The 54,984-nt window shown below is 41.4% G+C and overlaps 1 protein-coding gene across 1 annotated transcript; it reads left to right on the top strand.

Annotated features, from left to right (window-relative positions):
* The first annotated feature begins 24,370 nt into the window (after window positions 1-24,370).
* On the top strand, window positions 24,371-54,283 carry traf4.L (TNF receptor associated factor 4 L homeolog). The gene is given in 7 exon segments (NM_001094032.1): window positions 24,371-24,691; window positions 48,706-48,757; window positions 49,617-49,721; window positions 50,179-50,340; window positions 50,688-50,849; window positions 51,153-51,308; window positions 52,724-54,283. Coding segments are annotated over 7 exon segments (1,413 nt in total). The 5' UTR covers window positions 24,371-24,548; the 3' UTR covers window positions 53,357-54,283.
* The last annotated feature ends 701 nt before the right edge of the window (window positions 54,284-54,984 follow it).

The following is a 54,984-nucleotide window of genomic DNA, read 5'->3' as shown; positions in this document are numbered from 1 at the left end:
GGTTGGGGAGGGGGCTGCGAGCGGTGGCAGATATGCTTGCTGGGCGTCTCTTTAATTTGGTGGGGGGCCCGGTACACTCATATTATGCCACTGACCATGAATGATCACGTCAAGAGGATGCAGTGTTGGACTGGGGTGTCTGGGGTCCACCGGAGCTGCCACCTCAGGGGCCCTCCACCCCAGCTGGGATCTCCTCCAAATGCTAACCCAGGTGCCGCCATTCCCCCACAATGTGCACATGCATAGCACATACCATTACTTTCCTGCTTAAGATCACAGCTGGCTTACAGTTCTACAGAAGTGGGCCTGGGTCAGCGGGTCCCACAAGGGAAGGGGCCTGCTTTTTGCCTGGTGTCCCAACTGTACAGTCGCTGAGAGGATGAATATTAAAAGTGAAAAGTGTAATTCCCATCACTTTTAAAAAGCTGTTGGTTTGACTTTAAGCTCCACCAGGTGTCTATAGGAGTGGAGTCCAACTGCCCCCAGTAAATAAGGTGACCTGATCGTTTTCCAGTGGTATACAGTAAATATCTGGGTAACACTGGCTTCAGTTGCCCTTTAGTGTAGAGATGGGCTGTTCAGAGCCTAGTGTGTAATATAAAAGATCAACCCACCCAGACCACATCCCAGTCTACCTTCTTCACTCCACCCAGTGATTCTGGTCTACCCTCACTCCACCTAGTGATGCCCTTGTCTCCGCACTACAGGTCTGTGTATGTATAGTTGCACCTTTTCTGTAAAAAAACCTCTCTGCAATCTGTTTTGCCTTCTTCCCTATTATAAATGTAGGATCCGTTATGTGGAAACCTGTTATCCAGAAAGCTCCAAATTACTGGAAGACAGTATCCCATAGACTCCATTTTTAAAATAGATTTTCTTTTTCTCTGTAAAAATAAAACGGTACCTTGTACTTGAGCAAAGCTAAGATATAATTAATCGTATTTAGAGGAAAAACAATCCTATTGGGTTTATTTAATGTTTAAATTAATTTTAAGCAGACTTAATGTATAGAGATCCAAATTATGGAAAGATACCTTATATAGGAAAATCCCAGGTCCTGAAATTCTGGATAATATGTCTAATGCCAAAGCATTGGCATGAAGTATCATTTTTGTGCACACAAACACTGTTATTGATGTAGAATGCCGACATTGACAAAAATTAGGTGGATAAACAGTGTACATTGCTTTAAACGTTTGCATCTATATAATGGGAAGCTGGATATGTTGGAGGACATTAACCAACCTATGAGTGAGAAGGGTGACTCTACTACACCAGTTTCACACAAGAGAGTCAGAGCTATGTATGTGTGAGGTCAATGTCCAGTATCTGTCTCATAGGGGCAAATTCACTAAGCGCCGAAGCACCGAACGCTAGCGTTAATTCGCTAGCGTTTGGCATTTTCGTTACTGCGCAAATTCACTAACGAACGCTGGCGTAGTTTCGCTAGTGTTACTTCGCACCATTACGCCAGGCGAATTTTCGCTAGCGACGTAACTACACAAATTCACTAACATGCGCAGTGTACTGAACGCTACCTTTTACGCTAGACTTCCTTCGCCACCTCAGACCTGGTCCCAAAAAACGCTGGCGTGTTTTCTACATGATGGGTGATAGGCTGAAAAAGATCGAAAAAATTTTTGGGGGCTCCCCTCCTTCCCCCCTACATTTCCTGACTCATGGCAACTTACCTAGACAGTGGGCACATGTGTAGGGCAAAATAAATTTTTTATTTGCTGATTTGAAGGTTTTCTAGGCATTTGTAGTGCTGATACGTATTCCTCCATTAAAATTTGAATTTCGCGCCGTATGCAAATTAGCCTTCGCTAGCGTAACTTCGCTTTACATAGCGAATCAACGCTAGCGCAACTTCGCAACCTTACGCTACCCCTGAGCAAAACTTCGGATTTTAGTGAATTTGCGGAGCGCTGGCGAAACTACGCCTGGCGAAGTGCTGCGAAGTGCGGCGAAGTTGCGCCTGCCGCAACTTCGCATCTTAGTGAATTTGCCCCATGGGGTGATCAGCTGGATATCCTAAATTGTGACCCATGTGTGGTCATCTCAAGCCCCACAATTCCTTTCACGATAATGCTAGCTTTAGAAAATAAGTGCAGTGCTATTACTAAATGCCCCTAAAAGCCCCATTTTGCTTTCTATACATGTATACAGTCAGGATCTCCTCGTATTGCATCTGGGTCTGCTCCATTCCTAGTCCTCTGTTGTTCTGCATAGCAAGATTAACCAAGGACACCTCAGTACAGCCACATGAATATACATCCTCGTACCAAACTTTTTCTGAACTAATGTATATTGATTTTTCCTCAAATGACGCTACTCTACAGATTGCATATGGTCTTTAGGCACTAAGGGACCATTTAATTTTGACAGCAGTATCCCTTTGACTAATGACAAGGTTTATCTTGTCTCCCTGACATCCGTTTCCTGCCTGGAATTTCACAGCACTGCTATATTTAGTATCTGGGGGGGGGGGTCTATTTTTCTAGACAGTCTGGGAAGAAGACATTATGGTCCTATTGAATTTCTTTAGCTTTAACCTGGGCTTTAAAACATTTATTTTCTAACAGAGCTTAGTGGTGCCCCTGACTTCTTCAAGGTTAAACATGACTGCTTGCTATTTTTTTGGCATGGTTTTCTAGACAATGCTTTTTCTTCCACCTGTGTTTTGTAATCCTGGGGGTTTCAATATGTTGGGGAAAAGGACATGATCCAGGAAAGCAAGTATAGGAGCTCATATGATCCTCTAAGAAGGATCTACTGGCTACCCTCTGTCATCTCGTCTCCACAACAAATATTATTACTACTACCTTTTATTTATAGTTGAGTTGATACAGCATTTTGCAAAGTTATACAGCACTTTAATCATTTATAACATTCCCTACCCAGTGGTGGATTCAGCTATTTTCCCTACTGCAAGCACACAAATGTACAAAAAATGTCAATGTCCTCAGAAGTTAATAATTTACTCCTATCTTCTGTGGAGTTTTATTCTCCATACGTTTGGGTGATCTCCATCCAAAGTCCAGACTCCATAGACCAGTGGTCCCCAAACAGCTAACACGTGACTCATCAGCCCATTGGATTTTACTAATAGTGTCCTTATTTTTGAATTACAGGTATGGAAACAAGTTTTGGTTGCATAAAAACTGTTTGCTGCCAAACATAGCCTCATGTAGACTGTCAGTCCACATAGGGACTACCAATAGTCAATCACAGCCTATAACATGTACCCCCAGGAATGTTTTACATGCTGGTATTGCTCTCCAACTTTTTTAACATTTGAATGTGGCTCATGGGTAAACTAGGTTAGGGGCCCTGCCATAGACTATATCATATATTACTACAGTCTGAATTGTGCAATGCTACCCCAAACCTTATTTCCTTACTAAGACAATGTTTCCCTTGAGTCTAACTCTAAAGTCTGACTCTGAAACTAGTGATTGGCTCATATCATATTTGGTCCAGGCCTAGTAATGCATTGCAACAAATCAGCAGATAGCTTTTACTAGTTAACAGTTTGAAAGCAGACACTTTGTTGGTTGCTGTGGGTCATTAGGCCTTAAAGAGGAACTATCGCAAAAATGAACATTTAATATAAGCTTCAGCATACTGAAATAAGAAACTTTCGAAATACAATCAATTAAATATTCTGCATTGTTTCTGAAATAATCAAGTTTATGTTCACTATTCCTCTCTCAGTATCTGTTTCTCTTTATTCTGTCTTCCTGCAGGAGTCGGGTGTCAGATAATCATTGACAGTTAGATCCAATATATAAAATTTAAATTTTCACGATAGTTCCCTGTTCTGGAACCAATACTAACGTCAAAAAATCTTTCATTCCATCAAACCTAACCCTATAATACTTGCTGAAGCCTGACTTTAAAGGCACCTGTTCTGTGTATAAGGCCCACAGCCATTTGATTAAGTGCTCCTAGTGCAAATCTGACGGCAGTCAGTCTGTCTAAACAGGATCATCTGCCCTTTAATTGATGCTTGGTATATGATGGGGACAATGTGCCAGTAGATAGTGATGACATCTTCCTGTTTCCTGTGCAGCCTGAAAGCTTGTCCCATGGGTTTCACACTCAGGCCATTGTGTTCTGGATTTTCAAATGGGTTTAAACTGCTTGTGAACATAATGGGAATAGTGGTTTGTGGCGATTTGTTGCTGTTAATATAATTTCTGCTTGATTTTTTTATCTCAAGAATTGCATTGCCATTGCCTCTAGAATGTATTTTTCCAATTTTTACTCTTCAGCTACACATCACAGACGTCCTTGACCCCCCCTAGATTATGGAAGGATGTCACATATCCTCCCTACAGACTGTTTTCCTAGTTCCTGTAGTGGCAGGAAGTGGCAATTCCTTCCCTGTCACTTTACTATTTTTGGGGTGATATCAGAAAGTAGAATTGATAAGCAACTTGGTTTAATAGGCATGTTTATAAAACACACAAGAACCATGAATATCCTGTGAATTAAATCCTTATAAAGAGTGATGTCATAGTTATCAAGGTCTATAACCTGTTTCCCATGCAGTAGTCTATGGCTGAACAGTAATGTTTATTTGTGCTTTTAACAGCATAGCATGTTTCCTTTTCCCTAGACAGTAAACAGACATTTTAAAGCAAATCTGTCAACCTTACAATCTATAAACATATTCTGCGAGGAGTTAATTCAGGTTCAGACTGATCCCAATACTGAATGACCTAGAGCTGCTTGAAGCATTGTACAGTATATTGCAGCATAGTCAGTGGTTATGCACAGGCCCGGATTTGTGGAGAGGCCACCAAGGCCCAGGCCTAGGGCAGCAGGATTTTAGGGGGCGGCATGAAGCCCAACCACACCTGCTTTGGTTCAGACGCTCTGGGGTTGATTATGAGATCCACTAGTTTTTTAAAATTTGTGCCAGTGCTCCTGACTTGATGATGAAACTTTGTGCATGTGCACAAAGGAGGGGACAGGAGGGACGAATGTGTAAATCTGGCCCTGGTCAGACAGCCATAGAGATAATAAATTCTTAGGATTGTGATTACACTATTCTGTTTGGGCAACATAATGTTAAAATGATGGGGCTGTGGAAAGATAAACTCATTGGTGCATGGTTTTCATACATTATCCTGCTCTTCCTGCAAGAACAACTAATTTTCTCATATTTAATCTTCTTTATATTCGGTCTGTGATGGCTACATGTATTTTGATCTGACAGAGAGGTGTCCATCAACCTCCTCACCTGGGTTATTGTTGGGGTTAGTGTTGCTTGATAACTAACATTAAATAATATGTGTGTACTACATGCCAATGGATGGAAAGGAGTCACAATATTTGCTTGGTCTGGTTGGGTGCCCTTTTTTGCCAACAGTTGGATTTGGTTGGGTGCCCTTTTTTGCCAACAGTTGGATTTGGTTGGACTGTTTGGTCAAATTTACCATACTGCTCAAATGATCTAAGATTTCCTGTCCACACTGAAAATGTTATGTGCCATTGCATCTTCTCACTGCAGGAACTGGCCTTCAACAAATGTAGAGTAGCAACTCTATTCTCAACTTACCACTGCCAACTGACCACATTGTAAAATATCTGAAAGTTTAGCCCACAGTTGACAGTTAGATAAATGTATGGGCACCTAATTGCCACCACCTCAGCAAGCCATTCCAGACTGACTATCAGTCTACATCTGAGGCAGCCCAGATTCGATAAACATTCATCTTTCTGGTTGTCAGAAAATTGCTTCCAGCTGGAGTGTGGCTCTTCTTCATTCTTCTTAATAAGGCTGTCCCAACCTCCACTTAGACTCCTGATAGCACAGTTACCAACATTTGAAAATAATATTAAAGAGCCACTTTGTCACTGGTTGTTTATGCCATTCAAAAATCACCATGCACCCCACCTACCCACATATGGCATGCATAAATGTTGTGATGAGAATAACATTATCATGGCTTAAGCGCCCCTATTCAACAACAATAGGCCAATGCTGTTATGTATAATCTAGCAGTAGGTTATAGAGTAAAGACAACTGATTTTAGTCCCTGGGTATTAGGGATAATTAACAACTATACAAGGGAGCCAGAAAATGCAGCTTTGGCACAGACAAGTAGCAATGGCAGAATATTTTCTTATTTTATATTTTTCCATTATTGTTCTTTCTGTAGTTGTAGAGCAACACCACCCTTCTAATTCCAGCCTTGTAATGGCACACTTTAATGCTAACCAATTACGTATTTCATAAATGATACACGCTTTCCATGACTTCTGCAGTAGAACAAGGGTGATCCTATGCCTCAGAGCTGCTTCCAAAAAACAGAGTAAAGCCAGAAATGCCTGACACTGTTGTCCATAATCTGGAGTACAGTTTCCATTAGAGTCTGTGGATGAAATGACTTCTTTAGCAAAATCAAGAATCCCCCCAGGCCCCTTCATGTATGAACAAAAACAAATGTGCAAGTAAATAATGCTCCCTCTGCAGAATAACCTATGGCAATATGTTTTAGTGAACATTCCTAGGAAAATAAAGCCTATTTATGGAATGGGTGTGTTATTAGTGGTTAACTAATTGCTAAGTGTCGGGTATGCAGGAGCATTTACATCATCCGTATTGCATGCAGTAATACACTTATAGTCACATTTGTTTAAATACTCATTAACTGATTGGTTCTGAATAAACAGAGGTATCAAAAAAACAGCGCTCAATATGTTGAAAGTAGAAGCAGACTGTATAATGTGCATTCACGTTCCACACAAAGAGCTGCTGTTACGTGCACGGTGGGTGACGCAAATGCAAATGCACAGTTTTACTAATTCCCTTCATGCATAGACCCCCTTTGTTTCAATTCACCATAGTTTCTATACAGCAGCCTTGAAAAAGGTCTCCTTGGAAATAAACTCCCCTTAGTGCAAATATTGTACTTATCACATTTAATTACATGTATTCCCATCATTTTACCCGAAGGACTCACTGTGACCTTGTCTGATTTCACAGGGAAGAGCTCTTAATCTGAGAGATAAGGTGGGAGAGGATTCTGTTGTTACAACTGACACAGTACCATATGTATGAGATTGGGATCCATGGTGGGTCAACCTACAGCCCTCCACTATGTTTTTGGACTACTGCCCCCCCCCATCAGTTCAAGAGGACCCCATCAGTGCTGAGAGGTACTGTATATTCTCTGCCTTTCTGACCTGAAATTGAAAGGTGGGGGCCCAATCACTGTCCTGTCTATGACCCCCTTTGGTCTTAATTCTTCCTGCTGACCAACCATAGTCTTAAAGGATAAGTTAACACCCCTATAACCCCCATTCACCACCCTCCAGTGGTTCCCTACCTGTATAGTGTTCTATTAGGAAAAAGGGCAGACTTATGACCTATATATGCAGAGTAGTGCAGACTTACAGCTGTAGCTACCCGTATCTTGATTTAATTGCACCGTGCCCGATTTTGGAGAAAGTCCACTGTTAAATTCTTCATCAAAATTTTAAAAAAAATTAACACTTCTGAAAATAAAAGTGCTGGTGCCAGTGGTTCCCAGTGCTGGCAAATAATGCTATAATCTTCTGTCAGACTGAATTAAATCAGATGAAATGTCAGCCATTCAGAGCAACAGTTGTTTCTGGTGCAGAATCCAGAAGCTTGCATTCCAAAGCACATTAAACCAAACATTGGGGCATATACAGTGCTCAGGTATCCCAGGGATTGTAAAGCAATGATTTCATTTTAAGAGATGCAATATCTGTTTCATTATATGCCATGGTGCAAATTGCATGAGTCTAAGGATACTCAGTCATACCAAGTAATAGTAGCTAAATTCTGCAACAAACCATGAGATTTAAAGTTTAAGCAACCTGACCCAGTACCAGCCCCTCAAACTCAGTACAGGTATGGGACCTGCTATCTAGAACACTCAGGACCTGGGGTTTTTTGGATAAGAGATCTTTCCATAATTTGTATCACCATACCTCAAGTCTACAATTTTTTTAAAAATATTAAATAAACCCAATAGGATTGTTTTGCATCCAATCCTGTTTTATGAAAGACAAAAATGAAATAATCAGTTCATAATCAGTATTCACAGAGCAATTAGCACTGTGCCTCTTCTGTCTAAGCCAACGTGCCTCTTGCCCCATATCCCTTGCACTTATGGTCTCCATTCTGTTGAATGTATAAAAAGAGTTCTCACCAGCACTCCTCCTCTTTCAATTCTCCAGCACTACACTCTGTTGCCTGAATGTTTGGCTTAACATCACCATTTAGTAACCATTTAGTATAAGCATGAAAGCATAGGTACGACTACAGCACTCACACGTATCATTTGGGCTCTTTGCCCTTTATTTCAAGCCACAGGTTGACTTGTGTAGTGAATTCAACATTTTGGGAAGGTGAATCCTCACTTCATTAGAAAGCATGTCATACTTACCCTGTTCTGGGGGATCATTGAGAGTTCAGCCCCACTATATATTAATGATGAAGTTTAGATTTGTTTGCCATCATAGGTTCAACTCGCTAGAGCAAATACAATATCAGATTGTAGCCCTGAGCTGACTGTTCCTCTCTCATGTGGTCTCCTAACTCAATACAGGATGGCATTTATAAGCATGGCATTTAAAAGCAGGCTGTTATTTGTATTCCATATATCAGGAGGACAGAGCCTCCTTCACAGTGTCGGACTGGGACACCAGGGGCCCACCAAAAAACCAGGGGCCTATCCAAAAACCTTAGACCAGGGGCCCACTCTCAGAACTATTACTCTTCCTCTCCTTACTCTACTTACTTACTTACTAATCTCTATTCTCTAAGTGTCTTTTCTTTACATACTATAATATATTATTCCATCTATTTGGCCTCTTGTTGTCATAGAAATAGGAAATGGCCATGAAATAGGCTAAATTTTTAGCAGCACGAGGGCCCGCTTACACCTGGGCCCACCGGGAGTTTTCCTGGTATGCCTGTTGGCCAGTCCGACACTGCTCCTTCAACAGTTGTTTATAAAGCAAAGCCTATGTAACGGACAGTGGCCACTCAGAATATGACATACACAGTGGGGCTATGGTAAAGGGGTGGTTCACCTTTAATTCACCTTGAAGTATGTTATAGAATTCTAACCAACTTTTCAATTGGTCATTATTTTTTACTTTTTAATAGTTTGAAAATTATTTGCCTTTTTCTTCTGACTATTTCCAGCTTTCAAATAAGGGTCACTGGCCCCATCTAAAAACAAATGTTTTGTTAAGGTTACACATTGATTATTGCTTCGTTTTTATTACTCATCATTCTATTAAGGCCCTCTTTGGGCCCTATTCATATTCCAGTCTCTTATTCAAATCAATGCACTAATTTAAATTCTAGCAACTAGATTGCAGAAACTGCAAACTAGAGAGCTGCTGAATCAAAAGCTAAATAACGAAAAAAACACAAATAAAAAGAAGGAAAACCAATTGTCTCAGAATATGCCTCCCTACATCATATTAAAAGTTAATTTAAAGGAGAACAACCCCTTTATGTTCGCTCACTATATTCCTGTCATCCCGACAACCCTAATTTCTTTTACTTAGGGACATACAGTTTTTTTGTGGATCATTTTAACACATTAAAGGCCCAAATTCCAAAATACAACCAACTGTTGCGTTTCTTATTTCATAGACAGCTAATGCTCAGCCAAATGTGTCTTAGATCAATGCAGCACGAAACATTTCTGGGCATTTTGTCACCCTCATGTTAAATAATACTTCAGACATAAGCCATAAAGTTTGGAATCATGTTTTATTTGGAAACAAATAAACCATGGCGTAAGAAGTGCAGCAACATGAATAAGGTATTTTACCAGATTTGTAACCCACAGCAATAAACACAGTGCACTGGTCTGGTCCAGTTAGAATGATCAATAATACTGGCTGCTAACTGGTAAAGATAGCAGCTACCTGTAGACCTGAACAGATCACCTCTCTTGAAACAGATAATGCATGACTACTTTCACCCGACCATAGAGTTATAAAAGAATGTTAGTGGCCTCCCTACCCCACCCCTGACATAAGTTACGTGTATGTTGCAACAAACATATTAATAAAGTGCATAAATCCTTTTATTCATGATTTTTTCTGGCTTCACCTTCTATTGTACTGCAGAGATCCTGCCTACCATTCCCATAAAGAAACAATAGAATAAGCAGTGTGATTAGATGAAGCCCCGGGCAGGCCGTCCACCCTCACAGCAATACTATAATGTGCTGAGCTCACTTGTAGCTAAACCTCTCTCTTTTTTCATTTTGAAAGACTCTTTTCTCTGTGAAAAGCTGCCAGAAGATTAGCAAAGAGCAGAGGTTGTGCCCTTGTTCAGAAAGGAAACAAGATCTGAGCCGCACCAGTAAGTTCAACATCTATCCATGGTGCTTTATTTGGGAGTGGAGGGTATTAGGGAATAATTGGATCAATACATTGTTCTTTAATAAGTGGAACACAGCATGATTTTACGAGGGCCAGATGAAACTAGTTTCCTAAAGTTACCTATGAAGACGGGTGTAGCAGAGGATGAGGGGTAGTCCAACTGTGACACATTATGTTTGCTTTATGAATGATGGGATTACAGGGGAATGTTCTATTACTGAGGTTTATTTTGCATTTTTGTTTCCTTAAATAGAGAGTAACGTATAAAAGTATAGCTTATTGTGTGTGCTGGACACCACTTATCTCCCTGTTTGCATCTATCCCTATACCTGTTTAATACACCTTGGTTTCTCCCTGCTCAGAATTCTATAAAGGTTATAGTTATAACGTCTTCAGCCTAATGTGTCATTTCAATGTTCTCATTTCCCATTTTCATTTTCCCATTCCCATCACATTTCCCAAGCCAAGAGAGAGAGCACACCTCAAGCCAATTTCCTGGTCAGATACTTTGCTCAAATTAAAATTATTTACTTGCACTATCTTCACTTAAAAATATGAAAAAAATCCTTCCCTCCTCGTCTCTGTAATGTCACTGTAAGCGACCCAATTGTCAGATTTTCCATAAAAATTATTTGTTGGCTATTAACACCTGTGAGTACAGGTATGGGATCCGTTATCCAGAAACCCATTATCCACAAAGCTCAGAATTATGGAAAGTGTGTCTCCCATAGACTCCATATTATCCAAATAATACAAATTTTTAAAAATGATTTACCCTTTCTCTGTAATAATAAAACAGTAACTTGTGTTTGATTCAATCTAAGATATAATTAATCCTTATTGGAAGCAAAACCAGCCTATTGGGTTTATTTAATTTTTGCATGATGAAGATCCAAATTACAGACAGATCTGTTATCCAGAAATCCCCAGGTTTTGAGCATTCTCGATAACAGGTCCCATACCTGAATTGTAAAAATGTTGTTAATAATGTATCTCAAGTCTCATATCTGCCTATGTAAATATACCTTAACATAAGCCCAAAGGCAGACGATTACTTGGGAAAAACAGAAATACACAGTGATTATTTACAAATATGCAGGTATTTTGTCTACACTGTTGTCAAGTAAAGCAGCAGTTAATGTGATTATACTGGAAGAAGTCACGATGCAGACATGATAGGGCCTGTCCCACCCCTGTTATTTTTAACAAAGATACAGAGTTAAATATAAATCCCATCTGCCAATACCTTCATATTTTTTTTTTACTGCCCTGCAAGTCTCCACGTCATTCATCACCAGGAATGATACAGTCAATTTATTTATGTAGAGGAGACAATACAGGTATTTCCCCTGCACATCCGATGCTCTCGCTCTGGTGCTGCCTGCCTTGTTCATTCATTTGCATGCAAGATCTGGAAGAGTAAACAAGTAAAATAAGTGCAGGGAGCTGTTTGTCTCAGTATAAAGTTCTATATGTATCTATGAACTGTAAGTTAGTTTACCTAAAGATCTCTGTAGGCTTTTGTAGAATGTGTTTCCTGGTAGCTGTAGTTAAGAGAATAAGGTACCTTGGGTGATAGATGATGGATGGTGCCCAACCCAAGGTTGGGTGAAAAAATAAATGCATTCAAGATGATTGATTCAGGAAAAGAATGAGTTTGACCATTAAGACCAAGGGGTAACTTGGAGCCTGGAGCATGCCTAGTAGTTACAGGCGGATCAGTTTTAATGGGCAGGTCCACCTATCACAATTGCATGTGCTTCAAGTAGTGTTTTTTTCCATAGGTTACTATGAGAAGTAATGACAAGCAGAACTTATGATATACTGGTATGGGACCTGTTTTCCAGAATGCTCGGGTTTTGGGGTTTTCCAGATAACTGATCTTTCCGTAGTTTGTATCTTCATACCTTAAGTCCACTAGAAAATCATATAAATGTTAAATAAACCCAATAGATTGGCTTTACTTCCAATAAGAATTAATTATATCTTAGTTGGTATCAAGTACAAGGTACTGTTTTCTAATTACAGAGAAAAAGGAAATTATTTATTTTAAAAAAATTGGATTGTTTGCATAAAATAGAGTCTATGGCCTATCTGTTGGTGTCTGGGTTCTTGGTAGGCCTACCAGCTTCAGTACTTGCACAGGAGTGGGACACCACCTGCACTTGTTCTTCCGACTTCCAAACTACTTTTACTGGAAGCAACCAGTTTGACTGTGCAGCACTACCACAAACCTGTACTTCTTGTACCTATGCAAGAAGTGGACCCTCCAAACAATTTGTCTCAATTTGTGACTCCCTGATTGAATAAGAGCTGGATTTACTGAACAGCTTTGTATATATCTAGTCACCTAATGTGATATTTCACCTTTAGGTATTATGACTGCCCTTACAACTTAAGCCCTAAGACCTTGTACTTTACTGTAATTTACTGTACAAGTACTGTAATGTGCTCCTTCTGGGCTTTCTAGATTCCAAAATCACCCAGCACCCACAGCATAAGATGCCTCTTGTTACACACTTGACTTTTATTTTTCTTTATTTATTTAGTCTAATTTAGACTTCATTTTATTCTACCTGCCTATAGAAGTAGCAATATTGCTGACTGCAGGGTAAGGACAGTTCTGACTACATCCCCTTTTTTATTAGATACATTAAAGGGCCCATAGCAAAATCAATGAAATGGCTTATTATTCATTTATATACACTGTGAGCATGTTATAGGTCTCAAAATAGTGTTGCTTTAGAAAATTGTATTTATAATCAATCAGTATAAGCAGGAACTTGAATTAGAAAAAGGCATTTGATAAATTACAAATAGATTTTAGAAGGTACATGATGCAGAGCATTAGAAAATTGCTGCATAATTATATACATTTTTTCTATAGTACAGCTCCATTGGGATTTTTGTCTGCTTTCCTTTTCTGATCAATATAAATACAGGTATGGGACCTGTTATTCGTATTCGGAATGCCCAGGACCTGGAGTTTTCTGGATAAGGGATCTTTCTGCAATTTGGATTTTCATACTTCTACTACTAGAAATTTTTGTAAGCATAAACCAATAGCCTCGTTTTGCTTCCAATAAGGATTAATTATATATATTGGATCAAGAACAAGGTATTGTTTTATCATTAAGAGAAAAATGGGAATAGTTTTTTAAAATTTGGATTATTTGGGTAAAATGGGATCTATGGGAGATGGCCTTTCCGTAATTTGGCGCTTTCTGGATAATGGGTTTCTGGATAACGAATCCCATACATGTATATAAATAAAAATACATTTATTTCCTTGGCAGAAATAAAGCTACACATTCACCCCTTAAACAAAGCCAATGACACTCTACTCGTACACTAGTTCTTAATAGAATTAATAGTCCTGAATACCGAATGTATTTATCTCCGCCCCGGTAAATACAGATTAAGCCTGCTCATACTGGTTTAAGAAATCCATATTGTTACATTTACAAATTGTATAATTTAATCCAGGCACATGGAATATTATGCGTGGGAGGATGCTCATCAATTCTTCTCTAACAACTGGAATACAGCTTAAAGGGATTTGCTTTAATTAAATGAAGACGTTCCAAGGTTTCCACTAATGCCATTAGAATGTATTTTCCCCCCCTTGTTTAATTTAAAAAACAGATGTGAGTTGGGACGCCCGCAGCTGAGACCTCTGATGTATATAACATGTCTGCACTGTCCCCAATTAATCATTGATTCTCTGGGCCAGCTTGCCCCCTTCAGTGACTGTTCATCTTCGTGTCTGAATAGGGTCATATCATTCGTGTATGTGTATATAAAATATGCACTTCTATGACATATTTTTTAAGACGGAAACGGGTACAATTAGAAGTCTGGGCTTTTGTGCTTTAAGCCTTTTCAGTAACAATTATTTACTGCACAACAGGACAGGAAATGACTAAATCTTTGTAGGACTAAATTGGTACTTTGTACACTGTACACTCCTTCGGCCAACACACAGGTAGGACTGGATTCCCTACTAGGCAAAGAAGGAGCTTTGGGCTGTCACAGAGATTAACCTCCATTGTCATGCATTAAACTGAAATCTATGCAGCCTGGTATTATGTGCATTCCTATTAATATACATTTATACATGGGCCTGCAGCATAGTCAGAGTAGCGCTACTGTTGCTGATGCTATTGTGATGCAGGTCACAAAAAAGAAGCAAACAGTGGTACAAGACATCTCCAATAAATGTCATACTCCCCTTATGATTTCTCAAGCATTGGTGTAACTACAATACAACAAATCTCCTTTCGGAGTCTTTGGGGAGACCTTGAGGACAAAAGGGGCATTGACAATGGTGTCTTCTGTATGGTGGTCCCCCTCAGCCTCTGCATCTCAAACTTCAGGGGAGCTGAGTTGTGTCTTCCTGAGGGTTCGTGCCTAATGTGTGACTGCAGTACAGAGTTATGAGGAAGAAAGATGCATCTTAATGCAGGTAGTAACATGCATGTACAGTTAGGGTTCTGGTTGTACAAGCTTTGAGTCTGGATTAAGCTTCCATGACCCACATTAAGTAAAATCCTGCAGTTTTGTGCTTTGGACTTTTATACGTTCCCTGAACTCCTTTGTACATTATTCCCTATATATTTTATATAAGCACTACTAATTATACAGGGTCATTCAGGTGCAATGAATTCCTGCCCTACTGTTCAAAGAACTGGAAAATATAGGGTCACAGGGAAAGATTACATGATATAGCTAGACAGACAGGTGGCTGCTGGCACAGGTACACATGTTTGGGGCAATATGATGAATGGCACAGGTCCAGTGTTGGACTGGGAGACCAGGGGCCCACCCAAAAACCTTAGACTAGGGGCCCACCAAAATAACCTTGGACCAGGGGCCCACTATAAAACCTTAGACCGGCCCACCAAAAAAACCTTGGACCAGGTGCCCACTTTCAGTACTACTATTATTCTTCTTCTCCTCACTTAACCTCTGGTCTTTTCTTCTCTTTTTTCTCATAGAAATAAAGAATGGCCATGAAATAAGCCAAATGTTTAGCAGCATGAAGGCCCACTGACACCTGGGCCCACCGTGAGTTTTCCTGGTATCCCAGTGGGCCAGTCCGACACTGCACAGGTCCAAATTAGGGGCAATATGATGGGATTTTTGGCTGCCACTGGCAAAGGTACAGATTGTGGATAACAATATGATGGATGTTTTGTCTTATGCTGGCACAGGTACAGATTGGGGGCAATCTGAGGGATTGACTGTCATTGGCACATATACAAATGGGGGCAACATGATGGCTGCATGTACAGGTACAGGGGCAATATGAATGGTAAAGTGGGAGGGCACTTATTGGAGCCTTTGCCTAGGCTAGGGTGTCAAAATACCTTGGCCCGGCCCTGACCAAAATATACAATGGTATTAACTCAAACAAATAGATTATCAATGACATGAACAAAGTTGCCTTCTTGCTTGGCAAATGCTTGTTATGAAGTCAAACAATCCTCAGATAGATATGTCAATATACTATGGATAGCAGATAGCCAATCGCATTTAGTCTGCTGGGATGTTAATTGGAAAATCACAAGTTTGGTCTTCTCAACTATAACAGCATGTGTATAACAATGGAACAGAATCACAATGAAACATAATCACTGCCCAGAGGGGCACCATCCTAAAGTTCAATGCCATGAAAGGAAATGCTGGAACAAGTATAGGCATGTTTGTTAAAAAGGGGGATATACCAATGTGATAAAATATAATCTAATAAAGGGACAGTTTTAGACATGTTGGATAGGACAATGGGGTAACATCTAATGGTCAGTCCACATGAGCAGATCGCCTCTTCTTCAGGGCGACAATCTCCCCGAGCTGCCTTCCCCCTGCCCTCCGCCGGCAGGGGGCAACTAATCTCCCCGAATCTGCTCGTGTGGCTTCACCCTAAAAGCTGTATCAGTGAAGATATTATAGACCAGTGGCTGCAGTAGCCTATGGGAAAGGGAACCAACCACCATCTTGGAGTGCAAGCCCAATTGTGCATTTTCAACAGAGGCATTATAATAACCAGAAATGGAGTTTGGTTTTATTGATGAATATGTACTTCTAGGATCTTTCATGACAATTTGGCTACTGGGGGCATTTTTATGGGTGCAAGATCCTCTAGGTTTGACCCTGCCCATACAGTAAGCACTTGCGCCCCTAGCATTGGAAGGTGCAAGCTGTGTTCCATGTGGAAATCTGAGGAATTACTACACTCATTCAGTCTTGTCTGCAAAATCATGTTTCTCCATGGCATCTCAGCTTCTCATCTGACACTAACACGGTTGCAAAACTACAGAGCCCAGAATATTCTACCTGAGGAAAGAAAAAAAAAATATACGTTTATAAATATCTAATGATGACAAAAAGACTAGTCTTTTTGAAATATCTCTGCAACCTCAAAGAATGTTACAGCCTGTCTAAAACCAGTAGGATTTGCCCCTTTCCAAGGTTTGAACAGTTGGATGAGCAGCACATGATTCATGCCATTTACCCAAGGAATGTATGGTAATGTTTAAGAAAACAGGATTAATTCAATAATTACTCAACATGCATGTTACTTTTCAATCCAGAGGCTGCCGAAGCTTGGCCTTTAATGCCTCAGGTTCCAAATGGTTTACGAAAAAAGATTTAAGTGAAAAGTTACGAAAGGAGAAGTCAAAAATAAACTTGGTAGGTTTTATGTCTTGCTATAAAGAAAACTGCATACCTAAGGCATAAAACTGGTGATAAAAACCATTACTGTGCATTCCAGTTCCCCTATAATAGGTTTGGGGGAATTACTGTAAAAATGATGTGTTGGCTATTTTCTTTTAACTGTTTATTACTGATTATGCTATTTTCTACACGAAATAGACTACGATATGTAGGTGTTAGTTTTATCTTTTTTCATTAAAGGGCATGTAAAGTCTAAAATAGAATAAGGCTAGAAATGCTGTATTTTGTATACTAAATATAAACATAAACTTACTTCACCACAAGCCTAAACAAACAAATAATTTATGCTTTCAAAGTTGGCTACAGGGGGTCACCATCTTGTAACTTTGTTAAACATCTTTGCAAGACTAAGACTGTGCACATGCTCAGTGTGGTCTGGGCTGCTTAGGGATCATCATAAACAAAGCTGCTTGAGTTCTGCATGGCTGGGAAGTAAGGCGGGGGCTCCCCCTGCTGTTCATAAGTATGATTGTTTCCCTGCTCAGCAGTTAGGGACCATCTGACAATTCCTATCCACAGCAGTAAATGAAGGGAGAATTTTATAAGAGGTTTCTTATAAAAACAGTACACATTTTTTAATTAAAGTATATAGGAGATGGGTTTCGTTTTCATTAAAGAAAGTAAAAATGGGATTTCTTGTTTGCCTTTACATGCCCTTTAAGAACAATAAAGCATTATCCCATGTTCTATGAGTACAGAACATACTTTCCCTGTATATTTGCAGTTAGCCATATGAATGTGAGATGCCATATTGCTCATCTCAGCAGAGGCACTTACCTTAAGGTGGCCAACTGGCCATACTGGCTGGGCAATTTGGTGCGATTATGACCATAGTGCCCAACCATCTGGGATTGTGTGGCCAATCAGGCTGCCCCCGGCTGATCCTTGTGGATTGCAGGATTACAGACCCTGGCAGAGAATATACATTAGTTGGGGGAAAGTCGATAGCTGCCACATTTCTGTGGCTCTTCTTCATTTCCTGCTATTCGTGTTATTATAATGTTTAAAGGAGAAGGAAAGGCTTCATGCACTTGGGGGTGCCAAATGTTAGGCCAAATGATTGTACTGACTTACCTGAAACCCCTGGCTGGTGCTCCTATCAGCAGTAAACTGCACCGGCCAGGGGTTCTTCCAAATTTCCTGGGGCAAACGCATGCGTAGTTGAACAAAACTTTTTAGTTAAAGTTCGGCTTTTCGTTCTACATGCGCAGCCGCTCGAAGGTAGGACGAAGACGGAAGAGGATCGCTCTGTGGTGCTCACTGGTATAACCCCGGCCAGTGCAGTTTTCTGCTGATAGGAGTACCGCCTGGGGTTTCAGGTAAGTCAATACAATTACTTGGGGTGCCTAACACTTGGCACCCCTAAGTGCACAAAGTCTTTCCTTCTCCTTTAAATCTAGTAGATGTAAGGTATTACGATCCAGATTACGTCAAGATCCATTATCCGTAAAACCCCAGGTCCCGAGCATTCCAGATAACAGTTCCCATACCTGTGCTCAAGCACGTTTCAATGTGTGGGACCACTAGGAGATTTAGACCATAGATTTACTGTCCAAAACATTTTCCCTGTGTCAGGCAGTTTCCATAAATGCAGTGTTGGTAAGCCTGAGACTTGCGGGTTTATCCACTAGCCAGCAGGTTTACGCAGACTTGCCATTAAAAAAGTGGGTTGCAAGTGGGTGTTAGACCATCTCCTGTGTACCTTTAAGTTACCAAAATTCTGGGAGTTTCATCTAAGAAATCTACAAAAGGTATGAGCCGGGTTGGGTATGGGTTCAGATGGGGACATGTCAGGAAATTCATGTATCACTAATTCCTGTTTAATGGCAGTTGGCACATAGGGGTATTGATTCCTTTTTATAATTGGCTACATGTGCCATGAGCCTAATGGTATCAAGGAACTGAAATAAGAACAGGTCTTGTTCTCCAGAATCAAGTCTTGCGACTTTTACAATATATTCATATCAATATTTTCATACACATTAGCTGAATATTTGCAAAACAAAAACAGGAAATTGATCTCCAAAGGTGAGAACGAAACTCGTAGGATATCTGATACCACAAAGCAATTGGCTATCAGCAAGCAAGAGGCCGGTGAGATCAGTGACAGCTATGGAATTCAGTGTCCAGGAGGTTTTGTTCATAGATACTGACTGTATTTACTTCCAACCACATACTGGATATACCTGTAGCAGAATTCTAAATATTTTATTTATTTTGTTCACTCCTATTTCCCCAGAAATTGCTCAAGGGCTTGGAACAGATATATGTCTCTCTATAACTTTTCATTTACTGTAAGTTTATTTTCTATTAGAGCTTCCTTAGAACCCCCTTGACGTGACATCCTAGTATTTTAATTGTGATTGCTGCTCACAGTGCAACCAGCCTGGTGCATGTACCATAGGAATAGGTTGCCCAACTGGAGGCCCATGGGCCAGATATGGTCCTCCAAAAAATGTTATGGCTCAAGCGCTCTATTGACCTATGTGGATGACACCATAATTTATTTCTAATCTTGCCTCTGGTCCAAAATATAGAAAAAGAGCACTATCTTATAATTGCTGTCCATGGTGAGATCCAGTCCTTTGACAAGGCCACAAAAAATGGATCTCTGCTTGATCTGGGCCAAAGGTGCAGGGGCACTGAAATTCAGCTCTTCTAGTGCAAGCGGGCGCAATTGCACTCTCTGCACTTGCGATGCAGCCCCCTTCCAGTGCAGGAAAGGTGGGGGGAGGCATTGCAGGAGCCGCTTCAGGCAACTCCTCATAGCATACTGCCAATTTTTTGACCATGCCCATTTTTGGCCAAACCCCCTAATTGCCATGTCCATTTTACAAAATTTGGCAGGTTATGAACACATTTCTGGGATTTTTAGTGCAATGTTTTATGTGAATTTCCCTTTAAGCTGAGAGTCTTCGTTCTCCTAAGAGACTTGCTTGTCTTAAATAGTTACAATTGTTTCTTTGCTTATCTTAAATTGTTACAAAAGTATCCAAGTACAGCTGCTGACTGTTCTGGGCCTCTTATTTTAATTTAGTTTCAGAAACGTTGTATCTTTTTCTCGAGTCAGTGCAGGAGATCAAAGAGAAAGTCAACGTTTCAGTTGCCCCTGCAAATGTGTTGGGCCTATGGAGACCAATGCAGTTCTTAAAACTCCCTGATGCTCGGCAGGTTCAGCATCAGACTCCACGGCCTTAAATCACCTCTGCCCCCCTCACCCTCTGCCAGCATGTACTTGCTCTTCTCTGTTATCGGGAGGGGGGAAGGGGTCTGGTAGCGGAGTGGCCGTGCAGAGTAGGCCTGGGCCAGCTCAAGGGCTGCAGAATCAGGGTAGAACGATCCAGTGAGTACTCGCACCCCCTGGCCCTCCCAACGATAGAGATCCCTGGTGCACAGCAAAATGAGGAAACGGCAACCTCACAATCCAATGGCAGCAAGAATTCACCGGCACACAGGTAATGCAAGCAGGTTATACCTTGCTAAGTGTTTATTGCAGCATGCAACGTTTCAGGGTTGCCCCCTTTATCAAGCATGATAAAGGGGGCAACCCTGAAACGTTGCATGCTGCAACAAACACTTAGCAAGGTATAACCTGCTTGCATTACCTGTGTGCCGGTGAATTCTTGCTGCAGAATCAGGGCCACATGTGCCCCCGACCACCCTCCGCCACCTCGCTAGCCACAAACCACCTACACTCTTTTCTGTTATCAATTGGCAAGAAAAAACGGCAGTGGGGAGTAGGTCTGGCCCAGCCCACCGAGTTTTTTCCCACTATCCCGGCAGCCCAGTCTGATCCTGGGCACAGTGTCGGACTGGCCCGGCGGGATACCGGGAAAAAACCCGGTGGGCCCCCGCCAGGCCAGAACCTTTTTTTGGAAAAAAAAAATGTTATTTTCGGCGATGCGCAGCGCCGAGTGGCGTTGTTGCGCATGCGCGCCGAACTGAGTTATTGCGCATGCGCGCCAAACGCCGTTGTTGCACATGCGCGTCAAACGCCGTTGTTGCGCATGCGCGCCGAACGGCTGGGCCGACGGGTTTTAGTAGGGGGGCGGTGGGCCCCTGGACAGCAGTCCCGGTGGGCCCCGGGCCCCCCAGTCCGACCCTGCCTGGGCATGTGATTATAATTTACCGACTCAACCTGGAGCAGCAGATTTTTTCAGCCCGTGGATAGTCAGCTTTATTAGACTTATCCATGGGAAAACTGGCATAAATTATATCTTTTTTCATTACAATTATTATTGACCACAGCAGCCAATCAGCATTTTGCTTTCATTAATCTTGTTTCACTTGCCAAATTAGAGCCAATTAGTTGTAAACACTGTTGCTGACCAGTTTGACCCGACAGCCTAACAAGCACGAGTAGCAGGGGATAAGTTTGAGCATGAAGCTGCGAGTCAGTACATGTTGTGTTCATACCTGGGACAATGAGAGTTTCCACAAAACATCATATGATATTTATCCCAATCACACATATTTGCAGATTCATTTTCTGCCATAAATACCATAAATACAACGGCACGACTGATTTAAAGGTGCAGGCAGTTTCACACAGAACATTTCAGCAATGTGACAATATGGCCACTAGGGGTGCTGATGCTCTTGTTCTCGCTACAGAACTTGCAGCTCAGGGGTAAGCAGTGTGTAAGCTCCAGCCTGAATATACATGGAGAATGCACAAAACAAGCTAGACCCTCCAGTTCAAGTTCCTGAGTTCAGTGCATCTGTAAATAGGATATACGTGTTTCCCTTTGGTGAAATGAAAAAAAATACAAATTTGGACAGAATTTTAAAGGGACATATAACACAGGTATTACTGGGTATTTTCTTACATTCATCTTCATTTCCCCTTTGTAACTGCAAATAGCTTCCTTTTTCCTAACAGATGCAGGGAAAGTGTTTATTTCTGGGATTTATTTACACAGTGGGCCGTGCTTAGTCAGCAGTACAGGGGCTTTGGTACTAGGGGTGACTTTAGTTTTGGTGGAAACAGACCATGAGATATTCCAAGACAAACATTGTTTATATAAAGCAGGAATGTTCAACCATTACTTCTTCAGCTGTAAGGCCTTGGAGTTGTTTTTTTTAAACAACTTACCGGTGACAGTTTGGGCTGCAGTGATCTAAACCTTTGTTGCCATGTTGCCCTGCTGTACCTGTCCTCCCCACTCTTCCTACCCACAGCTGCTGTTATAAAGCAGTGGCGGGCCCCTTGCAAAAAAAATCTTCAGAGGGGCCCAACCCACTCTGATCCCCATCCTCCTGCCCACTTCCTGTCCTTTCTCCACCCAGGGCCGCCATCAGGGGGGGGCAAGTGTCCGGGCCTGGGCATGAAGGAGGGCCCGGCAGTGCTGCACTTTTGAAAGAGCCAGGCCCCCCCCTGATGTCTGTGTGGTATTTTAACTGTGATGTGGAGAGGGTGGGATCTGGGGTAGGGCTTGGGTACCCCAAAAAAATTTTTGTACGGGGCCCCGTGATTTCTAATGCTGCCTTGTCTCTTCCCCCTTCCTCACCACAGGTAAGAGAGCAGCTTTTATTAGCTGTAGAGGAAGCAGGCCCCACAGTCCACCCCCCCCCCCATTCCCTGTCCCCCCTGCGACTGTGGGGTCTGCTTCCTTAATAGTTACCCCACTGGGCCCCAGCTACCTGCAGGGCCCAAGGCTGTCAGCTCTTGTACGTAAGTTGTGATGTAGGAACTGTCATTCTGATTGCCTTGGGTGAGGCCTTATGGTGATGATAATAGAGCAGAGAAATAATAGAGTAATAAGGTCTTGTTGCAATATGGATGTGTGTGTTTGTATGAGAAACCTTGTTAGTGAGAACAAACACAGCGAGTGTCAGACAGTAGGGGGAATCCGTCTGGCAGCTCGGCGGAGCATTTTGGCATCAGAAAAACTGAACACTAAATCCTCTTTACTTTAACAGGCAGCAGGGACCTGAACAAAGGATTAAGTAGAAGGGAAGTGGATATATATATATGGACCGCCATCAGAAATCACGGGGCCCCGTACAGCAAAATTTTCTGGGCCCCCTGGTACCCGTTAACCCAGATCCCGCCCTGAAGCCCCACCCCAGACCCCGCCCACCCCACACCACAGTTAAAAGTCCACACCAGCGCTAAAAATGGTAAACCCCCTCAGTCACAAGTTATAAAAAGCCATTGGCGGTCAGGTCCCCCTTATAGTTAAAAAAAAATTGCCAGCCAGGGTCCCACATAAAAGTTTTCAAAAAAACATTGGTGGACAGGCCCCCCCTATAAGTTATAAAAAAAACTATTGGCACCAGGGCCCCCATAAAAGTTTTTAAAAGGAACATTGGTGGTCTGGGCCTCCCTATAAGTTAAAAAAAATTATTGGTGGTCAGGTCCCACATATGAATAAAAAGTTTTTACAAAAACATTGGTGGTGAAAGCCCCCTACAAGTTTAGATATTTTTGTGGCTTCAGGTCCTTTCGCCGCTTCAGGACTTCAGTGTCGTCTATTTTCGTGGCTTTGGGTCTTTTCACAGATTTAGGACTTCAACTTCGTCTACTTTCGTGGCTTTGGGTCTTTTCGCTGCTTCAGAACTTTGGCAGTTCAGAAGAGGCGTGGCGGCTTCGGCATGTCAAGGGGGGCCTGGCTCTTTAGAAAAGTGAAGCAGAGCAGGCCCCCCTGTACTGGCGGCCCTGTATGTATGTATATATATATATATATATATATATCTAGTGAATAAAGTACCCCTCTTGTAAAATATAAGGAAATTATAAGTTACCGAGGAGTTTCATGACCCAACACGGGGCCGAAGGCCGAGTGTTTTTATACAGGTCCTGGAACTCCAAGGTAACTTCTAATATCCTCATATTTTGCAACTGGGGTACTTTATTTATTATAATACACAAGTTTCAGTGAGTCCTGTGACAGAAGTGACATCAGAACTCACCATTTATAACTGATGACATCAAAACTCACCATTTATAAGGATATCATTTACAAGATATTCATGGCTTTTGTGTATTATATATATGCTATAGAATAGATAGACACACACAGAACAAGCCAGTGTCATCGAGCAGCAGCAACAAGATAGATAAACCATCAGCACATGGTGGGAGGCGGGGCCTAGAGACTCCTCCCTGAGCAGGCGTGGGCGGGGCCCGGCTGAATGTACCTTGAGCAGCTGATCGAGCAGCGGGAGGAGCAGACAGATCAAGTCAGTGAACAGACAGCTGAACTGCCACTTAGGTCCTGAGACCAGGGCAAGAGCGAACCGGAGCTTTATTTCTGCAGGATTTATCCGTCAGGCTCCGACTTATCATTCCCTTGTTACTGCGCGGAGCGGAACAAGCCTCCTTGGATTTGAGCACAAGAACCGGCAACCTCCCCCCCCTCCTCCTCGTGTCCGCTCACCGGGAGCAGGAAGTGGGGAGCCCGCCGAGCAGGATGCCGGGGTACGATTACAAATTCCTGGAGAAGCTGCGGCGCAAGTTTCTATGTCCCCTGTGTGGCAAAGCCATGCGGGAGCCCGTGCAGGTGTCTACGTGCGGCCATCGCTTCTGTGACACCTGCCTGCAGGAATTCCTCAGGTAAGGGCTGCCATTTACACTTCATTTACACTGACATTTACACCGACCCCTCCTCTGTCTCTTTAACTCTCTCTGTCCCTAGACTCACACAGGGCTTTGTGCCTGACCCTCCTCTTCCCCAAGTGGAAGCTTCTCTTGTCCTTGTTACATTTCTAACTGCACCCTCTTCTCCCCCACCCCATTATTTATATTTTTTGTTTCTCCTTTTCTCAATTCTCTTTTTGTCTTGAGCTACTGAGTATATTGCACTGCTATTCCTTTATGTGCTTATATGTTATACAGATTCCTGTGCAAATATGTGTTATTCATTACTTCATGCACTCTAGACCAGATTTATCAATATTTGTAATGTTATGTCAGGCAGAGAGAATGTCACTTGTGACCTGATACAGTCAGCCAGCGCTATGTTGTGCTTCTCATTCTTTATATCAGGCTTCTGTTGCACTACAACTCCCAGCACCCCAAGGCAGCCATATTTAAGCAGTTACTGGGGAGACAGAAGGTCCCTGCTCCATATCGATCGATTCAGTGGCTGCCCTGGAGCAGGGTATCACATGAGCAGAAAGCCATTCTACTGGTTCCGACTGTAGGCAGTTTACATGAATTGTCACCTATGAGGAAGAGCAACGAATGGCTCAGCAGGAGTTGCATTGTGTTACATTGTGTTACATTGTGTTACATTGTGTTACATTGTTGCTGGTTGTCAACAAACAACAGTGTGAAAGTGTACTGGTTTGGAAGCGAAGGGCATGTCTGTCAGTGGGGGCATTATTATTATTATTATTATTATTATTAGGGACTAGATGTAAGTGAGGACGAGGATGGGAGTACAGAACAAGGGTCTCTCTCTCTTCCCTGCTGCTTAATCCTTTGTTCGGGTCACTGCTGCCTGTTACAGTGAGGAGGATTTACAGCGCTCGGCTCTACTGTTGCTGGTGCCAAATTGCTCATCTGCCAGACGAATTCCCCAGGCACAACCTACTGCCAGACACTCACAGTGTAGTCACTAACAGGGTTTCTCATACAAAACACACACATTGCAAAAAAAAAAAGGCATTTAAATGGCCAGCACTCTCTTTAACCATGTGTTAGCCACAGGCTGAGCATTGCACTGTTGCTTCCTTGGGTGGAGAAGGGATTAGTATTGCTTTCAGGCAACCATGAACTGTGTTTCCGGTATACCCATGGCTACAGTCAGGCAACCGTTCTGCTTCAGTGGTGCTGCTTTCTTCTCGGCGCCCAATTGGAATACAGTATTTCACTTTGTCATATTTCAGCTTGGAATAGGCTGATGGTGACGCCTGTAAAGCGAGTGGTTTTTGTTCAGGAGCAGACTACTACTTCTAGTTCTTGTTGTGAGACTGAATGGTGACCGGCTTGTCGTAACTCCTCATAACAGGTAAAAGATTTTGAAACTTCACCACCATAGTTTTCTTGTTTCTTAAAAGCCTTTAATTGTGCTTAAGGGGCATCACAGCCTTGCGGCCAAAAAGCTGCAAGGCCTGAAACGTTGCTGTGATGCCCCTTATGCACAATTAAAGGCTTTTAAGAAACAAGAAAACTATGGTGGTGCTGTTTCAAAATCTTCTACCTATGATGATTCCAATGGAAAGTGGCCATTGAAGTTACGTGCACTGCCTTTATAGAGTTTGATAATCGTTGTGCTGACTAATTGCTACTACACGTAACTCCTCATAACAGTGCCCCTAGAGGTTTCCACATAGTTGGAAGTGTTGCTGTTTACTCTCTTTGGAATACAGTGTGGTGCATGTGTTGGATATTCTGTTTGCACTATAAAGAGCTGTATTTGGGGGGGGGGGGTATATGGTTAGTAGGTCCCCTCAGAGTAGTACTTGTGTGCAGAAACAGTGTCAAGAACTGGTACTGTAGGGCAGTGCTGTTTGAATTGTGGCCACTGAGCTGTTTTTTAAATACAACTCCTGGCACCCACCAGCAGTAGAAGGCTGATAGAACTTGTAGTTCTACAACAGCTAGTGCTAATTTATATAAATAGTGACTGCCTACCACCACTAAGTCATGGTCCCAAGTCACCCTTGGGACCATAAGCTGGAATTTCCTACTGTACTTCCTTTGGTGCTGATGAAGGGCTGCCCTCTGTGTATTTACATGACACTTTCCCTGCATTTGAATGGAGAAAGGGAAACTGACTGCCGTTACAAAGGGTTCAAGAAAATTTCTGCTCACACATGGTCCTTTAAAGTTCTGCCTCAATATGCAAACTTTCCCCCCAGGGCCATGACAAATGCTCTCTCTGCCCCACCCCAAAACCAACCGTGCCCTTTTCACTTTTTGTAAATAATGCAGAATATCCTCCTCCTAAAAGGCCTGTGTCTGTACAGCTGCCTGGGTTTTGTTAGCTGCCCTGGGAGTCTGACAGAATAATAGTTCGAAATGCTTAGCTCTGGGTTTCTGTGGTTTACCCTTTAGGCATCTGCGCAATGGGTGCTTTGTTGCACTGACATGGTGTGTGTTACCTCTGCAAATATAAACACAATGACACATCCCTAAAGTGCTCTGTCTGCACACAGAGTAAAAATAGGAAGTTTTGTGCCTGACGGGACTTGGTGCATTTCTCCCTAGAAATTCCAAGGCAGTACATACACGATCCATTCCCCTGCAAGCTTGTACATTTTGTGTAGCCCATTTAGTATGCAGCGGAGCTCCGCTTAGTAGGTCAGTGGGGGTGGGGAAGTTCATATTATTAGAATGTGGAACTAATGCATTTGGGAAATCATTTATGGTATTTAAAGACTTCAGGAGCTTCATAGAAACTTCTTGTCCACATGTTGAAAGGGGGCCTGTCCCATACTTTGTTCAATCTGTATGATGTCACTGCCTGGTTCTGTATGATGTCACTGCCCATTAATTCCAGACATACCAACAGATGCTCTTTATGTTAAGGGATGCTAAAGGTAAACACAAGCAATTCCACAGTTCATACAGGCTTGATGGAGTTTGTGTTTAAGGTTCAGATATACCCCCTTTGTATATTTTCCCTTGAACAAGCAGTTGTGTATGAACGCTTTTTCTAATACAAAAAAAAGGAAAGTACTGTCCTCACAACTGGATGCCTATTTGAGCTGAATGAATCACCCTTTTTACCAGGGGCACTAAAAGAAAGGACTTCAGTGATGCAGTATATCCAGAGCCCCCGTGGAATGCATTTTTATATGTACGCCAATTTAAATGACATGAACTGGGCAGCCTCAATTTAAAGGGAAAATAAATTGCTCTTTCTACGGGTACATGTATGGTTTTCCACTTTCATATAAGGTAACTGATATTTTATTGCCAGAAAACACACGTTTTGAGTAAAATTCTGGGTACATATGATTTTTGTTGCAGAATATACATTTTTTAATTTCTGCTCCTTCCTTATAATTCGTGGTGCCAACAATGAAGCTCACTAGAGGGTAAAGTGGGGTTGCATGCATGTGGGAGCTTGCTAAATCAAGAAGGAAGCCTCCCTATGTGTGTAACCTCAGAATTTCAGTGCATTGTGGAGCTGCCCTTACAATACAGAGTGAGAGAGGGGGGGGGGTCCAGTTCATTCTATCCGTTGGGGAAAAGTATGACTCATGGTTTCACAGCTGTGAGCGAAATGCGCTGTGGCACTGTATGCTGTCGGTGGGGGAAATATCTCGAATTCCTCCCTCAGCATGGGATTATTAATACAAGTAAGGGGAATGATGATAAATACTGAATGATGAATGAGTTCCACCCAATACCTCCCTGTATGAGTGAACTGCCACTCTGCATTTACTGTACTTACAGAGAGTTCCCTTTGTTATTGTCCTGAACATGTTCTCTGTCTATGTCCTGCAGGGGACAGAGTGAAGTCAGTTGAGAAGAATTGTTTAAATGTCTCTGCGCATTTGTGCCAAGCTCCAAAATTGTGCGCTCACTGCACCGTGCACTGGTGACATCATTCAGATGGTAAAATAAAAACATTTATCCGCAGCATTTGATGGCTTTGTGAGCTCATGCTAATGCAGATACAGCATTTTAGTGTATTATGTTATAAACCCAACTGGAAGAGGCAGCATTGGGCACCACAGCTAGGGTCATGGTATGGGTTATATCTCTGCAGCAAACTGGGTGAAAATGACATGGCTTGCTGTAGACCAGGTGTCCCCAACCTTTTTTTTTTACCAGTGAGCCACATTGAAATGTCAAAAAAAAAAAGTTGGAGAGCAACACAAGCATGCAGAATGTTCCCAGTGGTGCCGAACTAGGGTTGCCACCCGTCCGGTTTTGACCCGGGCTGCCAGTGTCAAGACTACCTGTGATTTACTTATATGCAAAAAACGGGCAGGATTCCCCTTGATTGATATGGTGATCAGCCAATTGCTGAAAGTTGGCAAACATAGGCTTTTGATTGGCTATTGGTATCCCCTTTATAGCCTGTTGCTCACGAGCTGCTGGTTGGGGATCACTGTTCTAGACAATGCCCAAAGAAGATTACCCTACTGGAGTAAAAATTAAACAGTTTCCAGTCATTTACAAAAAACGATCAATGGTTTTAGATTAGGTACAGCCCCAACAGCACTGAACTGGTGGATAAAGGTGGACATACGCTGTGCAATAAAAGCTACCAACTCCATCGACCTACCAGCAGCTTTGTGGACCTTCTGGGCAGCCTGCCGAACAGGCAGATATATCAGGCAGTTCACAAAATTCCATTAGCTGAGGGTACCCCACAGGCCCCCAGTATAGTCCGATTATTGGCATTGGATCATCCTGCCTTAGTCCAGTGCGCTGGTGGGCAAATCAGATAAAGATCCAATCAAATGGCAATCTTACAGTGGATGCCTATTATGACCAGCCAAAGAGAGCTCTAGTAGATGCATCCTTGCCATGGGCAAATAGCTGTGGCTAGAGTGATGGTATATTATAAGCATAATTGTCTTTCCTTCTACCAGGAATACTTGGGAAAAAGCTTTTTTGCAGGGAAAACATGATATGGATTCATCCCTGTACAAGGAACAGTTCGAAAAAATCTAACATCATAGGTTCTTTGTTTGCCTTCCTCTGGATCAACTAGCAGTTAGGCAGGTTTTACTTAGACATAAAAGGTTGAACTAGATGGAGAATTGTCTTTTTTTCCAGTGCCATTCTACATAATCAAAAGGGAAGAGATGATCAGAATATGATGCTAGGTAAAGAAGATCAAATGCTACATCACGTGCTTTACCTGGAATGAACCATGATTAATAAGCCATGTATTTGCCTGATTCATATCTAGGCTGTACCCTATGATTAATTATCTCTTTTGGTCTAATGCAATCTTGAGCAATGATGGATCTTCTGATTCTAATGAACTACAACATCTAGCAAACCAGCTGCTCTCTGGGGGTGTTTGGCATGCTAGTTCAGGAACATCTGGAAAGCCTTTAGCTGCCCATGGCTGAATGAAATTTGGGGGGGTTAATTATTTTTATTAAAGAAAGGGTAGAATTGCTCTTTCACGAGTTTCCTGCTTCTTGCTAGGATCACGCATTGACTAACAGAGACAATAAGGGCAAATAATTATGGGTGTAACTTCTAGGCACTGCAAGCCAATCTATTTCCAGCAATCATAATTGCAGGCTGCCCTGTTGCCCGCAATACAGAAATATGTAAGTGGTCTCTGTTTTTTTATTTAAAAGGAGTAATGCTGAGCTATGCAATGCTGTTATTATTAAAGAGCGTGCTGTGGGTTCGGGCCGACCTCGCACCCCTATATGCGGGTGGCGCACCCACCAACTTACACTGCCGGCTTCTGGTTTTATAGATGCGCGCCTGCTCGGCGGGGCGGGTCTATAAAAGGAACCGGAAGTCAGGCTCGGGCGTGCACGGGTTATACCCGACCCGCATATCACTATCTTCTAGCATAACCTTTGCTACTCTCTATTGGCAGTAGAGTTACAATGTCAACCACAGATATTGAGATATGTATTGGGTTGCTACATGGCTCATCAATACATCTCTGGGACACAAGGTATACTATGAGAGGAATAGTACAGGAAGAAATGTTGTGTGTATTATGTGCCATATTTAGAGGGTTCAATTGGCACAAAATACTTAGTGCCCTATTTCCCAACGCTGGAGATAAATATCACTGGTGAGGTTTCCCATAGCAACCAATCCGTGATTAGATTTAAATGGTTACCTACAAAATCAAAAATCTGTTTGGTGGCTAACATAACCAGTGATAATTCTCTCCTTAGCATCTATATTATTCATATAGTGTTGACATATTCCGCAGATTTATTCATCATTCACCTCAGTCCTTGACCCAAAGGAGCTTACAGTTTAAGGACCTTATTTAAATCAGTGAATGGCAATTGGGTAATTTTTATCTGTTGTTGCATTTTTCCCCCTTCAAAGCTTCATATAGTTTAGGGCCAGAAGACCTATGCCTTGGCCTGAGACAGCACAGTGTCACCTAGGCCTGGTTTAGTGGCCCGTTGAATAACGGTGAGTGGTAGAGTGGCATTTATGAGCACCCTCCCCCACCTTTGTCTGAGCCCTGATGAACATCCCTCTCAGTTCCCGACTTCATTAAGTGCCACTTGGCTGACACACAATGGCTGCTGCGCTGTGACTGACATTGGGCGGAGCTGAATTTACACAAGGAAATGAGGAGGGGGGTTTCGTTCAGCAGCTGCTCCTCGTGTTGCCGGCTGTGCACGTGTGCCTAGATACCCCCCCAGCCTACCCAGAGCCCCCCATACACACTTGTCATGGTGATTAATGCATATCCGAACAGATTTCTACAGCTGAGAATGTCCGTGAGGGTGGGATGCGAAAGGGAGAGCACTTTCTGTAGATTTAGCTTGAATGCACTCTCTGTTTTTTCCTGCATTTGTGTACATAACAAACACGTGGGCTGGGTTTCACAGCTCCGGCGTATGCAAGAGCAGCCATTATAAAAATCCGTTAAAATAAGCAAGAGCCAAACAATCTGCTACCTGCCATTATGCACAGGCAATCAAGCAGCGCTGTCTGGAGTGGTGGCTGCGGCAGAGCTGAAAGCAAAATAGACTTCGCACTGACCGCTTATTTATTTAGAGTAGAAATTCTAAACCTTTCATTCTTTGCCTGTTGACTACAACTCCCAGCATCCCCCTAAACATGGCAGTGGGAGGATTTTGCGAATTGTACTGGAATATTAACTAATGAACTGCTGTGACTATAGGCACCATCTCTCCCTACTATACCTGCTATCCCACAGCCACAGTCCCTTCCCAGAGACTATTATCCCACTGATACTATAGACACCATCTCTCAGATCGTATGCAAAATACGATCATTTATCACCCAAGATGCTGCCAAAATTCTTATTCACTCTCTCATCATATCGCGTCTAGACTACTGTAACTCTCTTTTAATTGGCCTCCCCCTCCAGAGACTGTCACCTCTCCAGTCCATAATGAACACTGCTGCGAGGCTCATACACCTCAGCAACCGCTCCTCCTCTGCCTCGCCATTCTGTCAATCCCTGCACTGGCTTCCGTTACCTTTCAGAATAAAATTCAAATTAATGACACTGACTTTCAAAGCACTTCACAACTCTGAACTCATCTCTATATGCTCACCCACCCGCTTACTACGCTCCTCTACTGACCTGCTACTCAACTCTTCTCTCATTACCTCCTCACATGCTCGCATTCAAGACTTTGCAAGGGCTGCACCCCTCCTCTGGAACGCTCTTCCACGGTCTGTCCGACTTTCTCCCAACCTTTCTGCTTTCAAAAAATCTCTGAAAACGCACTTCTTTCGAGAAGCCTACCCTAACTCTGCTTAACTACCAAACGCAACACCACATACAATACCACATTTCTCACCCACTCAATTCGATCTTGCCCACACCTTGTGTATTACTCCCTTCCCTTTAGACTGTATGCCTATGCATAGGGCCTTCCTCACCTTTTTGTACCTGTATTGATTGTGATGTTTGTTACTCCATATATTCTATATATGTAATTCATGTGATGTAGTTGTATAATCACATTTACTTTACAGTGCTACGCAATATGTTGGAGCTATATAAATACATGTTAATAATAATAATAATCTCTCCCTACTATACCTGCTATCCCACAGCCACAGTCACCTCCCAGAGACTATTATCCCACTGTTACTTTAGGCACCATCTCTCCCTACTATACCTGCTATCCCACAGTCACCTCCCAGAGACTATGATGGAAAGATTTCACAGTCCCAGACTTGCTGCTTTATCTCCAAACTGGAAACAGTAAACATATATATACCAAAAATGTTTGTCCTCCTAGTTGTTTGAAGATACATGGACACAAGCATTAGTACATATGGGCTCAGTATTCAGTCAAAGCGGATTTGAAAACAAGAAAAAAATGCATAGGGTTCAAGGGTAACCTTTTACATGAAAACAAAGCAGCTGATTTAGTATAGATTAGTATAAAAATCTTTTTGATGTCCATGCTTTGTTTCCTAGTGGATCTTTCTGTTGAGTCCGCATAGTATTAGTGCAAAGTACAATGAGGCTTATATGCAGTGTAAGGAGCAAATGCACTGGTTCATAGAATGAAGTTATTTTCATGAAGTTAAACAGAGCTGACAGTTTGTATCCGACACCCTCCTGGTTTTGTTCTATCATTCTAAAGTCTTAATTTCGTTCCTATTTTTATTTTCACAATTCATTTCTGGTTTAATGTAGACACCTGCCATTATTTCTAAAGGAAGAAGCTCTAATATCCTTTCTTCTTTAAGTCTAATGCACCAGGCACATGTGGCATTGTATTTCCCTTCCTTTGTATCTGTTGCCTGTGGTCTTTATTTTTAAAAAAACCCTGTTTATTTAAAAGAAAAGGGCATATTCATATCCATGCAATGAAAGGAACCATAGAAGGCCTTTTTTGGCACATGTTAAGTTGTGGCAAGTGTTAAAAGTAACAGTTGGAGGCACTTTCTGTTTTAGTATTCAGGTTAAAGTTTCCTTTGTTTACGAAAGGCGCTATGCAGTTAAAACAATAGATGGATTTTTGTAGTAGACTTTACATATGTGCACAGATGGTTTATCAGCCACCTGTAAAAGTTACTGCAGTATATGTCTGTTACTTTTTGGAATCCTTTGAAGGGGTGGATAAAAAATTTCAATTGGCCATTTTTTCTTTTTTATAGTTTTTGAATTATTTGCCATCTTCTTCTGACCCTTTCCACCTTTGAAATGGGGGTCACTGACCCCATCCAAAGAATTGACCCCATTACTCATCTTTCTATTCAGACCCCTCCTACTTATATTGCAATCACTTATTCACATCAATGCATGGTAGCAACCAGGTTGCCGAAATTGCAAACTGGAGAGCTGCTGAATAACACAAACCACAAATATAAAAAAAAAATTAAAACCATATTGCAGAATATCACTCTATACGTCGTACTAAAACATAACTCAAAGGTGAAAAATCTTTTTAAAGTTTTCTAAGGTGTAAATCCGAATAATGTTATTTTACACTATGATATATTTAATATTTTAGATTTCTCTTCTAGCCATGTAGAAGCGGGGACAGGTTATTTAAGAGCAACTTGTATTTGGGCCAATGAAACAATAAGGTTTGAAAATTAGCATGGAATGGAACTCTCCTTGTGTCTGGAAGGGAGGGAGATCTTCGTGCATGGATAAGAACCCATAAAACCGTATAAAGCTGGGTGCTTATTATGACAGAGCTACTTGATGAATTAGAATGTCTGCTTGTTGTGATTAACATTAATCCCTCGCACCATGCAAACACTCCTCTGCTTTCTGTCTGTGAGCAGTGAGACCGAGGAGCAAGCCTGTTCTTGTGGGAGTCCCGTGTGCCAAACAAGGAGAGACGGGGCCTGCTGATACCTGTCCAGCCACCAGCGAGCAACTTGACATTGACACACACCGATGCACACATACCAATAAACACCAGCTCACACCCACTGAAAGAACTCGGTAGACATATTGCCTCATTGCTGCCATTATTTATTAAATGCCTTTCTCTAATTGAATCCTGCTCATTATCTTAGAGCAGCGCCATTGCTGTGCATGTGTATTAACATGTATGAATCATGAGTCAAAAAAAAACTTTATACATACTTTTGATTTTATGTACTGTATTACATAGATTCTGTGCTGAGGATTCTGCTGCCATTGGCTTTATTAACTTTTAAACTCTTATGGGGTTATGTAATAAAAGAAACTGGGGCTCATTTATAAACATTGGGCAAATCTACACATTGGCAGTATTCTATAGCAACCAACAGTTGTTGGGCTGGGCCGGCGAGAAACCAGGAAAAAACACAATGGACCCGACGGCCCAGATCCGCTTCTCAAACCACTTTCACTCTGCGCCCATACTTACAAACGCGGCGCTCCGGAACGGCGAGGGGGGCCCCTAGGCAGTAGCCCCGGTGGGCCCCAAGCACCCCAGTCCGACCCTGGCAACCAATCAAATGCTTACTTTCACTCTTCAACCTACAGCTGCCTGTAAAAAGCCAGTCACTGATTGTTTGCAGTGGGTTACTGCCCAGGTGCAAATTTGCCCAGTGTTTATAAATAAGCCCGACTAAGTTTGCCCTAGGGCAGTAACCCATAGCATTAAAACAGCAGGTAGAATTTACAAGTTAGCTGTTTAAATGCAAGCATCTTATCGGTTGTCATGGGTTACAGCTCCTGGGCAAACTTAGTACCTTGTAATACATACAGGGGATAGACTATAGTTCTATTGGATGCAGTTTATGTTTTGCAGCGCCAACTACAAAGTTGGTTGAAGGATATCCCATTAAAAAGAGTCTAATCATCAACAGATTTAATATTGTATAGATAAAAATATCACGTTGTGCTAGTTCAGCCCAAGCGGGAGGAAATTATTTCCTGTGCACATGCAAAGAGATTCTATTTTAAGGACAGCATTTTTTACTTGTGGTTCTGCAGCTGCAGTTGAACTAAAGCTCAACACAGTCCTAGCTACAATGGCAGAAACAGCTGGTCCACAGGCTGAAGCATTCAGCAGTTCTTATCGTTCTCCTATCATGCAATGTGTGTGTTAATGTATGCCTAAAGGGGAACTTCACCCAAATTTTTTTCCTTTTCATATACTGAGTAATTCTAAGCAACTTTCCTGTATGCATTAATCACACATTGTCAGTGTAAATATAAAAACCCTTGAAAGCAATATCTATACATCTTTCTTTTCTCTGTAAGGCTTATTTCTACTATTGAAACAATGTAGCAGAAGCTTGCTGTTAACAGACCTGTGAAGCCTTATGCAAAGCAATGGTTTTTTTGAAAGGCAGTGGGGCTCATTTATAAACAGTGGGCAAATTTGCACCTGGGCAGTAACCCATGGCAACCAATCAGATGATTGCTTTCAGTGCTCAACCTGCAGCTGTTTGAAAAAAGCTAATCACTGATTGGTTGGTATGGGTTACTGCCCAGGTGCAAATTTGCCCACTGTTTATAAATGAGCCCCACTGACTTCTGCTACACAGTTTCCAGCATCAGAACCTGCAGTGTAGGAAGGAACAAACAAATGCTGCTTTCATTTGCAACAGCAATTACAAAGAAATGTAAAACAGATGAAACCTTTTATGAATGTTCAGAATTACATCTTTTTTTCATTATGCAACAACAATTTGGGGAAATAGTTCCCCTTTAGGGTATTTTTTAAAATATTCTAACCCTTGTTATATCTTTAACTGTTTACTTATTTAATATATTCTCCTTTTGCACACCCCACCCCCACACACACACATACACAAGTAGTAACAGATACAAATGAATACAGGTCAAGCCAGTTCATAGAGAATATTAAGAATAAAGCAATCTGCACACAATGCTGGTGTTTTGGTACAGTCCACATGATTCACACAATACATTTCATGGTAGATTGCTTTTATATGCAGGCTCACATAAGATGAATAATGATTAGACCAAAACGATGGCTCACATCCTGGAAAGCCATGAACATTGACCACGGGTGTGTGGATACGCCTTATCAATAATTAAGGGCCACGCACAGGCTTGGGAGCACACTAATCATTGCATGGATTCTGGGTAATTGCGTTTTCAGAAGGAGTCCTCACATGGTGATGATGGTTGTCACACAGAGGAAGAATATGAGTAAATAATGAACAATAAAAGGTAAAAATTCTGTGCCTGGAGTGCACATTGTAAGTATGCACAGGAGAGATTTGCAGCCTATGGCTGATCTACCATTATTCGCAGATTTGGATGAGATGATGGGAGATGTAGTTTCGTAACAGCTGGAGTGTCAGTGGTTGCCTGTTCTTGATAATAAGACTTGGGAAGAGATTGTCCTCTACGCCAGTGTTCATAGCCTGGTTCTCTAGATGTTAGTGTTGTTTTTAATTCTTTGGCATAGGCATGCTTTATTTGCTATAGAGAGGGACAATAAGCAACTTATAAAACCTTATGTGTTCTACTGGAGTGGTGCTTATGCTTCTGGACCCCATATTGCTGGATTACTTGGATTACACCATACCAAGGGAATCTATCAAATAAGTTAAGAGTGCCGAGGGAGCTATATTTTAAGTGGCATAGGGCTGCTGGCTGAAGAAAGTGCTACAGCAGCACTGACTTATGAGAGTAATCAAAGTGGTGTTTCACCTAAGTTAAATTTCAGTATGTTCTAGAACTGGCCAATTCTAAGCAACTTTTCAAATTGGCCTTCGTTTTTAACGTTTTTGAATTATTTGCCCTCTTCTTTTTGACTCTTCCCAGCTTTCAAAAGGGGGTCACTGACCACATCTAAAATCAAACGCTCTGTAAGGCTACAAATGTATTGTTATTGCTATTTTTTTATTACTCATCTTTCTATTCAGGCCTCTCTTACTCATATTCCAGGCTATTATTCAAATCAGTGTTGGGTTGCTAAGGGTAATTTGGACCCTAGCTACCAGATTTCTGAAATTGCAAACTGAAGAGCTTGAATAAAAAGCTAAATAATTAAAAAAAAAAAACTATTGGAAATTGACTCAGAATATTACTAAAATTTAATTTAAAATGAACAATAAAAACACTTTAGATCCAATTTTTCTTACAGGCTTTATTTGTTTTTGGAATCTAGATTATATAAAGAAACTATTTAGAAATTAAATTACCAGCATCCAACCATTCGCTAAAGGCTGTCAGGGTGCAGAGAGTGGAAAAAAAAGTCCACATTTTGGGTTCAAAGGATAAGACATGCTGCCCTACACTTACCACAGCACTTGGAATCAGGAGCAGAATAATAATGCAAAGATATGTTTTGTTTTTTTTTTGCATGGACGGCAGTTTCTGATGGTGGCAATACTCTGCCTAGCAACAGATGGCGAGGCCTTTATAGCGACTGCCTGGTTACGTTAGGTATGAAGAGATCTAATCATCTGTGTGAGTGTGTAAGCGTAGGCTGCCAGGAATTCCTAATTATGTCATAAAACACACAGATTATATGGGATTTTCCCAGCAAGCAGGCAGCTATGATCTTGCTTTTTATTCCTGTGCTGCAATATCCCTGCTTTTGTTTTTCTGTCCAGGTCTGAGCTGACCTGTTTCTTGTGCCTTGATATTAACCAATGTAGGGGGATGGAAGAAAATGTAAAGTGATCCTCAGTCTTATGTTCATTTCCACTGGAAAAGCATATTAACGATTTTCCCCTACTTGCCGCAAGAATAGGAGTGCTTCTTATTGATCCGCAGCACTTTGTCACCCGTTGTGACTATCCGAGGTCAGAGGTGACGTATCATGGAAACCTACAGTCTGTTGAAAGAGAAGTCCCATGGGGCTCCCACTCTATATATTGCTGTATAATTATTACAGGCTATTTCATGCCTTACTACAGATCAAAGCTTGGTTAATGTATGCTTTCAATGACAAACACTGAACTGAGCCTACCAGGGTCCACCAGCGAACCTGTCATTCAAGGCCATCTCACTGAATAATTAGATTTAAATTGAGTATTATATAGGCCTATGGTGAAATAGCAATGGGAATAATCTTTTCCTGGAGCCCCCTGGTGTTGTGGTAGGTCAGTCTGACCCTGAATATAACTCTGGTACATAGGGTATGTTCTCACTAAAACACCACCATGGATCTGAGATCAGCTTTCTGCAGGCACATGTTCTATATTACTTTTTCCATGCAGTTCTTAGCTAGACTTCGTCTAAAGAGGTGGCCATTAATCTCCCAAAACTGAAGCAACAAGCCCAGGGTCAGAAAGCAGACAGGTTTAAGGGTTGGTTTTGACTGATATCTCCCAGATGTTACTTCTTTTGGAAGCTATCATTTCTTGAATTTACCATAAATCACATGTTCTGCAAATCTGACTCACTAGGTAAACTGCATTGAGTAATCTATCCAAACCCCAAGCTGCTGTACAGAAGTAGATCCTCGCACCCCCAGTCAGGAGAAAGGTATTGCCTTAGAAACTTCAGGTTTCTGTTAGTCCTTCATACGCATTCATTCTGCATTCAGGAAACCTGCTTTGTATGGAGGTCAGACAGGGTGAACTACCTTATCCCACAAATGTAATTTGGTTGACAGGTTTCCTATGGCTAAAGTAGACTATTTCTAGCTGCTACAAAGTTCAGGCCATCAGCTTGGATTAGTGCAAAAACGGATTAAGTAGAAACCTCAAGCGTGTTGGGCCTCTCCCTTTATGACTTCTGTACCAAATACCATAAGCCCTGTTCTGTTATCAGTAGAGCTTAAATCGCTGTTCATTTTTTCAGGTAGAGCAATGTGGAGGGAACAATTGATTTTTGACTTTTGGATAAGTTAGCCTTTTATCCCACTGCACACTTCTTTTCAAAGCAAATGCCTCTTTGGCACATTTGTAGTGGGAAGGATCCCAGGCGCAAATCTCTCAGATAGGGGCTGTCAGATGTTGGCAGGTGTAGCAAGTCTGTGCATTGTCCTCTGCTGGGAGAGAATAAAATCTGCCCATTGTTCCAGTGCCCCTGAATAACCTCAGCCATCGGAAGTCAGATGGTTTGGAGGTGCGGAGGTGACTAGAGAGGAAGTTGGAGTTCTATTCTCTTCAGTACAATAACAGCACTTTCTCATCGAGAGAGAGATAAAAAAGTGTTCATGTGAAATGGGGGGATTCTGAGGGCATGTAAGATCAGTCGCTGCCTGTTTAAGTGCTATCCTGTACCTTTGCATATTCTACAAAACTGCTTTATCATATGGCACTCACTACCTCTCCCCTTGGTTTACTGAGTTGATGCCTACAAACCAGATCAGAAGAAGGCAGAGCTTGTGGCCAAATACAAAGATTATGCTGTGACCGGTGGCAGGAATACTGGGACTTCTGTTTCTCTTGCATAGCTGTTACCATGGAATTGCCGTTAATTAAAACAATGCTGCATGTGATAAAATCGGCTGTTAGTAGCCCAGTTTACTCTGATATTGTAAAGGCATTATTTTAAAGAGGGTGTCACTTGGATTTCCCTAAAGCAGCACGTTTGTCCTGCTCATTCTCAGAAAAATGCCCTGCGTTTTCTACCCTTTGTAATATTTGCTCAGCGACCCCCTTGAGGAACACTATTACATCTCCATAATCAATCCTGTGTCAAATTATTTCAGATATGTGAACGATTCAATGCGAGAGTGGGCAGCTATTTTACTACTATAAAAGCAAATTGAAATCCTGGCTGGTTTCTATTTTTAGCTATGTGGGACCGGTTTGTGCTCTACCCAAGTTTTTGTTTCCCAAAAGCTAGGAGACCATATGTTGTAGGATGCTGTCTTAGAAGAGATATTTTTCATCAGGCTCTGCAAGGACCATTAAAAAGGGGTTTGTGTTCTGCAGATGTGTGTTCTCAACACAAACACAAGCATCTGGTCTCCTTTTGGTGCTCTGTGATGTTTGCACAGGGTTCTGGCTGAACATCCACAATCAATAAGCAAAACACGTGTTCCATGAGTCCTTCATAATATACAATAAGGCAGTGCTGACATTGACTGAACCTTTAGTTTTTCTCATTGGACCTCTTTAGGCCTCCTATATCTTCATCAATGTATGCAGACCAAACCGGTGTCCTCTAGGTCTGATACTTTCACTTGACACTTTGATCTACTAAAATTCTGTGCAAGAAATGGACTCTGATTTGGCCACTGTTGCTTCTTGCCGTGGTGCCCAGTTTATGGGGTTCCGAGTTGGACAATTCTGTGCCTTGTGATGCTCTTTTTAGATTTTATTTTCTCATTCATGCCTTTTTGTCAGCCATATTCATCTTTCTGTGTCTCTGCTATGAACAATCAGGTACAGAAGAGCTGTACTTGGATCTGTATTCTGTCATTTTGACTGAATCAACCAAATAACAGTTCTTTATAGGTCCTGCTCTAGTAAACATATGGTGGGTGGTTTTGCTGAAAGTGACAACTGAAGCTTCCCTTTTCTGCGTCAAAGCCTCACTTTTGTAAGTACAGGTGTTAAGGTAGCCAGAATCATCATTATTTAGTGTCCTGTGACACTGGACATGTTTAATGTTCTCTTTGTTTTTGCCCTTAAAATGTGTTTGCCCACCAGCAGCTGCAGATTCCCTTGTAAAGATGCTCTTCTGACAGACAACCTTGTATGTGTGTGTGTCCCTTTTGTGTATTTTCTCTGGTTTTCTGCCTAAGACCCACTGAAGGGCTTCTCAGGAGAAAAACTTATGTTTGGGATTATTTCAGTTTACGTGTGACCCCAAATTAATCAGCAAGCTCTTTTGTGTCCACACATCATAAATTTGCACATAGCTATGTGTATGTGTAATGAAACCGCCAATTACATGAAATCCGTTTATTCTCTGTAGGCTTCATCAAAACCATTTGGGATGGGTTATGGATTGAAAGGAAGGTCTTTTAAGGGGAGAGGAAAGTTGTTGCCAGAACAAAGGCCTTGGACTTTTTTTCTGTTGTTAACACTTACAGCAGCCAGATGTATTACGTATTGAAACGCCAGCGGTTTCCATCTTGCCAGCACAAATGAATTAGATTTCTGTGTACTAGTTATTTTGTTTTGAGATACTTTTAATGTACCTCGACTACTCTAATGCGAATGTCTATTTAGTAATTATTGAATTTGCATTTAGGGATGCAGCAACAGGAAAAAGAAGACCCTTTGACTGCTGGGAGGGAGTAGTATTATAGAGACCCCCTATCTGATGTGCTAATTCATTATATATTTACAAAACATGTAATCTTTCAAAAAAGGATGCAGCATTGGTAAGCATTTTTTAAGCAGAAAAGATTTGACGAGCACTCCACAAGGGAATGGATATTTTTAATATGCTGAAATAAAAAATTTACTTCTTTTAATCTAACGGGTGAATGGAGTGCTCGTCAAATCTTTTCTACTGACTGTGACTCACCTATAGCTACGGGCTTGGGGCGATGCACCCGGGCCACCCGTCTGATCTGGTGAGTTCCCTCTTGCATATTACCCTTGATTTGAATTAGAGACTGTGGTATGAATAAGAGTAGAAAGAGGAATAATAAAAAGTAGAGATGGATTTGTTTTTAGATAGGGTCAGTGACCCCCATTTAAAAGCCAGACCGAGTCAGAAGAAGACGGCAAATAATCAAAAAACTGGAAAAAATAAAGACCATTTGAAAAGTTGCTTAGAATTGGCCAGTCTATAACATACTAAAAATTAACTTAAACCCCTTTAAAATGATGTATCTCCATACAGCTTTTTCTATAGCACAGTTAAAAGGCCTGTAATAAAAAAAAAAACAGATTTATAAATGGATTGTACTGATATCCTTCACTAGTAAATATTGTGTGTGTGTTTGCTTCACATTGTTTATATAAATTAACTATTGTAAAGCCACAGGGGTCGCATTTAAGTTAGGGACTGCTGCATTTACATAGCAGATAACATATAAGCTGTTTACAGTACATTTTAGGATGATTCTCTTCATCTCCTGTAGGATAAAAGCCATTTTCAGCCAGGAAATTTATTTATTTTTGCAGATGCTGGTCAAACACAGAACCTATATATGTAAATAATTTAGCTTTTTGGTCTTTCTGGCCCTTTAATATTGTTTCCCTCTGCATATGTTGCATAAAACCACATTTTAATTGGACAGGTGTTTCATTATGGTTCATTCTGAGCGCTCAGTAATTCCACTGGGATTCTTCTTGCGTGTGAGAGAGCAGGTGATTGGCACTGACAAGGTCTCTAGCAAAAGTGGGAATTCCTGAGATGAATCCCCATAGCGTTTCTGGGTGTAGCGGAGAGCAGCTGTCTGGAACACAGAATGAGAGATTTGGCTTTGAAGAAAATAGTGTATATTACATCTGTTTGCAACCCGTGGTCTCCTGTGTTCTATATCTCCTACTTCGCTTGTTCAGCTATATCAAAAAGGTCTGGGGGCATACACTTGAGTGCTGGGTTAACAGTTAGAAATACAGAATGTTTATTATGTTGGTTTTGATGTTAGGACTTTATTTTTGCGATAAAAGTGGGATCGATATTCAGTGAAACTAGTTCTGGGCAGCAGTTAGATATCATAATGAGGTTCTGTTTCTGGCACTTCTCCAGACCTGTTCGCAGTTCTACTTTCCCGTTGCTCTTTGTACTCCATATATAGATACAGTCATTGTAATCGGTATATAAATATGTTTGATATCGGCACAGTTTCTGGCTCCAAAGAGGAACCTGTTTCTGTAAAACCAGCATTGCTCATGTCATTCCATTGCTAAGTTTTACAGTGAGGTACAGGTTGCTCCTTCTGATCCCAGGTGTGGCCCTCGATGCGGTCAGTATTACAGGGAAAGGGTTTTGGAGCTAGCATCGACTTCTAATCAGCACTTCTGTGTTCTGCCTGGGAAAGATGGACTCTGTAGCAGTCAAGAGAGATGGCTGTGTTTGCTTTTAAGGTACAGTATCATCAATGTCCTTGTATTTGGCAACTCACATGGCTTTGGTTTTGTGTGTGTGTTTACATTCTCTGCAAGAGATGAAGTTAAATATTAGCTTAGTGGGGGTATTGCCGGCAGCTAAACAGTTTCTGAGGGCTGACCTTCGTTTTGCTCTCTGTCTCTCTGCATGAATTTGTCCTTCCCTTTGTCCTTTCCCATAGTTTCTGCTTCTTTCTCAGCTTAAATAACTTGCAAATAAAATGGGCCCCATAGTCTCTTAATCTGTTTAAAAATGGAGTTTATCTTCAGTGCACTTTGTTTGATATCGAATGGCAATGTCCCCTAACCTGTGTACTCTGAAGAAATCGAAAAACTCATATGTGGCTGATTTACTTTAACTTTTTATAAGTGTTACCAAAGCGTTCCTGCTTGTTAAAGCAAATAACAACAGTTCAGTTTAACAATTAATATTATACAGTAATTGTTTGGTTTTCAGATGGGGTTATAGTGCTCCCCATAGAGTGACTTCTCAAAGCATTCAACCACAAACTGATACGGGTATCAAATATGAAAAATGTTTCCGTTTGATACAATGCTCCTGACAGTAAGAACATTTTTGACAAATAAAAGAAAACTGATTTAACTGCTGGAAATCCTTCTGGATTCCCAAGTTCGATCTCTGATAATCGGCTTCCATGTTTAGGAACAGGAACAAAATGTATCTGGCAAGGCAATCCAGTGTGGTTGCACATATCGTACAGACTATTCTGAATATAGTGAAAATCACATGCTTTTTTCATTACCAGAGAACATGCGGAGAAAGAATGCAACTCCAACGTGAAGTCATTAAATCATTTGACTTGAAACACTGAAAACATTATATTAGTTTTTCTTCATAATGGCAATGCACAGTGGGGCTGTAAAGTAAGAGAGAAAGACGATGTAGTATGCTGAGCACACTGGGAGACGTTCCAAGGGGAGTTCAAGTTCAGCTGCCTTTTGGCACAGTAACTATGTAACGGCATCTGCATGGACGGCCAGATGTGCTTTGTAATTGGATTCATACCAAAGCGATGGGAACACTCAGGAAGTGCTAGTAAGAGGGTTGACTGAACGCAGCTTTCCAAATGGGAACACTGGGTCTGTTCTTGGAACTGTCGGCTGATCAACCACTGCATGTGGAAAATCTATCAATTTCTTTTTATTGAAAAGGCCAATTCTTTAATATGCAACAGGGTCTGGTATACTGTGTGGGTCAGGGCATAAACTATTTTTTACAAGGGAGAAGATTCTGCTCTTAAAGCTGATACTGGGGATAAAAGCACTGGCTGTGCGCAGGAAGGTGCAGTTACATGTGAGCTTGTCAGTTACTTGCCAGGTGTGGAATAACCCCATGTGGGTCCCATGCACTTCACCAAAATATGTGCTACTTCCTGTTTCACACGTATCATTGTACACAACAGTAGCAGGTGGCCTCCTGTAGAGTCTTCATAAATCACTGTTACTGATGCCGAGTAGGAAATCCGTGGGAGTCAGCCTACATATCATATACAAATGCCCTTCAGGTGACTACAGGTAAATAATCGATCAGGGATGTCCACATTGTGGTCTTCTATTTGAAGGATCTATTCTACAGCTTCCACTTCTTACTATCCAGAATTCAGCTGGTCGTGTACCAATTTGCAATTGGTTTTCACTTTTTATCATTGGTTATTTTTTTTATTGAGCAGTTCTCCAGCTTGCGATTTCAACAATCTCGTTACTGTGTTCCAAATTACTATAGAAACCATGCATTGATTTGAATAGGAGATATGGAATATGCATAGGAGAGGACCTGAATAGAAAGATGAGCAATGAAAAGTAGCAATAAGTTAATAACAATACATCTGTAGCCTTACAGAACATTTGTTTTTTTTTTTTGTGACCCCCATTTGAAAGCAGGAATTGGGAGAAAAGGGCAGATAATTAAAAACTATAATAAAAAATAGTCAAGACCAATTTAAATATTGCTTAGAATTGGCCATTCTATAACATATTAAAAGTTAACTTGAAGGTGAACGACCCCTTTAACCTGAGGTGGAATTTCCTTTTTACAAAGCTAATAGGAAAACATGTCTAAAGAGCAGGCAGACCCAGTGGATAAACTGGCATGGGCGGGTAGAGTATCCCATGGCTGTAAGTGTAAAGCTGGCCATACATGGGCCAATAAAAGTTGCAGACAGACCGATTAGGCAGTTTATTGGCCCGTGTGTAGGGCCCTCCAATGGGCTTTTCTGATTGACATTTGGCTGAAAGTCGGGCAGATGTAGATCGGGCAGGGTTAAAAATCCTGTAGGATCGTGCCCGCATCTATTCATAGATGCGGTCACGCAGTCTGACCGCCCGTATTAGCTACATAATGATCCAATTGTTGGGCCCTAGGGCGAAATTGCCAAACGAGCGGATGTCTATATGTGTCGCAAACTTTAGGAACATATCAGCAAGTAATGCGAGACCTGGTATTACGGGTAGAGAACTTGTGTCATCCGGTGATGAAATGGTCTATGGAATAGAAATGTTTTTATAGTCTTTATGTGTGTGCTGTTAAAAGCTTTGCAATTTCAAATCAAAGGTCATTCCTAGATATGGTATGTTTAAAAATGTGCATGTCCCTGTGACAATTAAGTGACGAGGCACAATAAGGACATTTTGCTTTTTTTTAATTTATTTATTTATTTTTTAGCTGAAAGTAGAAAAAAGGGCACAAAGTCTGAAAAGGGCAGACTTTGCACTCCAGTTCTATCATTATGGTTGGGCCTGTGGGCTGCTTGCAAAGTAGCTAAACATTATCCATCCTATAAATATCTTTTCTATCCTTTTTTAAGTTGTTGGAAAGTGTTCAAAGCCGGGTGATGACCCTAACTGTGGCTCAGCAAAAGGAAAGAATGTTAACCATATGGTGGCCAGTGGCTGATAAAATACAATTTGTTTGTTGGGAGGGTGTTTGTTTTTCTTTGATCCAGTGGTTGAATTATTGCCTTTATTGTCTTATAACGTAAAATGAAAAAACCATATGCATTTTAGGGTTGAAGATCTTACATTTGCAACCTGATCCAGTCCTGGGTTTGGTGCATGACAGAAGGGACAAATATTCCCATTTCTCAGGTGTATGGAATAAATGCAAAGTGCTAGGTAAATAAAGCAGCACAAGAGACTGGTTAACAGATATGTGTATAGCTGCTGTAAGCAAATGCTTGTCAGTTGTCAGTGGTATTTTGTTTATTTCAGTTGGTTTCCCAGAGAATATAAAGGTGTGTTAATAAGTATACACATATATATGTAAAGTCATGGAAATATATCGTTGTGTCATGCTTGTTACATAAAGTGGCGAGAAAAGAATCAGTAACACTTTTTGTTATTTTACGGGAGTATATATATATATATACATCTTCAGTAAGAACCAGAAGTGTCGACAACTGTGGGGTTGTGAGAGCAGAATAGAACAACTTTTAGGGGCACATTTACTAAGGGTCGAAGTGAATTCAAAGTGAATATTTGAAAATTGAAAAACTTCGAATTTCAAAGTAATTTTTGGGTACTTCGACCATCGAATAGGCCAAATTCGACTTTGATTCGAACTGAAAATGCTTAGACTATTCGACAATCGAAGTACTGTCTCTTTAAAAAAAAAACTTTGACTTCGACACTTCGCCACCTTAAACCTGCCGAATTGCTATGTTAGCCTATGGGGACCTCCTAAAACAGCCAACATTAGGCTAAGTCGAAGTGAATTCGTACGATTAAATTGTTCGAATCATTCAATTTGAAGTACGATCTTAAAAATTCTACGAATTCGACTTCGAATGTTGAACTAGCCTATTTGATGTTCGAATTTTGAAGTTTTTTGCACTTCGAAATTCGACCCTTGATAAATCTGCCCCCTAAACTTAAATAGGGTACTAGGATGGTGTATCAATAGACATAAGGTATTATTTTGTGCTGTCATCAACATATACTGTTATATAGTAGTAGGGGACCACGTGAGGCACCTGAAGACAGAGAGAGATGTTACTAAAACCATTATCAGGGTTTGATTTTTTTGTGCTTGAACAGACCCTTTCTCAGAGATTTTGTTTACTTGCATTTATTGTACAGGTATGGGACCTGTTATCCAGAATGCTCAGGACCTGAGGTTTTCCGGATAAGGGATCTTTATGTAAGGGATCTTCATACCTTAAAGGCACCTGTTGGGTAAAAATGTTATCTCCAACCAACGGTGCTGGCTAATAGAGCGCACATTCCGGTTGGGGATAAGTCGTTTTGTTTTTTTTAAATGGCAGCGCTACGCTACCCGAACCGGGAGGGAGCTTACGGTGCGAGCAGCTGTGTTATGTCACTCGCATACGCATAATGCACATGTGACACATAATGAGCAATTTGGGACACATTTTCATTATGCACTTGCGAGTGACCAGACATGGCTGCTCACACCAGGAGCTCCCTCCCGGGGCTGGTAGCGTATCGATGGCAGAGGCATTTTTAAAAAAATAAATAGCTACTGTAATCCCCAACTGGAATGCGGGCTGTATTTGCCTTTGGTTGGGGATAACATTTTTACCAAACACGTGCCCTTTAAGTCTACTACAAAATTCATGTAAACGTTAAAGAACCCAATAGGCTGGTTTTGCCTCCAATAAGGATGAATTATATCTTAGTTTGCATCAAGTCATCAAATCCTTTTAAACATTTTGGAATATTTGGATAAAATGGAGTCTATGGGAGTGGGCCTTTTCGGAATTCGAAGCTTTCTGGATAACGGGTTTCCAGATAACAGATCCCATACCTGTATATACAACATTATTATAACTTGCCAAGAAGTCCCATGACAAGGGACATATTTTTTTTTTTTTGGGTCAAGTGCAAGGTGCTGTTTTATTATATAACCTCCAAACATAATACATCAGCCCCTGATCTCTCACTGATCTTTCTTTACCCTGAGCTTTATTTGCCCTGTGTGTCTGTACCTACAGGAACATAATAAATTCATCATGATCAATGTTTTTTATTGTTTTCCACTGATGTGCACTCACCTGGCAGTTTGTACTTGCTTGGCAAACTATAAAGGACACACCTTTACTGTATTTCTGTTTTTTTTTTTTTCTTGACAGTGAAGGAGTATTTAAATGTCCAGAAGATCAACTCCCTCTTGACTACGCAAAGGTAAGAAAAAGAACAGTAACTGCTTTGTCTGGAATGTGACCTTTTACATACAGATTTGCCTATTCGTCGTTTATTTCTTTATATTAGTGTAAAAACATTGAGGTAGATTGCTCCGCACTATAATATGGCCAATGCCTTAGAAAGGGTTATTTTGTTGGCATGAAAGTTCTCCGTGTTTAAAGGCCTCTATTTTTACTCTTTTTGTGGGGATCTCATTTGCAATTGCCCCTGGCAGTCCTGACAACTGAATATCTGCCAAATAAAACTGCTTCAGAACCACTGTATGCTGAACCCAGGAGACACTCAGGCCCACAACAAAGTCCTTCTGTTCCAGGCGCCTTTATAAATGCAGGAGTAAAAACGAATCTTTTGTGTCCAAGCCCAACGCAGCACAGAAGTTAGATAAAGTAAAAGTCACTAAAGTATTGCGATGTTCCAGAGAAAAGGGGCATTGTGGTGTAGCAGGGGAAGAAGGCGGCACTTGAGAGTAGCAGGCATCTCTGTGAATGGTTGACTTGAATTTGCCCTATCCTTATTCAGTAAGAAGTTCATATTCATTGCGTCTTGCCCTAAACAAAATTTATATTAATTTTCCTTCCATGTGAATCTATGTATAACTGGAGTGTTGTGGTACAACTGAGCTCAGAAAAAAAATTCAGGATTATTTTCAACGGAATTTCATGACAGATGTGTTCTTCAATGGGGCACAGCTGAACTGGCAGCTGCTCTCGGTGTTCCTTTCCACATTTTTAGCATAGAAAGAAACCCCCTTACTTGACAGGTGTTCATTCTGTTCAAAACTCTATTATTGCTCTGTATATTGATTTTGCTTCTTTCTCTGCGTTCTCCCTTTGAATAGATTTACCCAGACCGAGACTTAGAAACCCAGGTCATGAGCTTGACTATACGTTGTATACATAGTGAAGAAGGCTGTCGCTGGAGTGGGCAGCTGAAGCAACTTCAGGTGAGAAGGGTACAGAATTTGAAGAATCTGACTATTGCTTTGGTGGGTGTTTGGGGGGTTCATTGGTTGAGAATTTGAAGCTGTTCATGATGTGGGTGACCCTCCAGGTGGGAATCAGAGAGAATGATTCTGCTATTAATATATATACTCTGTAAGACTCTAAACTCTAATGCAAATTGCTCTGCATCAGACTTTAATATCCAGTACTAACCATAAACCATCAGACATTCATGTGTCACTTTTTAATGAGTCACAACACTCACTTGTTAAAGGCTTGTTGTGTGTGTGCAAGGGAACTAGATTACTTATTTGGGTTTTACCTATTACTCATTGGGTATATTTAACCTATTCAAATAAATAAAATAACAGGTCATCAAATAGTCCCAGAAATGTTTCTGCCATTTGAAGTTGCACAAAAGCTCAGTTTTTGATTTCCAATCGCTTTTTCGACATTTAGGCTCACCTCAACATTTGTGCCTTCAATGTTATTCCCTGCCCGAACCGCTGCAGCACTAAACTGATTCGCCGAGACCTGCCAGAACATATGCAGCACGATTGCCCAAAGCGCAAAGTACGGTGTGAATTTTGCGGGACTGACTTTACCGGTGAGGCGTATGAGGTAAGACTTGATTCATCCTCATTACATAATCATTTGTGCAGCAGTGGAGGCCTATATTCCTTACTCATTCTACAGCAAGCCCAACTAATAGAGTCCATGGGTGTGTGGGCTGTAAATCAACCCAACAGTTTGGGAACTACAAGCAGGGCAGGAATTGATATTTGAGCCAGTAACCTTCTTATTCTTAAGCTCACGCAGATGAGCAACATAGTATTTTCCTATCACACCAAATTCATAAGCACTTCTAGACAATACCTGCACTAGGTTCTTGTTTTTGTTTTATTGGCATAATAACAGATACAAAAACCCATCAAAATAATCCCTTTATGAAATGATTGTTTTCCCAGGAACACCAGGGCTGCTGTCCCCAGGAGAGTGTGTACTGTGAGAATAAGTGTGGAGCTCGCATGATGAGGCGCGTGTTGTCTCAACATTCCCTGGTGGAATGCCCCAAGCGTACCCAACCCTGCCCTTACTGCAACAAGGAGTTTGTGTTTGATACTATCCAGGTAAGAGACAAGACCAACCTAGGTTATCATTCAGAAATTGGTATAAAAGGCCAGCTGGATCCTTATAGCTCCCTAATTTTGTTATTTGTATATGCGCTCACAAGTAGAAATGTGTTATGTTCCAATTAATAGAAGGGAAACCATATTATAAGTGGATCGGTTTGATTTGGAAATATACATACAGACTTTAACTGGACATCACTGTCCTATCCGGTCTACTAGAAGTAAACCGTTTTCAGTTGATTATTTCCTAGTAAAATATGTGTTTTAGTTTGTGAATAACATTTCACTTTCATCTTGCAGAGTCACCAGTACCAATGTCCAAGGTTTCCAACTCCATGTCCCAATCAATGTGGAGTATCGAGCATTGCAAGAGAAGATCTGAGCAGCCATATAAAGGAGAGCTGCAACTCTGCCCTCGTGCTTTGCCCTTTCAAAGACTCTGGCTGCAAACACCGGGTAAGACCTAGAGGTTCAGTTCTTGTTTTATGGCATAGCAAATAAACAACAATATAATGTCAAGTAACACCTTTGCTGGGGGATTTTCAGACAGATTTCCTTTCACTAATGCAATAAAAGAAAAGTCCTTGTTGAGAAATGAATATGTAGCAACAGGTAGACAGGACTTTAGTGTCGTTTCTATATAAGATGTTATCTGTATAGGTATAAAGACCATTTAATCCCAATTCATTCACCATATAAATAAATATAAACAAATGAACATTAAACTGGTAAAAAGTAGAATTTAAAACGTTCATATACTGAGCTTCCAAGTGGAACAACTAATATGTTGGAAGGGTTAAACATTGTCAGGCCAACAGTGAAGAGCTACTGCAAAAGGTTCAATGGATCCCAAACGAGACTTGGATTAACTCCATGCAAACAGGATATGTATGTTTATTTGTAGACAAATGGAAAACTGCATTGGAGGTGTTAATTTATGTTACTCTCTTAGCTTGCATAATAGCCTGCTGTGCTATGTTTGCACTAAATGTATTATATTGCAAGCTAAGGGTATAGACACAAATGCAACTTGGCAGCAGAAGAGGAGCAGGTGCATTGCTATAAATAGGCCCTATCTGTTGTGAGCTAAGCTTTCTCACAATTTAAAGGTATGGGAACACTAAAACAAAATGCTTATGGGGGGCAAACCATTGTACCCAAAAAGTATAATGTCTTGACATCCTAGATATTGTATGATTGGGGAGTTTTTTTCCAGATCACTGTTGGAATGTAATTTACAAATAGGTTTATGTCATACTGGGCATATTATCAGTGTTGGATACATTCTGAGTGATATTATTTCCTCTTGAACATCACTTGATTTGCAGTGGGCAAGCCAATGGGGCTTGCCTGGCAGACAACTCTTAAGGTGGCCATAGATGCAAAGATCCGCTCGTTTGGCAACATCGCCAAACGAGCGGATCTTTCCCCGATATGCCATTAACAAACATGGCTATATCGGGTGTAATCTCATTGTTAGGCCGTATGGCCGAACGATCCGATTACGATGTGCCCTGGGTTCCGGCGGGATAGGTCGGGTCAAAATTAAACCTGACCGATCGACCAAACGACCGATCTCCGCCGGATGAAAGATGTCGGCACACGCCACACACGATCTGAAAATCGTACGAATCCTCGATTCGTACGATAGGATCTGTGTGTCTATGGCCACCTTAACATGCAACCAAACAGGGGAGGGGTCCATTGTCACATCTCCTTGTATTTAATTGCCATTCCGAAATGTAAAATTATCCTTGCTTCTGAATAGTATCCATCCTTTCAGCCTCCAATATGTATTCAGGCATATCATCTGGTTTATTACAGTGTATGGCTATGAAAAGAATCTAACTGAACTTATTTCCACTAACTAGGGCCCAAAGATCACCATGAGCCGACACCTGGAAGAGACCATGAGAGTCCACCTTAGCATGATGTCATCCCTGGTCAGCCGACAAAGGCAAGAAATCCTGGAGTTGAGGAAACAAGTGGAAGAACTGTCGGTCAGCAGTGAAGGGGTGCTTATCTGGAAGATCAGTGACTACTCCCGAAAAGTTCAAGAAGCAAAGGTCAGAGGCAACTATGAGTCTTTCAGCCCACCCTTCTACACTCACAAATATGGTTACAAGCTTCAGGTTTCTGCATTTCTAAATGGAAATGGCAGTGGAGAGGGCAGTTATCTGTCCGTGTACATACGGGTTCTTCCTGGGGAATATGACAACCTACTAGAATGGCCCTTTTCATATCGTGTCACCTTTTCCCTTCTTGACCAAAGTGACCCATCCTTGTCCAAGCCTCAAAATATAACAGAAACTTTCAACCCTGACCCCAACTGGAAGAACTTCCAAAAGCCCGGTGGTTCCAGAAATTCACTAGATGAAAGCACCCTTGGCTTTGGCTACCCTAAGTTTATTTCCAATGAGGACATAAGGAAACGCAATTATGTACGCGATAATGCCATATTCTTACGAGCATCTGTGGAAATCCCACAAAAGATCATTGCGTGATTGGATACTTGAAATCTGAACTCTGTTCGAACTAGAAATTTGCTCTGTAAAGAGTTTATTTAATATGGGTGCCCAGGCTTCATGAAGGAGACGGGTTACTAAAGGAATACAGGACACTGGAGTGTTCACACCTTTGTACATTTTTATTATGAGGTTATATGACCAAGTCAACTGTGAACCCCCGTGGAGAGCAGACTGTTGTGTCTAATCCACTTGCATTCTGGAGATTTTAGTTCTGAAGAAACAACTAAGGCAGATATGGCCCGAAATACAGTCAACATAGACTGCGCTGGAAGGTTGAGTATGCAACTCTCAAGCTTGTCTATAGCTTTTGAACAGTATTCTCCATACTTGGAAAAAAGTCTGACCCTAAAACAGAAATCTGAGCAGCCTCCAAGACCTGATGGAAAATATTTGCATCTGTATGACATCAAGTATGTTCTAGGATGCCTCAAAGCTTAGGCTCTGACATTCTCATGGGAGATTGTTGTTCGGAGAACAATCCAACCAGCTAGGTGCTAAAACGAAGCCAAAGTTTTGAGTCAGAGAAAGAACTGAGAAGCCTGCAGATAGTAAGGATGCTCTACCTCAAGGGAATTTATATGGTGCTGAAATATTGTGGAACCACAATGGGAAACATTCCGTATGTGTTTCTAGGTAACGTGTAGCACTCACAATGAGTGTGTTCTTTGGTCCTTCTCTCAGAAAAAATGTTTCAGCATTTTCACATTTGTGGCCAATGAATGCATCATTAAATGCAAATATTCTGTGATATAACAGGACTGTGTCCTGTGGGCCCATATAGGCCCTATGGGGATGACGTTGTTTGTATACTGTTTCACATTACAGTGAACGTTTTGTACGTTTATACGCTTTTTACGCTTTTGTAATTAACAGTTTGATAATTAAATGCTCTGGATCTTTTGACCTTTGAGTCAATTGATTTTTTTAAGATCTTGGTTTTAATCATAGTGGTGTGAAGAGGGTGCTCTGTATGATAGGATATTGTTAGGAGTATGTACATAGCATAAAATAGACCAGGCCTATACATTATCGGATCAATAACCTATTTGCCAACAGTGCAAATTCCGTTCCCTTAAATCAGGGATGTCTCAACCTGTCTCCATCTTTTACAACTTGCAGTAGTCCTCAAAAGGCTGTTTGGTCATGCCAGAAGTTGTAGTTCCATGGTTTCCAGGGGGCTGCAGGTTTAGACAGGTCTGCTTCAAAACTGGGGAAATATGACACCCTATTTGTCACAAAAATAAAACTGCATTTGCATGCAATGATTGCTCTATGAGAATTCTGTAGCTACTTGTTGGATATCCCCTGCCCTAGATAGAAAAAGCAATAAAATACTACAGAACATATAGTTGAATATTCTCTAAAGTGCCTGAAGCTCACTTGGCACTTTGAAGCACCCAATATAATGGTGCAACAAGTACCGCTGCAGAGTAGGGGTCCTTATCTCCTGCCCTTTCCACTTCCCAGGAACCATCTCCACCCCAAAAACCAAACAAGTTGCAGTTCACCATTGGTAGAGGGAGGCAGAACATTCATCCATCTGTTCCTCCAACTAGTCATTCTTGCTTTGCTGGAACAGGGTAATATTGATTGGGTCCTTCGGG

This window comes from Xenopus laevis, chromosome 2L (genome assembly GCF_017654675.1).
Source record: "Xenopus laevis strain J_2021 chromosome 2L, Xenopus_laevis_v10.1, whole genome shotgun sequence".
Classification (NCBI taxonomy): Eukaryota; Metazoa; Chordata; class Amphibia; order Anura; family Pipidae; genus Xenopus; species Xenopus laevis.
This window is presented reverse-complemented; position numbering and strand designations above follow the sequence as displayed.